This window comes from Chrysemys picta, chromosome 4 (genome assembly GCF_011386835.1).
Source record: "Chrysemys picta bellii isolate R12L10 chromosome 4, ASM1138683v2, whole genome shotgun sequence".
Taxonomy (NCBI): Eukaryota; Metazoa; Chordata; order Testudines; family Emydidae; genus Chrysemys; species Chrysemys picta.
The window spans coordinates 138,126,696-138,198,784 of record NC_088794.1 but is presented as its reverse complement, the minus strand read 5'-3'; the positions used below and the strand labels follow the sequence as shown (position 1 = coordinate 138,198,784).

The 72,089-nt window shown below is 47.0% G+C and overlaps 1 long non-coding RNA gene across 2 annotated transcripts; it reads right to left on the bottom strand.

Annotated features, from left to right (window-relative positions):
* Positions 1-18,193: 18,193 nt before the first annotated feature.
* Positions 18,194-70,851, bottom strand: LOC101936419 (uncharacterized). Of its 2 annotated transcripts, none has more exons than XR_508771.4 (3): positions 36,796-36,911; positions 23,671-23,756; positions 18,194-22,229 (listed from the first exon to the last, which is right to left on the bottom strand). It is a non-coding gene; the product is annotated as an uncharacterized LOC101936419 (long non-coding RNA). The 2 variants fall into 2 exon arrangements; XR_010600790.1 differs by lacking the exon at positions 36,796-36,911 and adding an exon at positions 70,626-70,851 and having other exon boundaries at positions 18,195-22,229.
* Positions 70,852-72,089: the final 1,238 nt, after the last annotated feature.

Genomic DNA, 72,089 nt, shown 5'->3' with positions numbered 1-72,089 from the left:
TGCAAGGTGATGAGCAACTCCTCGAGGTATTGAGCATCTTCAAGCTGCTTCGCACCTTACAGGATAGAGTTTTACTGTAAATTAAAATAAAATTACCCACCCTCTATCCACAGACCCCCCTCATGACCTCCTTTTCCCCAAGCAAGTTATCATGGAATTTAACTTGAATGTTTCCATTAGTAAATCATTTCCCTGTTGGATGGCTCCTGTCAATACGGATTTTTCACAAAAATCCCATCCACTGATGTCTCCTCATTCTGGCCAGTTGTCCTTGATCTTCAAGACTTAGCCCGCAGAAGAAAATGATCATTTAAGGTGTTATTTTTCTTGTGTACTGTAGATGAAATAACTAGCTGCTTTTGTCTTAGTTTTAGGAGGTAGAGAAGAGGGTTACACCAATGTATAACAGTTCTATTGAGGAATAGTTTGTTTGCAATAAATATTGCTCTATCTTCAATGGCTTTAGGCTGTGGTTCTTTAAAAATGTGCTTATCCAGACGTGCATGACAGACTGATTTATGTGTCAGTGCAGTCGAATTGTTGCGAATTGTTGGCTTAGCTTTACAGGAGTTGTGTGTGACAAAGCAAAGAACCTTTCTAGTGTTATGGGTGAGAAATTCATGAGCACCCAAGTTGATAGCTGTCCTTGGGTAGCTGTAACTCAAGGAATGGCTCATAGGCTATTTGCGCGCTTGAGAAAAGAGGAGAATGTGTGTCATTTCCTGCCCAGTCACATTAGACATTTTCATCTGGTTGTTTACTGAGATGGCACCGGGTCTTGTGAGAGTACAGTGCAGTGCAGGCTGACATGCACCAAGGGTTTCAAAAATGACTGGTGATTTGGGGTGTCTCAATTTCTGGGTGCTTCGCTTCACACACCTTAGAGGGGCCTGAGGGTGGGTTCACCTCAGACCACTTTAAGGTATCTCCAGCTGGACACCAATAAATGGAGGCACCCAAAATCACTTGGCACTTTTGGAAATCTTGGCCCCAAATTTTATAGAGGCAGAGGAATAGTGAGTTGAATACTTTGCATCCTTTAAACAAGAAAGCTTTACACTTCACAGAACCTGGGGCTATGCTGCATGGTGGAAGAGGGCTCCAAGTCCTCATACAATGTAAAAACTAGGTTTGTTGATTAAAATGTACAGAGCCTGCTATCCCAGCAGTCTGAGAGAGGAGGGTGTGTGTTTGTGTGTGTGGTACAGACAGTGGTGCAATTAAAATCCATTTCTTACCGGTACGGGGTGGGGGGGACCAGCTAAAGGGGGGCACATGACCTCCCCACGTGACCCTCCATGTGACTCCTCACCACCCAGCCCAGGGCCCCCATGCTCTCCCCATGATCCATCCCATGCTACCTGAGGGTGGGACTCTGTCCTCCTCCTGCTGCGCCGGAGACTTGGGGGCAGGGCTCTCCTGGGAACCACAGCGGGGAAAGGAGCAGAAGGAAGGACGGAGATGCAGTTCCGGTCCTGGGAGGGCAGGAGCCAGGGCAGGGCTATAAATAGCTTGTTGGTACGGTGTACCGGAGCGTACCGGCGTACTTGCACTGCTGGGTGCAGATACACGTACAGTACAACTCCTCAGACTCATTGGAATAGAATCCGCTCTGCAATTTAAAGCCATCCAAAAGTGAAGTAAATCTAGGCTGGACCAAGTTAAATGACTCCCATCACTATCGAAATGCCAGGGCTCTCCAATGGGCCGACTGTTAAGAACATAAGAACAGCCCTACTGGGTCAGACCAAAGGTCCATCTAGCCCAGTATCCTGTCTTACGACAGTGGCCAATGCCAGGTGCCCCAGAGGGAATGAACAGAACAGGTAATCATCAAGTGATCCATCCTCTGTCGCCCATTCCCAGCTTCTGGCAAACAAAGGCTAGGGACACCATCCCTGCACATCCTGGCTAATAGCGATTGATGTAGCTATCCTCCATGAATTTATCTAGTTCTTTTTTGAATCCTGTTATAGTTTTGGCCTTCACAACATCCTGTGGCAACGAGTTCCACAGGTTGATTGTGCATTGTGTGAAGAATTATTTCCTTTTGTTTGTTTTAAGCCTGCTGCCTATTAATTTCATTGGTGACCCCTGGTGAACCTCCCTTCATTTTGACCATTTGCCTTTAATCTTAAAGGGCCAGCAAGCAATTGAAAAGCAGAATTTTCTGCATATAAAATAAGTAACCATCCCACAGTGGCCTGTTCTTCATCATTATGGGCCTTACACATTATTCATGGAGCACTGTAACCATACACCTGAGCCACACAAGGCTCACTCCTTACCCTGAGGAGTTGACCACCTTGCTCAGACACATGCCTAGGAAACCCCAGCCAATAATCCTGGTGGTCGGTCATAGGGAGAGAAAAAAATAGCCTGGAACCCAAGACTGGAAGGAGTCCCAAAAGGTGTGTTTAAAGGCAATCAGGCAAGTGGTTGGCAGACAAAAATGGGAGGTGGATCTTCTCTGCTACTATTTCCTACTATTTAAACTTTCCAGAGGACTATTTTCATGCTTTCTGTCTACTGAATTGCAGGAGCTCTTGGGCCCAGTTATTAATTTGTTATTAAACTGATTAAGCTCCAAATACATGGAATCCGACAGCATAAAACACACCCGAACAGAGACAGAGCATTATTTGCTATGTCATGTTGATTTTCTCTGACTGTTGTTGTGCACCTTCCTGTTCATAGGCCCAGATCCAAAGCTTTTTCCATTAACTTCCATGTGGCAGACCCACAGGGCCCAGAAACTGGCAGACATAGAAAAACCACTGATATATTTAGAGAGGCTCTCAAAAAGCAAGGTCCATATTCAGGGGGTGATTTTGAGCACCCCTAAAGGTAAAGAGTTTTGGATCCAGGGTTTTTGTGCAGATCCATATTGGGGGAAAAATTGGTTGGGGAAATTGCCTTTTTGCGGGGGAGGGGGGTGAATTTTAATGAAACGGTTTTGTTTTGTGAATTTTTCCAGTTTTTCTATGAAACCCAAATGTGAAAAATGTTTGCATTTGGGCAGGGGAGGAGTGGGGTTGTTTTGTTTTTGACTTTTCTCGCCTATTTTTCAGTTGTGAAATGGACAGAAGGGTGGCAGGCCAAGGAAAAAGGGGAAAGGCAGGAAGACAGACAGAGAGGGGAGAAAACCAAGCCCCTCAAAATGGAGCATGTTTGATACAAATTTTCAGGAAACATTTGGAATGAACAAATCATTGCTCCTTTTCTAAACCGAGTTTCAAAATGTAATGTAAAATACCTACCATATTTGACCTGCTCTTGTATTGTGCCAAAGGTTAAAAGCCCCACATGATTGGTGCAAATACACCCATTACTTAGGCCAAACTCTTCATTTGGGCATGTGCACATGCTAGTTTATGGGCATGAATGTGAGGTTTAGCTTGCAGGGAGGGCGTGTGCATTTTCGTTACTCACTTACTGCACGGGACTCTAAAAAGCTTAGCCCCTTGGGGAAAGCAGTGAAGAGTGGGACAGTTCCACACAAGTCTTTGCAGATCCTTAGGCCTGATCTTGCATTCTGAGCACCCCCAAAACTTCCATTGAAACCACTGGGAAATGTAGATTGTATGTGGAATACAGGAACGCACTCCAGGAAAATATCCCTCACTGCCATCTTGGTTTGATTCTGCTAAAACAGGCTGAAAATTTCCTTTTGCCAAAATCAACCAGGGAAGTGTTTCTATGGCTAAGTCCTTACCTCTGAGCCATTAGTTATTCTCCATAATGTTTTATAAAGCCATTAACATGGGTGGTGTGTGCAGCCCCCTTTCAGGGAGGCTAGCCCCCCACCCCTATTCTGCCCTTGCTTTCTGGCCCAAACACCAGCTGGTGCCTGGAACAGCCCTGAGCCCTGGACACCTGGCCGGGGCCGAGCCCTGAGCCTGGGCCGCCCAGAGAGCACTGAGCCCTGCTGCAGCGGTAGCAGAGGTTTGGAGAGGCTTAGCCTCCCCCAGCCTCCATTACCTGCCGCCTATGCTATTCCAGAAATTCTAGGAGTTATCAATCCCCAGTCAAAGTTTGTCCTTCAGAAATACACTGATCTAGGCCTTGAGCTTGCAGTGAACAATGCATGGGCAGAATCTTGTGCCCAGGTGGCACCCCATTAAAAGCAGGGGGGCTCTGGAGAGTCACAAGGATTCCGCCCCCCCCCCCCAGCACTCACTACAGAATCAAAGCCCAAATTTTCAATGTCCAAATCTTGCATGAATGACACAGGGGAGCGGTAAACAGGATAAAGAGATGGATTGTTATTTCTCTAAATATGCCACTGACTAACTAAAATTGGGAGTGGAAATAGTACAATTGATTTCATGAGTGAAATGCTTAGATGTAAACTGATAACATACACTAGTCCAACACAGAGAGTGAAATACCTGAGCTAGCTCTGGGTATTGCGCTTAAATCTTTCTCAGAGATACTCATCCCATGACTGACAGAGAGCAGTTTTAAAGCTGTATTTCCTACCCAAAGTTCTATGCAAGAACTGGTATTGACTGCCCTTACTGGCAGCTGTGAAAATCAGTAGTGGCTTGCTCTGCATGTTTTGCCAGACATGTTCCAGCTGGATTTCAAAGAAGTAGGATTTGTGGAAACCACCCACATTTTGGCAACACAAGCAGAACCAGGACTGAGATAAACGCGAATGAATTCCTCAGCAATACTTAATTGAAGAGGTGGGGTATGAAATAAAATAAAGTGCTGTTGGTTGGAGCTGGCTTAGACTGGTGGCCTGTATATAGGATACCTTCCTACCTCCAACTATTTTAATATGTGCTACTAATTGGTTATCAAAGACCTTCACCTGATATACACACAGCCTTCATTTTGGGGGGTGACATTTTGTGCTCTCAAATGACTGTGCCTATATTTTTATTCCTGCAATTAATTACAGGTGCAAATATTCAAAATTAGACAACCTGCATGAAGATTTCCCCATAGGGGAGAGGAAGAGGGGTGGAACATCACAGAGAGAAAGAATGGGGGAGCCTCCAGACTTACAAGCATGTGTTGCTACAGCTTGAACTAAAGAGCCAGGCTCTCAAGGCAGGAGCTGTTACAGACCCACCTTCTCTGTGGATCAGGCACTGAGGGCAGGGCCGGCTCTAGGTTTTTTGCCAACCCAAGCAAAAAAAATGTTGGCTGCCCCCACCTCAGCCCTGGGTTCTCCCCCCCCCCTGCACCCCCTGCCGCCCCAGTCCTGGGCCTCCCCCCACCCGCACCCCGTGCTGCCCCAGCCCTGGGCTCTCCCTCCCTCCCCCCCTGCACCCTCCTTCCGCCCCAGCTCTGGGTCACTGGTAACTTGCTCCCAGGGCGGGTCATTCAGCAGGAATTTTGGATGTGCACAGAACACAGACAGGATTGGTTCCCATATGGTTACAGAACTGCAGTAAAGTGGAACAATTTTCAGCTTGTGTGATTGGAGGATATCTGGATGCATATTATAAGACTGTCCTCCATAAATGAGGAAAAGTTGAGGTGCCTTTATTATTCTTTTGTTCCACTCTTTGTTTCTATGGGGAATTTGCCAATGCAATATCACTGTCTTCCTTTTAAACTAATAAAACTAAACTAACTAACTAACTAAAGGCAATGGCTGTTGAAAATAGCAATTCCAGTCCTAATAACCACTGGGAAGCATTTCTTGCTCAATTTTATCCTACTTTTTCTACAGCAAGTTACAGTGGATCAGTATATTTGATTTGGGAGAAATGAAGTAACAGCTGCTCAACTTGAGCTTGAGCACTCCTGAATTTTGAGGGTGTTCAAATCTGGAAGGCAGGTGCTGGATTCCCTTTCTGAATATTAGCTAAATCTGGAAAGGAAAAGTCAATTTCTGCTTCCATGGCTCAGAAGTGGAAATCCTCCTACGTGCTGTATCTAAAGCTGCCCAGGTCCAGTAGAGCCTCCCCTCCCTTACTTTTCATTTTAAATTCTAGTGGGATCCACGTACCCCCCTTGCTAGGCTTCAGATCGAGAGGGGCACTGTCCATTTAGTCCACCCAATTCTTTCTTTGGGGGCTACAAGGTGAGGTCACACCAGTATCCCTAATCCAGTCTGGGGATGTCTTCTGAAGGGGATATCTGGACCAAAGCCTTCTACTCCTTGGGCATACCTGTTCCCCATTCACAGTGCCACCCCGCTCTAGCAGTGAGCTCTCCATTCACAGCAAGCTGCAGCATGAGGTTTCAGGTACCATACTCCCTCCCCCTCCCTTTCCTGTTGATAGTGGCCAAGAGAATGCTGGGAAATGTAGTTCTTTCCCTGCTCCAGGGCTGGCTCTATAGGCAGGGAGCTAACCAAGGCCCCCTGTTGGTTCTCAGCTCCCAGGCTGGATCTCTGCCGGCTGCTGCCCCTGCAAATGGGCTGCCCCAAGCACCTGCTTGCTTTGCTGGTGCCTAGAGCCGCCCCTGACTGAGGGAGACCCACTGGCCAGTGGGTTATACCAGCCACATTGCTTAGCACATCACTGAAAGGCATTAAGGTCCAAATCTTTATTTAGGTGCCTAGCTCCCATGGAAATCCATGGGAATTAGGCACTGAAATATCTTAGAGGATTTGGGCCTAAGATACTATAGCAATGTATACAGCATAGTATAAGAACCTGAACAGAACAGGGAGAAAGACAGTTAGCAGCTTCGACCTTTGAATCAGGCAGTTAGTTCAGTGGCTAACTACAAATGTATGTGCCCCTGAAGTTGCTGAGGTAAATCTCTGTGAGGAGAGAGCAGCCGAAACTGTACGAGATCATTCTGCAGGCTAAATTCCCTCATCCAGCCTCTCTGTCTCTTTGCAGGGAGACACCTCTCACTGGTTGACTTATGATCTGATTTAGGGGTTTGGAGCAGTGCAGCTACATCACTGGTGACTGTAATGAGGATACATCCCTAGTGGAGACGAGGCCAGATTGCTGGGTATTACTCCCTTAACCTGCAGCAGCCTTATTCCTATTCTCTTCTTTCTTCTGCCTTCAATGTGGTTGCCTCCTTTTGCTCTCTTCCCTGTTCTTAGGATCACAGAAACGCAGGGCTGCAAGGGGACCTCACAAGGTCATCAAGTCCAGCCCCTTTCCAGTCCTCCTTTCTTCTCTCCTGCAGGAAGGTACATAAGCGGGTGACTAGCTCCATTGATGTCAAGCTCTTAAGAGCCTTCCCGCCTCAGAGGGGGCAGTCACAGGGCTTCCTGCTCCTCATGCTTTTCCTTTGAAGCAATGCTGCTGTTGAACTAATGAGTGGAGTAGTGCGGGCAGCAGCAGAGGCTTCCCTTTTTGAAGGCCCACGCTACCATGCAGCTGAGGGATGGGAAAGACAGGGAGAGGAAGAAGATGCAGAGCGAGGGAAGGGTGGGGGTTGCGGGGCTTAATGGGGTACAGAAACTTGCTGTGTGTGCACACATTACTAGAGCCAACTACTGACCCCGGAGATAAGGGGGCAAAAAATTGGATGCGTCAGACAGTAAAAACTACAGCGAAGTTTTGCAACCCTGTAGCATTTGTGGTTAGTTACTTGTTTGCTTGTCAAGTGCTAGCTAAGTGCTCAGGATTGTTATTGTTGATGGAGCAAACACCGCAAACGGGCTGTTTCTCTGGTGAACTGGAGTTATTAAGCTGACTGTTAACATGTTTATTGAGAAAACAACCAATTTTTCAACCATTTTGGACCACCGAGTAATATCTTACTCCAGGAGTAGCCCCCTTGAAGTCAATGGAACTATGGATGGAATAACTAAGTTGACCGTCACAATCTTGCCTTTAGCACACAGAACACTAAAGCAGGAGTGTTCTTCAGCCAATGTCCGCAAACCTTGGGTGTGCTAGCCATACGGCTGTGCAGCGTGCCCCAGCTCACTGGCAGTGCATGTGCGTGCTGGCTGACACACATATGCGCTGCCATGTGTTATTGTGTACAGTGACATGGCCATGGGATAATACTGTCTCACTGAAAGGGTGAGGGGGTGCCATTCCAAGCAGAGGGAGTCTTGCAGATGTAAGCAGAGTCAGGATGAGCTCTACCCTGACATCTGGTGGTGAATTATGGCGAGGGTGGAAAAGAACTCCAGGGGCTGATCTTGTTTGCATAGGCACACCCACTCGCCTGGCATGAAACCACAGCAACTCAAAGTGGTTACTTTGGCTGGTGTGGGATCCCCAGTTTCTCTGCTATTGGGGCAGGAAGAATAAAGTTTTGTTACCCTGATTCTGTGAATCAAGGCCAGTGGAACTGTTGTATGACAGAAGGACTGAGTGAGTCATTCACCATTACCTAAGTAGCATTTGCTTGTCAAGGGGCATGGGTTACAAAACCCAGTGAATTGAAAGAGGATGGGGACAGTATTTGTACCTGATGGTGTGGGCCCCTCTCTGAGGGGGTTGAAACACCAATTGCACTATGTCCTCTCTCCACTGTTGAATGTCAGAGCTAACTTTGATTCCCTTAGGAGTCTAGTTACAGACTGCTGAGCTGAGTTCACTTTGGGCCAATAGTGCACCAGCACTGGGGCTCCCCTACTACTAGCTGAAATCACTAAGAGCTGAAATCACAAAAGAGCTAAAGCTATTTAAGAGCTGAGATCACTGGGGCTGTGTTAACTAGTGGGGGAGCCTGAAGCTATTGCTAAGCTAACTTAGCTTAGCGGGGGTGAGCGGAGCGGAGCGGCTCACAGGTCGGTGAGCGGAGCGGCTGGAGGAGCAGCTAGCAGAGCAGAGCCTTGTGGGAGCGGCCCAAGGGACGGCTGGAGCGGAGCGGAGCGGCTCGGCTCACAGGTCGGTGAGCGGAGCGGCGCAGCTCACAGGTCGGTGAGCGGAGCGGAGCAGCTGCTAGAGCAGTTCGTGGGACTGCGGGTGGAGTGGAGGAGCAGTTTGTGGTGAAGGCTGCGGTGGAACCCCACGGAGAAGCAGCCGGTTGGTCTCGGATCACGTAAGGTGCCCCTTAACACCCTGCTCACCCCCCCCCCCCTTTTGAACTCTGGGGCTGCACTGATCATGGACAGAGACTTTGGGGGGTTGTCGGACTTTTGGGACTTTTGTGATTCTTGGGTTGCTGGACCCAAGAGACTTTGGGATTGGTGGACTTTTGGGACTTTGGTGATTCTTGGGTCGCTGGTTTCAAGAACCAACGGGAGAGGACACGGCCCAATTTGCTGGGGTGGGTCTTCGCTCATGGTTTGGTCTAAAAACTCTAGTTGTGGTGTTTTTCCCATTTAATGCTGATGTTGTTTACCTCATGTTATTAAACATTTTCTGTTACACTCAGACTCCGTGCTTGCGAGAAGGGAAGTATTGCCTCTTAGAGGTGCCCAGGGGGTGGTATGTAATTGTCCCAGGTCACTGGGTGGGGGCTCGAGCCGGTTTTGCATTGCGTTATTGAAACGGAACCCCTAGATACAGAACCCGGCCCTTGTTGCTGCCAACTTAGATGGGCAGAAGGGTTACACAAGTATCAGTAATAATAATAAATAATGCCTCCAACTTCTATAGCACTTAATAGCTGAGGATCTCAAAGCAATTTGGAAACACTGGGCCAAATTGTGCTTGCCTAACTCACTGACTTCAGTGGTAAAGTGAGTAAGATGACTTAACTCACTATCTAATTAAGCTTCATTCCATTCTGGTAAGAAGGGAAAACGTGGGAATTCTCTATAGTTCTTTAGCAGGCAGGCGTTCAAATCCTTGCGTGGTTGGGCACATTGTCCATGTTCTGTGTTTGGTTTCTTTCCCCACGCTAATTTCCAGGTGGCTAAGGTTCAGCTTTCCTGAGCCAAGTTACACCTCACTCATTCTACTCTGCTGGGTTTGACCCTCAGGAGTATCAAGGCAGGAGAGAGAAATGATTATTCAAGACCCTTTAGGTCAGATCTGGTGGGAAGTTCTGTTGTGACCATTAGAAGGGAGAACTACAATACCGTAGAAATGAGATGCATGCATACAGGTGCCATCCAGCCAAAGATTTCAAAGGGCTTCTATAGATAGATAGATAGATAGATAGATGTGTGTGTGTGTGTGTGTGTGTGTGTGTGTGTGTGTGCGCCTGCCATCACCAGAGTTTGAGTGCCACCAGGGGATGTGAATGCCGTTCACTAAGTCTCACAGTGGCCTGGAAGGCCAATGAGACCAGGTCCCCTTAGCTCATAATGAGAGGAGATATCCCCGTGAAGGTGAAAGAATAACCACCCCCCATAAACCGATCAAGAACTAAAACGCTTACTTATTAGTGCCTCAGATTTGCACCTGCCAACATTCCTCCATCTAATGCAGATTTCAGAGCAAATGAATATCAATTGTCATGCTTGGCAGTCTGCCCATGAAGAATGAACACCCCAGAAATCTAAGCAGCAGATCAAATCCTGTCCTCTTTTACCCCTACATAATGCCAGAGATGTAAGCGGGGTGGTATGGGAACTCAAGGAAATTGTGACTTACTGCCTGAAATCTTGTCCTACCATCATTAGCTTTCATAAAATGTGTATCTTATGACTTTAATAACTGTGTGCACCGGCAATGAAGTCATTATAATAATAATGGAGATATCCCATCTCCTAGAACTGGAAGGGACCCTGAAAGGTCATTGAGACCAGCCCCCTGCCTTCACTAGCAGGACCAAGTACTGATTTTGCCCCAGATCCCCAAGTGGCCCCCTCAAGGATTGAACTCACAACCCTGGGTTTAGCAGGCCAATGCTCAAACCACTGAGCTATCCCTCGGCTACATTTGGCCCAATATGTTTTAAAACAGTAATTTTTAAATACACCAGGACCTGGAACAGAAGCGGTCGAGCTTCAGTTCCTCTGAATAGTATTTCTAAATTTCTATTCATTGCAATTGTATGATTGTTACTAAAGGAGGAGCACGGTTGGCTGTATAATTTTCTGCTGGAATCCTTCTGATTCAGTGAGTGGGTGTGCGCTAGGCAGAGCGTGTTGAAAATCACAGGGCTTACTGTTCTCATCTGCACATCCTTCATCTGATGAGAGGCTGCACAAATTCTTCTGAGTAGAAGGGAGGAGGAGGGAAAAGTTCTCAAGAAAGGAAGAAGCTTCTTTAAAGTATTTCGGGAAGCTCTTCATAGAGAAGATATTAATGTAGATATATACATCTCTGGGTGGAGTAAGAAGGAAATAAATCTTATTTTATGTATAAAGTTATGCATAGTGAAAATATCCACATCCACTTTAAAATGGACCTGCATAAGTATTTCTATTTTCCAGTGTTATGGTAGCATGTGGTTAGTCTTACAGTTAATTGCAGTTAGGAGTCAGCTAATACCTTCCAAAACAATGAGGTTATAAAAATATATATATATATAAAGTTCAGATTAGTTCTAATGTTTCAGATCTACGTAAAATGTATTTTTCGGTGGATGAAGCAATGATCAATTGGAGAAGTAAGCAATCAGCATCAGGATGGTGAAACTTGTGTGGTATATCAGTTCACTAATAGAGTGGTCTCCAAACTTTTTTGATCGCACACCCTTATCAGTAAAAATTTTTTGAGCACGCATCCCCCGCCAAAGCAAAAAAAAAAAAAAGCCACTCAGACTCCCGTCCGAACTGCTGAAGCAAAAAATAAATAAATAAAAGCGCTCCTCCTGCCGTGCACCCTCAAGGATCCTCTTGCGCACCCCCCGGGTTGCGGGCACCCCACTTTGGAGACCACTGCACTAATGCATCATATGACCTTAGAGAAAAGGTTAATAAATGTGGGGGGTTTTCTATAAAGAAAGGATAGATATGTATGTCCCATCTGGATTATTGTTGCTATTTTAGATTAAAGGAAACAGCAAACCAAGAAAGAGCAAGTATAAAGTCTTCCTGGGAGAGGATAGTGTGTTTGACTCATTCTGTACAGGCTGCAGTGATTCAGAAAATAAAATGGCTTTTGTCTCTGCATATAGGAAGAGTTCTTAGAACTCTTAGAAATTTAAATGTGTAAAACAAAAGTATCTGAGTCTCATATGGTAACTACATTTACCACAAGGGAGAACACGTATAAAATAGCCATTCAGAAAACAAAACCACTAAGCTGTCACAACAAGATAATTGGGTCCAAGGTAGGGCTTTCTTGTAGGTGTGTGTTTTTAGTTTTTGCCTAGTCCTCAGATTCAAATACATAATATTGCAATAGTTTAAATTGGGTGTTTGTGTTTTGCCTACCTGCTCATTAGTGTTTACAGCACATAAGTGAACAGGCTTTGAAGTTAGCAAGTTGTAAGGGGGACTGGAAGAGGTTCATACCTCCTGGTACTATAGTTTCAATCAGTGTGGCAGCCAACACCACAAAACAGTAGGACATCTGTTTTCTTTGTGAAGGAAGCTACCATTAAATCTAAAGGTGATGGGAGCTTAACTGAGACAGCAATGTGAACGGATAGCCTGGTGAATAGAGATTTTTGCAACCCATGTATTTCAATTGGTCAGAGTTGTGCTTGCCAAAATGGTTCGTCCATGTGATCATGGGATAAAGAATTACACCTGTAATGAAATCTGTGCCAAGCTAACTCTGGTTAAACATAACTGCTAGGGAGTCGGAAAATCATAGAATCATAGAAGTGCAGGACTCAATAGGTCACCTAGTCTAGTCCGCTGCCCATAGTAGTTATTATGGTCTCTTTGTGGATTTCCATTCGCCCTGATTGGACCAGGATGAAAAGTAAGCTCACAAGATTGATGATTTTTTGTCTTGGCTAAGAGATGGGGGTAAAGTTGGAAGAGAGCTTTTGTTTTCACCAACCTCGGTTGCCCCAATCTCCTCCCCTTGGATGGCCAACCTGCTTCCCTGCCGGAGAGTAGGAGTTTTTGACAGATGCTAGGGGAGCAGGGGCTCTAAATCACCAATCCCTGCAAATGGGGAGAGCAGCTCAGAAGTGACATTCAGGTCTGCAGGTCAGATTAGATGATGATAATGGCCCTTCTGGCCTTAAAATGGATGAAAAACCAGAACTGCAGCCAACCCCAAGTCACCTGGGGCTACAGCCAGAAAGAGGACTTAGGTGTTACACCTCTGAGCCTAACTTCAGGAGCTCTGCTGCCCAGTGGATCCACAGCCTGAGTTAGAGGCCCAGCCAGCTCCCTGTACAATGCCTGGGGTGAGTTAGTTTGCCTAAGACTGGAATCAAAAAGCCAGCATGAGGAGCGGGGAGCCGCCTAAGCTGGCCAATAGGAAGTGCTGAGATGAGGCAGTTAGGTGCCTAAATCTCTTTGTCGACCTAGCCTCTGCTCTCTTTTGGCGGGATTAGGCTGATTGGCAAGTTTATAGAATATGTCTTATTTTTTGTTGACTTGGTTTCTCTTTTACGATTTGTGCATCCACAAAGACAAAGTTTAGGGGTCAATCCTCCACTTCACTGGTCAGTTCCCAGAAAATCTGAGTGCCCGCGACTCTCGTTAGGCGAGGCTTGGTGTCTGGCAGAGCCCTTACTGGATCGAAAAACTGATGGCCTTTTCCACCATCTTTCCCTTTCTCCCCTCAAGGCAAACTCCATTTTGTTCAAGGCTGAGGAATTGCATTAGAACTGACCAGGTCACTTAGCTTAAACCCTTGGTTGCTGATCAGAAACACAGCCCAACAAGATTGGCTGGTGCCACTGTAGCTAGGCCGCAGACATTTCTCCCACCCAGAAAAATACAGTGAAATTAATCACTTTCTCAGCTGTAGCAGGAGGATGAGCTATTGTTCCATAAAACTGCACTTGCAAACAGTCACGAGTTACAAGAGTCCTCCTGGGGAAAGAACAGTCTATGCCGCAAGAAGACAACTTCTGGCAATTTTTAAAATTTGATCAATGTTAACTTTTTGTATTCATCTTGTAGCGAGGAAACGAGTGAATTGTTCAGTGTGACTGGTAATGGCCTGGTCCAGCATGTCAAGCCTCTAGCAGTGATAGCTGTTAATGCAGTTGCTTAAGGCTGAGTGATATAACTTGCTCAGATTTTGTTTTGTTTTGGGGATGTTTGAGATGACCAGATCAGGGCACCATAACAGCACCAGCAGCTCAATGTGACCATTTATTATGTGCACAGCACCCTACAGCTAGAAACAGGGCTGGAAGAGGGAAACTTATGGGGGGAAACAAGCACCCTCCATAGTCTGTAAGGACAAAGATTGAAGGGGATGCCGTTACTCCCCTAGTACAAAGCAAAAGGTAAGTGAGAAAGAGCTGTATTATGGATTACCAAGTGTCAGAACAATAGCCACGTAATTTCCAGTGCATCTGAGCATGAACATACCTATCTGCCTGTGGGTGTACAGGATATTTGCCTATTTTTCCTACAATCGACATAATTCCTCCTGCCTGTTCTGTGTGCTCTGTCCCATTGGCAGTTCTGATGTTCTTATATCCATAAAGCCTTTTGACCTATTAGGTGGCATAATAATAATAAAACAAATAAATAAATAGACACCTCAATGACCTATAAGTGGGGTGTTTATTTATTCAGCACCATAGCTATGTGCACACACCCAGCACAAATGGCAGAAACAGTTTCAGTTCTATGTATACCATCAGTATGACCACAACTTGAGATCAGTAGCTTTGAAAAGACCTTACATTACACGTCACCATGTGCTCAGAATCCCCCAAGACCAATGCCAATGACCTCTGGCACCAATATCTGTTGTGGTCTCACCTAAATCCTGTGGTCTTGCATCAGCACTTACATACCAAAGTGCTGGTGTAGTAAGATGAGGCCCTGAGACATAAACCCTTGGTATCACAGGCCCGGTATGAGGCCTGGACTGAAGTAATGGTCAAAACGTTGCTAACATAAAGCAAAGTTAGGCTGTGAGCCAGAGGCAGGCCCTGCTCACAGAAGTTGGCAAGAAGAAGGCTGCTAAAAGCATGTATACACATATAAGCACTAATAAAATGAACGTGTGCCAGGATGGCACCAGAACATCCCGGTACAAACACATCCCACAGAGATAACAAGGAACAGGCAGACCCATCATAAGACAGGGTCAAAAGGACACTATGATGGATAGACTTGTTTGTTTGAGCCACCCTGTGCCAGGGGAGAGGCAGCACCCTAATGTGTAGAGGGGCTGTACCTCAATGCATCAGGAGTGATGTGTAACCTGTTTGTACCTGTGTATAAGAATGCAGCCCTGAGTGGACGTCTTTGTCTGGCCTAGGGGGCAGTGGAGAGTCCTGCCACTGACTGAGCTGGTCCATTGCCAGGGGGCACATATTCGTAGTATGTCCTGTAGAGTCTGTGGGAAACTATTACTGTGCTTCCTTTGACAATAAACCTGGCCGGGTGCCTTCCTACCTTATCAGAGTCTGTGGTCATTGGGGATTCTCTCAGGGTTTGCTGTGTCAGCGATCTGCAGAGCCGGGGCAGCACACAGAGGGAACACACGCGCACAGCCGACTGGTATCAACATTGAACAGAGCAGCGCACCACACTGGTGGCGTCCGACGACAGCTGGTATATGGGTAGCTAGGTTTAGGGTTACCATATCTATTAAATAAAAAAGAGGACCCTCCACGGGCCCTGGCCCCGCCCATTTCCCCACCCCCAGCCCCGCCCCAACTCTGCCCCTTCCCCGCCCTAACTCCGCCCCCTCCTCCCTCCCACTCCCAGCCACGGGGAAAGGGCTGCCCGAGCGCTACCGGCTTCACGGTTTGCCGGGCAGCCCCCAGACCCTGCGCCCCTGGCCGGCGCTTGCCCACCGCAGCTGGAGCCCGGGAGGGGAAGCGCCCAGCCGGGGGCGCAGGGTCTGGAGGCTGCCAGGCAAACCGTGAAGCCGGTAGCGCTTGGGCTTCGGGCAGCCCCCTTGCCTCCGGACTCTGTGCCCCCAGCCGGGCACTTCCCCTCCCGGGCTCCGGCGGCACAGGGTCCGGAGGCATGGGGGCTGCCCGAAGCCGGTAGCGCTCGGGCAGCCCAGCTCTGTTTAAGAGCTGGGCTGCCCGAGCGCTACCGGCTTCGGGCAGCCCCCAGGCCCGGCTCTTAAACAGAGCCGAAGAGTCAGAGGAGGAGCACAGCCGCCGCGGCTCTGCTCCTCCCCTGACTCTTCGGCTCTGTTTAAGAGCCGAGCTGCCCCAGCGCTACCGTCTTCGGGCAGCCCTGTGCCTCCGGACCCTGCGCCGTCGGAGCCCAGGAGGGGAAGTGCCCGGCCGGCGGCTGGGGTCCGGAGGCAAGGGGGCTGCCTGAAGCCCATAGCGCTCGGGCAGCTCGGCTCTTAAACAGAGCCGAAGAGTCATGGGAGGAGCAGAGCCGCCATTTTCCCGGACATGTTCGGCTTTTTGGCAATTCCCCCCGGACGGGGGTTTGAGTGCCGAAAAGCCGGACATGTCCGGGAAAAGGAGGACGTATGGTAACCCTAGCTAGGTTACATACCTGGTGCAAGAGGTACAAATTAAATCTCTCTCCCTTTTAATGCTGGGTGTTGGGTGAAGCAGGTTGAATAAGGGATTTATATGGCTCTGGCCATGCCTCCAATTTAGATGGCCACACCCACTTTTTCTAAAAAACAGGCAAGGTTTGATCTGCTCTGTGACATGCACTGGCAGCATGTTAATTTCTGGGTGGAGTATAAGGAGTTTTGTTTAACCTATAAAGTGCTATGGGCCTGATCTGCAGATGGGCCAGCAACTAAAATTCCAACTGATGTCAACGAGAACTGTGGGTGCTGAAAAATCCAGTCCTCTGTGTTTTGGGATGTGGCTACCCCAGATACGCTTAGTGTTCAGAGGAAGTGCTCCCGCAGCGGACCTCCCACAGGCAAGCCGCCGAAGGCTGACTGTCGCCCTCTCAGGGACCGGCAGGGTGCCCCCCACGGCTTGCGCTTGGAGTGCTGGTGCCTGGAGCCGCCACTGCCCAGGAAGAGACAGGCGACAGCCAGATGAGTGCTTTCATTTGCCCTATTTGCAAGGAAGCTAAATGTAGTTCCAGAGCTTTTGTGATTGAGGCGGAAACACAGAGGCCTGGCTCTGAGATAATCCTTGGGGATGACTTTGTGCCTAAACGTACCACTGTCCCTGCTGTCGCCGGAGGGACTGGGGAAGGGGGATGCTGGAGCTGGGGATTTATGATTACACTGCTCTACAGCCAAAATGCTTCTGAAATAAATGTAGTCAAACTTCACTAATTCTGGGTCACTGAGAACGAAAATGATGCTTAAAATTGTTTTGGCTCTAGTTTTCAAGATATGCTATTGGGTCAGTATATACGACCCTTGACTTGGGAATGGCGGAGGATAAGTGAGTTATAAAGGGAAGGGATCTCAATTTAAACCAGAAATGACTAAAATACATCTTTGACTGGATCTATGAATAAATCTATGACTGGGTTTGGACAGTACTTGCTTTTTAGGCAAAACAATGAATGATGCAATCTGAAGCTGGTATTGCGTCACACATGATATGAATTGCATCATGTTATTCCTAGAAGTCATGGATGATGCAATCATAACAAAGCTTTATACTCTGCTGAACAAATTGCCCTATATCAGCTCTAAAAATCATACAGTGTCATGCTCTCTTATTTGTCAGTGTTTGATTTTGCAAAGGGACACATTTCTGTTTAGCCAAAATGAGCAGAGATGCCTCGTACTTGTGTGAACAGTGCAGATAACTTCTGCTATGTTTGTGGTGAAGTGACTTTTGCATCACAAAAGTGCAGTATAACCACTATGGTTAAGAAAGCCTATCACCTTTATTTTGGCTGCAAAATTGGAAATCAGGACAAGAGGTGGGCCCCACACATATGCTGCAACACTTGTGCAACAACTCTTCGCAGTGGTTGAAAGGAAAAGGAAATCTATGCCTTTTGCAGTGCCAATGATTTAGAGAGAGCCAACAGATCATACCAGCAATTGTTACTTCTGCATGGTGCCTCCAGTTGGGAAAGGTGTGTCAAAGAAGAAAAAGTGGACTGGCAAGGAAAAGACGGCATGGAAAGCCTTCCAGTTAGTGGCAATAAATTTTTTCGGAAACAACAAGGCAGACAACTACAGGTTGTTGGTGGAAAACCTCCTCAAGGCATACAAAAGCCTTGGTTGCAACATGTCACTAAAGGTACATTTTTTGCACTCTCATCTAGATTTTTTTCCACCGAACTGCGGAGCAGTGAGCGACGAGCACGGCGAGCGATTTCACCAGGACATTGCAATTATGGAGAAATGCTATCAGGGCAAATGGAGCCCATCAATGCTTGCAGACTATTGCTGGACAGTGACAAGAGATGCTCCATTTAATGAATACAAGAGACAAGCGAAGAAGCGCCGAGTAGACACTGAATAGGATTAAACTATGTACATAATAGTTTTTTGCCTTTTGTTTCATAATACATTTTATTTATATAACCCTTTTGCTGATTTTTAAAGTGTTACATAAACAGGACAGGTGAAATATTATCATGTAAAGCAACCATAAACACATGAAAAGACCTAGGTTTACAATTTATGATTAAAACTCTACTATCTACACAATATACATAGACATAAAATGTAAAAACTTAAATATCTTAGAAACAGTAGCCAATCAGTTGTTTTAATTGTCATATTTGAATTCAGCACATCAAAATACATAATAAATAGCACATTTTATCTCTGAAGCAGATGACTGCTCAAAAATTGTAGACCAGTGTTACAGCTCTGGCAGGCAACCTGTATGTGGGGTTGTCGCGATGGGCTGTTATGTAGGGTTGTGTGGCACGGGATCTTCCTTGCCTCAGGATGTGTTTGGAAATGAAGGGCCAGATCCTGCGGTGTGAGCGAGAAGCACCCAGTGTGACTCAAGAGGGAAGGGGGCAAAGGTGGCCTTAAACCCCCTTTGTGCGCCCCAGTTCCTGGGGCTCTCTACACAGTGCCGGTCCCCTCTCCAAGCAAGGCTGGGAGGTGCTCTAAGTTGCACCAGAGAGCTATGACCAGGGGTACGTCTGCATCGCAATGGGGAGGTGTCATTCCCAGGACACCTCCCTTTTTGCTCAAGCCAGCACTCAACACAAACCGAGGGGCTGTGTAACCCACACACCTCCTGGGTGTGGGGCTCTGTCCTCTCTAGTGGCACCGAGCCCACTTAGAGATTAATGAGTCTGCTACAGCCTCAGCTAAGAGCCATGTGGCTTTTGGCTCATGCAATAAAGGGTCATGCATTTAGCTCCTGAGATCCCAGGTTCGATCCCGCCTGCCGAAGACTGGGGTCTGTCGGTGCTGCAGCGACTTGGGCTGGCCGCCCGACTGCCTATCCATGGGGATGGGCAGGACTGTGCTCAGGCAGCCAGTGTCCTGTGTATGTCTGCTTGAGCTGGGAGCCACACCTCACTGCTGCTGTGTAGACACAGCCAGGTACAGCAGCTGGGTGCCACCAGAGCGCAAGGTTGACCCAGCCACACCCCTTTTCTCTAGTCACAACCACTCAGCCTGCTGCAGAGAGGGAGCTGGTGTAGACTCTATGCCAGCTGAGGATCGCACTGTGCAGAGGAGATCATCCAGGACCGGTATGGAAGCTTTGTGCCACGGGAGCAGGGCAGAACTTGCTTGACGTCAGGGCCACCCAGAGGATTCAGGGGGCCTGGGGTCTTCGGCAGCGACGGCTCCTTCCGCTCCGGGTCTTTGGGGCACTTCGGCGGCGGGGTCCCATAGCAAGTGAAGGACCTGTCGCCGAACTGCCGCCGAAGACCCGGAGCGGAAGGAGCCCTCGCCGCCCAACTGCCGCTGAAGACCCGGAGCGAAAGAAGCTCCGGGTCTTCGCTCCGGGTGTGTTCGGCGGCACTGAAGGACCTGCCACTGAAGACCCATCGAAAAATCTCGTGGGGGCCCCTGAAAATTCTCGTGGGGGTCCCTGCGGGGCCCGGGGCAAATTGCCCCACTTGCCCGCCCCCCTCTGGGCGGCCCTACCTGACGTAGCAGGAGATCTGGTCTAAGACATTATCAAGCTTAATTAATTGTATTACCATAGCACCTAGGAGCCCCACTCATGGGTCAGGACTCCCGCTGTGCTAGGCGCTGTACAGACACACAAAAAGACAGCTGCCACCCCCAGAAAACTTGCAATCTGTGTAAATCATCAGATTCAAAACAACAGCTGCCTTATCTTTTCTTTGTTCACTATTGATCTCTTGCATCAATTACTCTTGAGGCCCAGTTTAACGGAATTCAAAAGAGCCCCCAAGTCAAAGGGTCCTGATCTAATTGACACGTATAAACCAGGAACCGCGCCTTTGGGTTACATCAGCGTAAGACTGGGAGAAGTATGATTGGGATCAGGCGCCATATCTGTTTATAAACTGAAGTGAGAGACAAGTGGGTGTTTGCTGTGTTGTTGTGTGTCCCAGGATATTACAGAAGTGTCCTTCAGCTGGATGTTTACATTGAGATGAGAATAATGCTCAGACAGTGCCAGAAGTCGTTTAGTGCTAAATAGAATTAACTAATTATCCTACACAAAAAGAGAACTTCCTTACCAGAACAAGTAAGTACATGCCTTGTTTGCACAGATCCCATGACGGGTTTGCTGAGCGATGACACTAATTTTTCAGTTTGGCAATACAGTTGCTAATGAGTGGGAGTCATGGGACTGGCCCTTTTGTGTTTATGAGACGGGGTCATACTGAAGGGATCTGATCAACGTGCAGCAGAGAAGGTATCCGTGCGCCCGTCATCAGGAGAGAGAGAATTATGTGTGTAACACTCTTTAATACCCAGGGGAGCTTCCATCCTGCAAGGGCGGAGCACAGGGTGTAGGCACCACCACTCAAGTCCCCGTTAACCCTTTATTTTCAGGTTTAAAGGCGATTTGAGTGGGGAATCGGCCTTTTTGATCTATGTCTACACAGCCCACAGGCCTGAGTCTCCCACTTGGGCCGACAGACGTGGGCTGGTGGAGCTTGCAGTAACTCTCAAAAAATAGCTGTGTAGCTCGCCCCCCTCCCTCCCCCAGGCTTCAGAGCCTAGCGCCAGCCCGAGCTGTAATTTCAAAGCACTGTCTCACAGCTGTCTTTAGAGCACTAGCACAAGCCCTGCTTGCCCAAGGCTATCGCCCCAGGCGGGCTGCCACAGGCCGTGTAGACATACTCTTGCTGACCCTTGGCACAGGCAAACATCAGTGCACAGATGGGTCGCTGGAATAGCATGCCACCTAAGTAGCGCCAAGTGACTGGCGTGGGATTGATCAACGGCTGAGTGATTAGGAGTGTCAAAGTCAAGGCTGACATTAAACATCTGCGAATACACAAGAGTTTGTGCAGTCCTCGCCATTCTGATATAATGTGAGGGGCAAGTACGGTATTTTGCTCTAGACCTTCTGTCGGGCTGATTTTCTTTTTGTTCGAGTGATTGGCTCGCTGCGCATTCAGCTTATTTCGGATTTAATGACGTAGAGGTGAAATTTCCACTGCTCAGAGGGCTAGCACAACACTCAATACCTAGCTGTTAGAGAGCACTTTTCAGCTGTAGATCTCAAAGCACTTTACAAAGACAACTTACCAAGGGGCGTGGTGGATTCTCCATCACTGACAAGTTTTAAATCAAGCTTGGACGTCTTTCTAAAAGCTCTGCTCTAGGAATGATTTTGGGGACATTCGCTGGCCTGTGTTATACAGGAGGTCAGACTAGAGGATCACAACAATCCCTTCTGGCCTTGGAATCTCTGAAATTTTCCACCAGCTACGGCTGAGTTCAGAGACAGCAACACGCTTTGTTCTTCAGCCCTCTGGTGCTACGAGTGTGAGTTCGTCTCAGACAATGGAGGAAGGGCCCTTCACAGAGCAGTGAGTTAGCTACAGGGTAATAGGTTTCAGAGTGGCATGACTAGTGAGAGGAGTGTGGGTAGGGAGGGGTTGGGTGTGTGAGGAAGCACTCTCCCCCTCCCCCCCTCCATACTGCAGCTTAGTGGATGAGATGGGGCTGCCAAAGAGAGCGAAAAGAAAGGGGGAAGGGCTTGTTTTGTGTGAAAATGCCAGGCCTTGGGAACTATAGTGGCTGCATCTCAGCAATCCAGTCTAGCAACTAGCCCAGCACTGCAGAGTTAGCTACCCCCTCTCTGCAGTCTTCCTGTGCTCTCAGCAGGGAGGGAGGCTTCATTTATAGCTGCTGAGATGGCACTGCACAAACAGCAGCAGAAGTGCAGGCAGGAGCATTGCTCATAGCATCCCTCCCAGGCCCAAGGTCCCTTCCACAGCCATCGTCTCATGGACCTCTTCCGTGTTACTGTCTAACGTTGAATGGCTCCCCAGACTGGGCTCCGTAAGAGCAGGCAAAGAAGAAAACTCCTGAAGCCTGGAAAGTCAGCAATAAAAGAGAGATCCGTTTTATCACAAATACTATAGCAAAGCAAACGTCAGAAGTTTGCCACAGTAGCTGAAATAGGGTACCTCCCCCTCTCCCAGGCTGAAGTTATTACAACAGCCAAGGGCGGATTAAACTTTTGTAGGGCCCTGGGCCAGAGCAAGTGGGGGCCCCTCCCTACCCCTTCTGCCTGCAGTGCCCCCGCTCCCTGCCCCCCCATTCCTGCTGGGGAGTGGGGTGGGAGCTCGGGGGTTTCCCCCGCTCGCTGCCAGGAGTGACAGGTGGGCAGAGCAGGACAAGCTCCGACCCTGCTCCCCAGTAGGCGCACTGGACAGGCGGGTGGAGCGGGCCGGGGCACGGGGGCACCGATTTTTCCAGGGACCCCCAATTGGCCGGGGCCCCATGGCACAGACCCCGTTGGCTCAGTGGTTAATCTGCCACTGACAATAGCAAACTGCAGATGCAAATGTAAGCTACTGGTCAGTGTGTGTTGTGTCCCTCCCCCACACAGGCACAATCCACAGACAATGTGAGTCTGCTACAGCTCTCAGCTGGCTCTTTAGCTCCGGAGGTCTCGGGTTCGGTCTCTGGTGTGAGCCAGGATGGCGGCCTTACACAAGCGTCTCATTTCACTTGTTCCTGCTTTCTCTGGCTGCGCTTTGTTTGAATGTGGCGTGGGTCTGCTCTAAACTCTTATTGACTTCAACAGGAGCAAGTTGTGCTTCATTCTCAGCACTGGCTAGTCTAGTCTCATTGTCTGGGTGAGCTACAACAGTCCCCTCTCCTCTATCCATTGCCACATGCGAATAGTCTGTAACAAAACTCACAGGAAAGACAACTGGAGGGAATTAAGTCCACCGATGACTGAAGGGGATATTCCCACCATGACGTGAACTATGGCCACCTGAGATCTGACCCCGCAATGATGTCCCCATGTGGTACTCCAGAAGCAGAAGGGAACCACTATGGCCCAGGCCCCCAAAGATCAATAAACTCAATGGGCCCATGTTCTAGTCTATTTTGTTCTTTTATTCAGGTTCACATATAGCCCTCATCATCGTAGTATCTGAGCACCTTAGTTCCCTTCCAATAGGCCATAGGGATAATTCCTTCCCAGTCAGGCCAGGGGAACGTGCCCCCCCCCCCCACTTTTTACAAGCCATAAGGGTGAGCAACAGGGGGACGGGGTGAAGAAGAGTGAGTGGAGGGTAGGGTCTTGGGGTGGTGGAGAGGCAGCCTCGGGGGAAGAGGTGGTGCAGGGACGGGGGCTCAGGGAGAAGGGGTGGGGCAGGGTGGGGTGTGGCCTCAGGGGGCAGGGTGGCGGGGCAGGGCAGAGCCTCGCCGGGGGCAGGGCGGTGGAGCCATGGTTTGGGTGCCTGTGGCCCTCCTACTTTTAGTGTGTGTCTGCCGTTCCTGTTCCCAGTCCAAGTACCTGTCAGTTAGAGCAATTACGCCTTATTTCCAGTGTGAATTTGTCCAGCTTCATCTTCCAGCTACTGGAACACATTATACCTTTGTCTGTTAGAGAGAAGAGACCATTATTAAATATTTGTTCCCCTTGTAGATACTTCCAGACTGTAATTAAATCCCCCCTTAGCCTTCGATTGTTAAGCTAAATAGACTGAGCTCAAGTCTCAGTTTTTCTAATCCTTTAATCGTTCTTATGGCTCTTCTCTGAACCCTCTCCAATTCATCAACATCCTTCTTGAATTGCAAGCACCAGAACTGGGGACAGTATTCCAGCAGTGATTGTCCCCCCAGTGCTAAACGCAGAGGTAAAATAACCTCTCTTCTCCTACTTGAGATTCCCCTGTTTGCGCATGGCAGGGTCACATTAGCTCTTTTGGCCACACACTGAGAGCTCATGTTCAGCTGAGGCAAAAGGGTGTTTATTTTTAAATCTCCTCTGAGAGTTTCACTTATTTAATCTATATACAACCAATGCCGACTCAGGGACATGCTCACCTGGGATCTGAAACCCTACCTTGTGGGGAGGGAGAATTCCCACAAGGCCAGGCTGTGAACCTCTGTCTGCCAGTGGGGAGCAGTGCCTCCCATGAGTGAGCCCATTGACTGCAAAGGGCAAGTCGCTGCTCACCAGTGAGAAGAAGGGTCTAGCAATCGGGCCCTAAATGATTAGTAACGATGACAATTCATTTAAGGAGGTGTTTGTTTAGGGTTCTGTTCAGATTTTGGACCCACATGCACAGCAACAGACGTGTACATAGAAGGGGCCTGCAGCAGCCTCTGCTCAAAATGGTAACGGCCCTGGCCTGCTGCAGCCCTTCTGGAGCTCTGTTGCCACAGATATGTTCTGGGGTCACAAATGCTGCACTCAAACTTCCTAAGAAGGGGGCATGATCTCTCCGCGGGGAGAGGGGGAGGTTTGGGTTCTGTGCACTAGCTATTAGCATACTCCTATGGCACTGCTCTCCAAACTGTGGGCGTGGCGCAATGTTCTGGGGGTGCACAGCAGGGCCCAGGCCAGCCCCCCATGGGGGAGCAGAGAGAGAGAGCGTCACCCAGCTCCGCTCTGCCTCCAGCCCCACTCCAGCCCCACCCGCAGCTCCACTCCACCCCCAGCCCAGTTTAGGGTTGCCAACTTTCTACTCACACAAAACCAAACACCCTTGCCCCACAACTTGCCCCGCCCCTCCTCTGAGGCCCCACCCCCACTCACTCACACTCCCCACCCTCATTCACTCACTCACTCATTTCCATCGGGCTGGGGCAGGGGATTGGGGTTGGGGTGCGGGGAGGTGAGGGCTCCAGCTAGGGGTGTGGGCTCTGGTGTGGGGCAGGGGATGAGGGATTTGAGGTGCAGGAGTGGGCTCTGGGCTGGGGATAAGGGGTTTGGAGTGTGGGAGGGGAATCCAGGCTGGGGCAGTGGGTTGGGGTGCAGGGGGGTGAGGGCTCTGGTTGGGGGTGCCGGCTCTGGGGTGGGGCTGGGGATGAGTGATTTGAGGTGCAGGAGGGGGCTCTGGGCTGGGGATGAGGGGTTCAGAGTGTGGGAGGGAGCTCCAGGCTGGGGCAGTGGGTTGGGGTGTAGGGGGTGAGGGCTTTGGTTGGGGGTGCTGGCTCTGGGGTGGGGCTGGGGATGAGGGGTTCGGAGTGTGGGAGGGAGCTCCAGGCTGGGGCAGAGGGTTGGGGTTGGGGCACGGGGGGGGGGTGAGGGCTCTGGCTGGGGGTTCCAGCTCTGGGGTGGGGCTGGGGATGAGGGGGTTGGGTTGCAGGAGGGGGATCAGGGCTGGATCAGGGGTGCAGGCTCTGGGCGGCACTTACCTCAGGCGGCTCCCGGAAGCAGCAGCATGTCCCCCCTCCAGCTCTTAAGCTGAGGCGCGTGGCCAGGCATCGCTGCGCGCTGTCCTGTCTGTAGGTGCCACCCCCGCAGCTCCCAGTGGCCGCAGTTCCCGGTCAATGGGAGCTGTGGAGCTGGTGCTTGGGGTGAGGGCAGTGCGCGGAGCCCCCTGGCTACCCCTACACAGAGGAGCCGGAGGGGGGATATGTCACTGCATCCAGGAGCCGCGCAGATCCATGGCAGGCAGGGAGCCTGCCTTAGCACTACTGCGCGGCCAACCAGACTTTTAATGGCCTGGTCAGCAGTGCTGACCGGAGCCGCCAGGGTCCCTTTTCGACTGGGCGTTCCAGTTGAAAACTGGACACCTGGCAACCCTAGCCCAGCTCTGGGCCCAGTCACAGCTTTGCTCCGCCCCCTGCTCCGGCTCCAGTCCCAGCTCCACTCCAGCTCCTGCTTCTCCCCAGTACAGCTCTGCCCTCATTCCCTCTCTGCCCCCCAGCCAGATCTGCCTCTGGCCCCAGTTCCTCCCACATCCCCAGATCAGCCCCAGCACCGCCTTCAGCCCAAACTCTGCTGAGCCAACTGTGCAGTAATGGGGGTGGGGTGAGGGGGGGCACGGACAGATTCCATTACTGGGCGGGGGGGAGGGAGCCTGACAGGAAAAATTGGGGCCCCAGTGTCCTATAGGAAATTATCCTATCGGGAGCAAGTTTGGGGCACAAGTTTGTGGAGTCAGCAACTGCAGGATTGACCTTCCTTTAGGGAATTGTGTTCCACATACTTGCTAGCACAAACTGTGTGTGTGTGTGGGTGTGGGGCTTCTCGGAATTGCATTAGATAAGGAGCTTTCTGCCAGCAGCAGCATCAACAGCATGATAAATCATTGGGATTCTGCATAACTTCTGGCTCACCCGGGATGTCAATGTCAAGTGGATTTGTGATCCTTCTTGGGGCGGGGGTGGGAATGCAGGGACTGCAGGTGTGCCTTGAAACTGCAGAAAGGAGTGGTCCTTGCACCTCCCTTTCCCTCTGCACCCACAGAGCAGCCGAGTACAATTTGGCTGAAGCATGAAAAAAACCCACCCATCTACAACCACATCCATGCAGACAGATTCTGCTGCTACAACAGACTGAGCAGTTTCAATATAAGCTGTGCTGCCTTCCAATGGGCAGAGATACACCTGCTTTCCAATTGTTTGATTCTGCTCGCCCTGTAAAATGAATAAACTTTCAATCTTGCCCGTGGTCTTTTTGCCTAACCTCTATGAAGTCTCTGTGAAAGTAATATCCAGTGTGTGTGTGTTTATTCTGGACCAGGCCTGCACATACATTTCGAAGCAGTTTGACATTGTCCTAGTCATTGCTATTACCATTCTGCTTCAGATTTAATGGTAACATATTGTGCTATACAGTATGAATCAGCACAACTGACTTCTTCCAGTAAACCATGTGCTGTCTGCTTGTGTTTTGAGGACTGCATTATGCTAAAGTCAGATGATCAGAAGCTTGGGGAGGGGAGGTTTGCATTAAAGTGTTTTGCTGGGTGATGATTAAAAAGGCTGGGGTGAGCTGATAGATTATGAAGAGACGGGCCTGATTCTGCGCCAATTGAAGTCAGTGGCAAAACTTAAAAATGGAGTCCACAGGTAGCAGGATCAGGCCTACCGAGTTCAATTCCCACCACTAGGTAGGTTTTTATCATCTTTGGACTTGCGTAATCATTCTGGATTTCTGACTGGCTCTTTGAGGGGGCTTAACCTCCATCACCTGCAAGGCAAAGGAAAGACTGCCAATTAGTCACGTTACTCACGACCCAGGTGTGGAGCTAATTGGCTCTTGGCTAGAGGAGGCAGAGCTAGGCCTTATAAGTAGACTGAGGGAGCTCACTTGTGGGAGATGGTAGAGGATATAGGTCTTTCTGGTGGGGAGAAGCCCTGGGAGTGGGTTTAACAGACAGGGAACAATGGAGGCAGAAAGCCACAGGGTCAGGTTAGGCTCCTGCAGGGGAAGTCTGAAGATTTGTTTTGGACTTTCATAGGACTTGTTTGTGTTACCCTAGAAGGGAGTTAGTGTCATGTGACTTGGCTGGAGGGCCAAGCCCCAGAACACCGAGAGGGTGAGTTGGGAGGAGATGAAAGCTGGGGAAAGGCCATTGCAGGGCTGAGGGAGGGCCCAGTAGGGTGTGCCAGAGATGAGGATCCCATGTGATGCTATGACCAGAAATGAGGGGTGCCCATGAGGTGAAGATGTGCTTTTACTCCATTTTATTTCACTTTTTGATGAGAGGAAGGAAATGACATGTTGGTGGTCAAAGGTCCACATTTTGCAACAGGATGTACTGTACCACAGCGCAGCTGGCAAACAGTGAGCACAAAAAGTGTGTGAGATTTGTATGGGCCTGTCTCAGAAAGATAGTACGTGAGCTCCATCTATGCTCTTACAGATTGACCCATTGCTGATGATAGATGGGTTATGCTAAACTAGTGCACAACACATCTTAAAATTATGTTCAATACCATTGTGTATAGTAAATATTAGACACAAGCCTTGTCCACACTAGGGAATGTACCTTGTGTTGACAAAAGGTGTCTGCTGAAAACAGCTCAGTGGTAAGACAAGACCCAAACTGAGTTTGGCACCCTTTTAAAAAAAGCTATATGGCCTCCATCTCTGTCAGATCTGAGCACCACATGATCTTTTAATGTATTTATTCTCATGATACCCCTGTGAGGTAGGGAAGGGCTATTAGCCCCAATTTATAGATGGGGAACTGAAACACAGATTTTTTGAGGCCTCGATTTTTAAAGGTACTTAATAAAGCAGACCAGAAACTGGATGTACCTCCCTCAGAAAATTGATGTTTTTGAAAGATGTCTCAAATCAGGGCAAAAAAATCAAAAATGCAAAATTTTTCTTTGGAAGGGATTTCCCCAAAAATTCTGGGAGAACGAAAATGGAATTTTTCATCTTCCTGGATGTTCATCAGGAGGATTTTTGTCAATTTCATGGTCTCCCAGCTCTTGTCAATTTCACTTTCTTCTGTCAGGTGGAAAGTGAAATTGACATGAGACTTCCAGGCAGGCTGCTGGAGGTTAAGTGCCCCAGCTCTCTGCCTCTCCCTGCTGCCTAGTAGCTGGAGAGGCAGCCAGGCAGTGAGGGGGAGAGTTGGGGATGCTCAGCTTCTGGCAACCCTCCTGAAAGATTCTTGTCAATTTCATTTTATGCCTGCAGGGATAAAGTGAAATTGACAAGAGCTTTCTAGGTGGGGAGCTGTCATCTTGTCAAAATAGAACAAAATTTCCCACCGAAAATTCTGATTTTAGCAAATGGGCATTTTCTATCAGGAAATCATGCCAATGCGAAATTCCTGACCAGCTGTAGTAGTTAGGTGTTGCTCTCCTTCAGTTTTGCAAGACCCAAGGGACTTGGATGGTTGTCCATTTTCAAACGTGACTTAGTAAAACTCTCCTTTTCTAAGGAGAAACGCTGCCTAGTAGCTAACATTGTTACTATTTAAACTGGAAATAAAGAACTTTCCAGACAAATCCAAAGTCTGACAAATCTAGATGTCCTGCTGCTTACCGACCTCTTTCCAATGTGTTAGTAAAGATAATTGGCTGCTGGCTATCAAGCTTCTACTTCAGATTGACTTGGCACACTTTCTGTTGCTTTAACTAACCTGTGTTGCTAAGGCCAGCCTGCTTCACTGCGACCCTCCTGGCACGCTGAACTCATCTTGCCAGCTGAACGTCTTGCTTTCTGAGTGCAATTTCATTTTCTATATACACAGGTCAAAAGGATTTGTTGTTCCTTTGAGTTCTCCTCCTAAGCATGCCATGCTGCAGACTGACAAGGTGATTGAGGTAAACCAAGATGTACCCACCCACCATGTCTCTCTAATATCCTGGAACTGACAACAGCTATAACAGCACTGCATACAACATGCTGTAGACTGACAGGCTGATAAGGAGTTACCCACTTTGACTGTGGCTGGGTCCCCCCTTCCTTCATCAATCTCTAGTAACTGAACATTTGATGTTTTCAAATATAGTAACAATTGAAAAGACATCCTGGCTCCATAGGCTTCTCTGGCTTTGGGGCCCTCATAATCTTGTATGGGATCCTGGTCCATGACTCCCCCCCCTCCCTCCCTCCCCAGATGCTACTGCAATGACAATAATACTAAGAGGCAGAGCACAGCAGGTTGAAATGTTGTTGAACAATCCCAAAACTTTCACAATTTTTTTATTCACAATCTTCTGATTTTTTTGTGTCAAAATAAAAATTTTCATTTTGACCCAATTGTTGTTGTTTTTCCTCCTCAATCTTTCTTTTCCCCCATCCATTTCCCCCCTTACCCTCTCCAGTGGAGAAAAAGGAAGGGACAAACCCAAAACAAACACTGAAAATGGAAATTTTTCATCTGGACAAAAATTCTAAAATTTCAATGAAAAAAAATTGAACGAAACAAAATTGTTTAGTATCCTTCAAAAAATGTGCACAGAAAATTCTTGCTATTTTTTGACAAACTGCAGTTGTAGGAACTCTTGTGAGCTGCGTGGCTCCAGAATAGTGGTAACAGACTGGCCTGCAGTAAGCAACTGCAGAACTGTGCTTGCCATTTTTACCCCTACAAACAAACAAACAAACAAAAACCACAACCCCCCAGCCTGTGTTGAAAAGGTACAAAGCAGACCTCAGCATTTAACTTTTCAAAGACGACTCTCTGTTGGAGATGCCATGTGCCAACCATCTAGATTTAATATGAGTTCTTGACCTAGCTGTGAAATATTGAGTGGTTACAGCGGAGAATGTCTCTGATGAACGATCGGTTTATGACAGTAAACATAATGACAATAATAATTGTTCCCGGAAATAGACACTTCGGGGATTTGTTCAGTACATTGATTCATTTTTATAGGAGAACAGTAGGGAAAAAAGTAGTGGAAACTAATATATACATTCAGCTGGAATTAATCTGAGTGAGAGATAGCGGTTTCCTGTTAGCAAAGAACAGCATGGAGACATCTCAGAAGTTACTAGCTAGAAAAGGAATACCCAATATTATAACAAAGTACAATATCATATTACAAGTTAACTGCAGGTGGATAGGATTTACCCTATATGGCACGCAGCTCTAGTCTTTCCTTTACACAGGAGAGTGTTAACCTGGCACATACTCACTGAGATGCACATTTTGCACTCAGAACACGAGTACTTGTGGCACCTTAGAGACTAACAAATTTATTAGAGCATAAGCTTTCGTGGGCTACAACCCACTTCTTCAGATGCATATAGAGTGGAACATATATTGAGGAGATATATATACACACATACAGAGAGCATGAACAGGTGGGAGTTGTCTTACCAACTCTGAGAGGCCAATTAAGTAAGAGAAAAAAACTTTTGAAGTGATAATCAAGATAGCCCAGTACAGACAGTTTGATAAGAAGTGTGAGAATACTTACAAGGGGAGAGAGATTCAATGTTTGTAATGGCTCAGCCATTCCCAGTCCTTATTTAATCCTGAGTTGATTGTATCTAGTTTGCATATCAATTCCAGCTCAGCAGTCTCTCGTTGGAGTCTGTTTTTGAAGTTTTTCTGTTGTAAGATAGCCACCCGCAGGTCTGTCATTGAATGACCAGACCGGTTAAAGTGTTCTCCCACTGGTTTTTGAGTATTATGATTCCTGATGTCAGATTTGTGTCCATTAATTCTTTTGCGTAGAGACTGTCCGGTTTGGCCAATGTACATGGCAGAGGGGCATTGCTGGCACATGATGGCATATATCACATTGGTAGATGTGCAGGTGAAACAACCCTGACATCATAATCAAAAAGGCTGACAAAGGAGGTGCTGTCGTCATCATGAATAAATTGGAATATGACCAAGAGGCTTCCAGTTGAGGAGTGAAAACACAGTGAAAACAATATCAGTGGATCTGGCCCATGGAAAATTTAGGGACGTGAGGGTGGGGTGGGATGCAAAAACGAGTGAAACGAAACTTCACTCATCAGTGGAAAAACCGCACTCAGCAAGGAAAACCCTGCTGGAGCATCACGCTGCTGAAGGTCAGAGGCAAGAGCTGAGCTGTGAAAACGGGTCCCATCCCCCCTGAAAGCTTCACCTTGGAGTAAGTTGGAGACACTGATTTTTTTGCAAAGCAAATATCACTCCAGAATCGAGTAGGATTTTCAGCTTCCTGCATTTTAAATTGGGACCCACAGGGGGCCATGATCCAGGTCCAAAGCCCAGTGAAGCCCATGGGAATCTTTCCATTTACTTCTCCGGGATTTGGATCAGGAAAGGACCAAGGATGTGGTTGGTCCTAAATCCTGGATAATGCATGGAAGGCAAAGGGGCGCCGAAGTGTTGCGTTCAGTTATGATACCTTAGATCAGTGCGTCTCAGTCTCAGATCTTTATTGCTGACTAAGTCCACCCCCATCTTAAGGGCACTAAACCATAAACTGTTGTATCAGAGGCCTGGTATGAGTCCTAAGGCCTGAACTAAAGTAACTGTCAAGACTTTAATATAAAGCAAAGTTAAGCTCTGAGCAAGAGGCAGGCTCTGCTCAGAGTCTGGCAAGGAGAGGGCTGATGTTGCAAAAACGTACATACCTAAAAGGTACTGGACACTAGAGATATAAACATATGCTAGGATGGTACCAGAACACTCTGATACTAGCACATTCCACTCAGATAACAAGGAACATGCTGACCCATCCTAAAGACAGGGCAAAAGGGTAATCTGATGGATGGGGTTGTTTTAATCGAACCAACATGTACAAGGTAATAGGCGGCACCTTAATATGTAGAGGGGTTGTATCTCAATACGTCAGGAGTGAGGTGTAACTTGTTTGTACCTGTGTATAAGAATGCACCCTGAGGGGTTGTCTTTGTCTGGCCTAGGGGGCAGTGGTAAATCCGGCCACTGACTGAGCCGGTCCATTGTCAGGGAGCACATATGTACTAGCAGAAGTGTAGACATCTGATCTGGGGAGCTAGAGATTGTGTTTCATTTGGCAATAAACCTGGCCGGGTGCCTTCGTACCTTATTGGAGTCTGTGGTCCTTGGGGTTTCTCTCAGGGTCTGCTGTGCCAGCGATCTGCGCAGAGCCGGGGCAGCACACAGAGGGAACACATGTACGCAGCCGACTGTTATCAACGTTGGATAGAGCAGAACACCACACTGGTGATGTTTGAGGACACTCCTATTAAAATCAATGGAAGGACTCTGGAGAAGGTAGCCACTGGCATGTCCCCAAAACATGGGATATTCTGGTACTTCCAGGAATGGCATGGGCCCACCTGTGTGGCTCCGCCCAAGCCAGGGTGACCTTGCATGCATAGTGCAAGATACCATTCTGAAGCACATGCCGCCTCCAGCATGACCTCACATGCACTATGCAGGGGTGGGGTGGTATGCTCTTCAAAATGGGGTCCTCCATCCCATGCAGCGTGATATTGCACAAAACCACATCCAGTTTTATATCTGTACCGGACAGGGGTCAAACCTTGCAAAAACAGGACTGTCTGGCTTAAAACCAGGTGAAATGCATACCTAACTCTGGGCTGAATCCTCAGCACATTAAATCAGTGTAGCTCCATTGACATTAATGGCTGATTTACACCAGCTGAGAATCTAGCCCTTTAGCTTCAAAGGGAGTCGCAGGGGGCCCTCAATCTCTCTGTGGTTCCCGCTCTTTTGTCTAAAGCTCAAACTTCTCCTTACTTCCAAAGCGATCCACAGTTTGAACCCTGCCTGTGTCTTTGCATCATCCTCCCCACACTCACCCAGCCCCCATGCTCTGTGAGCTCCTGACTGCTTCCTTTGTCTGCCTCACCCACACCACTTCCTTTGTGCCAGCCACTCGGAACAACACCATTAAAATACTCCATGCCCCAGCGCTCACAATTCATCTACCACCAACCCAGTTCTTCTGTGAAAGGTTCTAGCAGCAGAACACTCAGACTGTCGTTCAGCTTTGGGTGCAAAATAATACAATACACAATAGAAGGAAACACCCCACTCATGCCTCCATATGAATTCCCTTCAGCTGGGAGCCTGTTGTCTCTTGGGCATGGTCCACTGATTGCATAGCTCCATATACACTTATAGTGCTACATAACCAAGTCTGTATTCTGCACATACATAACTTACTTAAAAGTCTTGGGCCAAATTAAAAAAATTGGCCACTATAACTGCACCTGCCCCCGCACCTCCCTAAAACATATGCCTGTTGATGAACATTTGTACATGCAAACAGATAATTGCACACATGGGCCTATTTGCACATGCAGATTAAGGTTTTTATATGTGCAAAAGTCATGTGCATATTTTGCCCTCACAATATGGGCAGGTAAAGTTTTGAAAATGTCACATTTTTCTGTTCAGATCCATCCCCTCTGCAACATGTGTGAGTCTCATTCCAATGTATCGTTACTGGGTGCTTTTTTCATTGCATTTCAGTCCCTGAGACTATACACTCGCTGGGGCTTGGACCTTGTCTCAGTTGTCGGCAGTGCACCAATCACCCCACCAGTGCTGTGGAAAGAACTAGAGCTGGTGGAAGAGTCTGGATTTATTTATTTTTTTTTTTTGTGGGGAAAAAAACTTCCGCAAAACTTTAAATGTTTTGTAAATTTTTAACCAGCTCTATAAATAATAATAATAGCCAAACAGGTCAGCTTTTTACTATAGGCTGTGTCCTCTGTTGTTGGATTGTCTCCCTGGAAATGCTTTTTTAAAAATAATTTTATAATCGGTCCTATTTTAATTGCACAGTTGCCCTTTTCATAATGATCTGTTATTATTTTAACAATCTAATGTATCGTATGGTCCCACTGAAGGGATGATGTCACATTTAGTGGGGTAGTACTAGTAAATTAAGGAAGTAAATACTCATCACCTGCACACTCCAAGGAGCAGTGCTGTGCTAGTCACAGTCCACATCTGGAAACGGAACTATGAAGGTTCTGCCAGAAAGATGTTTTTTCTCAGTTGCATTGATACCAATGAGGAGGTTGTGCCGTATCTGGAAGGAGTGTGAAGGCTAACGTGAGTGAGCACAGTACTGACATGATCTGCAAGTGTGTGCTTTGCTCTGTACAAGTAAAGGGGCCGGATTCTCTACTGATGGAAATTGTTGCTCAGTTGACGTCAATGGACCAATTTGCACCAGCTGAGGATCTGGCCCAAAGTAGCTAGTAAGCCTGGCATGTGTCCTGTGACTGACTGCCAAAAGTAGAGGTGGATTGACAAACTTCACCAAGATAACAATTAGAATGTGTTTCTCATTCATCTCTAAATTAGATGACACTTAGCACTTTGCAGAGGAGAACTCGGGAGGCAGGGAGGAGATCTGGATTGGGCTTACTGTGTGGAAAACAAACAAGACAAAACCAGAGTTCCCAAATATACAGCTTTGTTTACTCATTACAGAAAGATGCCAAACCATCCAAAAAGGTCACCAATACTCCAATCTAATAACTTCAAGGCACTGTGGTCTAATGGAAAGAGCACTGGACAGGAACTCAGGAGACCTGATTTCTATTCCTGGCTCTGCCCCTGCCTGCTGGGTGACCCTTGGCAAGTCACTGCCCCACTCGGTGCCTCAGTTTCCCCATCATTGAAATGGGGATAATACTGTTGACTTCCTTTGAGAAGTACTTTGAGATCTATGGATGAAAAGCTATATACAAGAGCTAAGTATTATTATTACTTTAAAATGCTAGTTAAACTGTTCAGTTTTGCATGAATTGAGACAATGTCAACAACAATTCAAAAGATTCTAAAAAATAACAATTTCTTTCAGGCTATTTCAAGTCAGTGGCAAAAGTGCCGTTAACGTTAGTGGAACATGATCAGGCCCTTAACATAAACCAGACCTCTGATAGCCATTTTTTTTAAAAAGGCATCTTAGAATTCCAGAAATGTTACTGTTACAATGAATACGGCCCTACTTGAATCGTGGCATAAGTGTCAAAAATTCGGCTGAGTTGCAGACAAGCCATGGAAAATTGCAGAAAAGTAATAATGGACCTTATTATTTGCGGTCATAAAGTCAATTATTACTTTTCCACAATTTTCCGCTATCGGCCTCCCAGGGTAGCCAGGGCTCCCACTGTCAGCCCATGCAGAGTGGAGTTCCCGTTATCAAAATAGCGGTGAGTGCCTAATATTGCCGAATCTGCAATTTCCACAATATCGCAAGTTAAGTACGGCCTTCACAATTACATTAAAGCTACTGTTAAACCTTAAGGAACAAAGCTTTCTGCCATTGTCCCAATACATATAGAAAAAAGACAATCCAATCTCAGTCCTCTGCCCCAGAAATCAAGATTCAGGTCTGTTTCTCTTGGTTGAGATCAGCTTTATGGCAGAAGATTCCAATTCATAACCCGGACAGATGTGCTGACTTTTTGGAAGTTGGCTAATCATTAGATTCTTCCTTAATTTAAGTGGTTGTTGGCTGCAATTCAGTAATAATTTATTCTTGTCCTTTGGTGTGCAGTATAAGGGGAACTCAACCTTCTCATTAGTTTGAAAGCTCTTGCCTAAAAAACTGACTTCCAGTACATGCTCAATTTAATATAAACTTTAAAATGTGAATCAGAGATGATTTATACATTGCTCAAATTCCAAAGTAGAGCTCTGCGAGATCTACAAAAATAGAACATGTCAATATAATGTAGCCAATGGAGGTTTGTGTCTCAAAGACAGAATGAAACGTGTTTCCAATTTACTAGTATATCAGTCATCTTAATTCAAGAGGCTTTGTGTAATCTAATGAAGGTTTCTCTTTAATGAGGGATTAGAGGCATTGTAGATTTATCCAAATTTTGCAGCTTGAGAATATGAGCATCTGGGTCTAGTTTTACTTCTCAAAGTATGCGGGTGGAAAGCTACTGGAGCAGAGATTGCCTGTAATATCCAGCCTCAGAATGTGCAAATGCCCAACAGGCATAGAGCTGGCTCCTAGCTTCCCTCCACAAAGCAGGACAGGGACAGAGACTGCAATGAACTTTGGGAATTACCGGTTGGTGGATGATCCCTTGCAAAGCATAGGCAGCAGGCACAGTTTAAAGTCTCACCCCCAGGCTGTTCTAATCTGCTGCTAGGGCTGTGTCCAGGCAGAGAATCACAGCTCTGTAACTGGCTTCCTGTCAGACCTACTGCATCCAGCAGAATATCTGACCCATTATTTCCTACCCAAGTGCAGATGTGCCATTGACACTGGTGGGATCTTGGGGTACCTGCTGCAGGGAGAAAGGAAGACAGGAACTGGGATCCACCCATCAGAAATCAGAGATGAATTTTGCCCTCCTTGTTGTCCAATCATCAACAGATCTGTATGAAAAAATAAGTTAGTGAGTTATGGCCCAATGCAATCCCATTACAGTCAATGGAGAGACAGGTGTTCACTCCAGCCCTTAGAAGGTAGTTGTAGCATGTTTAGATGCATGCCTTCAGGTTGTCTGCCTTCCAAAGGCTCCCACAGAGCATACAATAAATACTATCAAATCACACAGGTTATTCTGAATTCTTGATGATGGGAACATGGTTTTTATAATCCACCCATATCAATGCCAATCATTCATACTTCAGCAGAGACACTTGATGTGATTGTCTTTGTAGCTGAGCCAGCTATCAGTATGGGCTTCGTGTACAGTCCTAGAAGCTGATAAATAACCATCATGTTTTATCAGAACTATGCATGGTTGTCACATGCTGGGATGCAATTCAGACCAGTAAGGGGCTGCGTCACCATTTGCCCTGTAACCTTGCCATCACAGCCAGCCTACAAGCGTGCAGGTCATGCCCTGAGTGTTTTTATACTAGACAGCCCTGGTTCAGCAGCTCTGACCCCAGCAGCCTGTCTACAGCCCCACTCTGGCTTCCACCAGCGTGTGTTACGACCAGCCAGGTGACCCCAACACGCCCAGTCCTGGATTTCCCCAAAACAAGTGCCCTGGAGTGTCCAGCTCCCACCTGGACCTCAGAGAAATAATAAGGTTTGTTGCTCCTTGTAACAGGGTGCTGGCCTAAGAGGCACTGAACCAGCCCCTGGTAGCTCAGAACCTGCTAGCATAGCTCCCATAAAGGGGAACTGACTGGAGCTGGCAGGGTGTGGCTCATTAAAGGAGCCTGAGAGCAATCACCTGTGAGCCTGCTGAGAGGAAGGCCTATAAAGCTAGCAGGAAGGAAGTAGGAGGGGGGAACAGGAAAGTGAAGAGTGAGGCCTGTTGCTCCCAGCTAGCTGTAAGAGCAAGCTGTTCCCTAAGGGGCTACCTGACTGATATTGAACTGTATATAGCTGTATATACGTGGTGGTGGGAAAATACAGGGAAATAAAATGGCACTGGTGTGTGAAAGAGTGGTCTCCAGTGAATTTGTACCGCGAGCAATAAAGCGCTCATCTACACTCCTTTAGAGAGACAAAACACATCACAGGTTATTAACTTACCAGGGGAGAAATACCCCCTTCCCTTTGTGATGTTATTGATATGAACTATGATGGCATCAATCATTGTGGCAACTAAAGTCCTGTAGTGGCACCAAATCTTGTACAAAGGAGGTCAAGTAAGATGTATATGGAAAGGTTATGATTTGCTGGTTATGATTATGCTATCTGTGTGCACGTATCATTTTTGTATTTAAAGTTATAAGTATTGGCTCTATATTGTCTGTGTTTCAAACTTATGCTATGCTTCTGGGTGACATCCCAGACAATTTGGCATCAGCACTGCCTAGCCTGCTTCATGGCCCATTAAGGACCATCAGCTATACAATTGACCCATTGAGAGAAGGCAGATACACCTTGTGACTCAGCAAGGGACATGCCTAGGGACAGAACTCTAAGGTTTTTCCATGCCATGTGCTGGGTAGCTTGTGTTTGGAACAAAGGAAGCACAAGCCGCATGGCAAGGGACTATAAAAGGCAGCTGCACCATTTCCATTCTGTCTTCAATCCTGCTTCTTACCTCTGGAGGAACTTTGCTACAAACTGAAGCTCTGAACAACGGATTGAATGCCCCATCCCAGCTGTGGATGTACTCCAGAGACTTTATTTGAGCCTGCATTTTATTCCATCACTGCTACAAGCCTGAACCAAGAACTTTGCCATTGCTGTATGTAATTGATTACTTTGACCAATTTTAGCTGTCATCTATATTTCTTTCTTTTATGAATAAACCTTTAGATTTTAGATTCTAAAGGATTGGCAACAGCGTGATTTGTGGGTAAGATCTGATTTGTATATTGACCTGGGTCTGGGGCTTGGTCCTTTGGGATCGGGAGAACCTTTTTTTTTTTCTTTTACTGGGGTATTGGTTTTCATAACCATTTATCCCCATAAGGAGCGGTGCTGGTGGTGATACAAGGGAACTGGAGTATCTGAGGGAATTGCTTGTATGATTTCTGGTTAGCCAGTGGGGTAAAACTGAAGTCCTCTCTATTTGGCTGGTTTGGCATGCCTTAATAGTAAAGGGACTCCAGTTTTGGGCTGTAACTGCCCTGCTCTAAGCAATTTGTACTGAATTGATACTCTCAGTAGTGTCTCACCAGTGGCTGCATCATTACACCCTTCAAACACAGCACTGAGTTGGTTTATAGTAAAACTAAAACAAATTTATGAACAGAATGACATAGGTTAAGTGGTGCCAAGTAAAAGGAATAAAAGTAGAGATGGTTACAAGTGAAAACACCCATCTAAAATTTAACCTAGCAAGCTGCAGGCTTTATTCAAGGCGCTTTCTCTCACCAGTCGTCCTTCTTCCCAGCCATGGCTGACTTTCTCTCAGTCAGGACCTTCCACAAAAGCTGGAATCTCTTAGATTTCTAGGTGAAAGATCTTTGCCTAAGCAGGTTTCTCACCCATATGCAATTTCTAGAGTCTTCAAAGCTCTCCCCACCTTGGTTGAAGGACGTATCTTTCTCAGCTTACAAGAACTCAGGCCCCTGGTATCTATCTAGTGATGGATGCCAAAGATGGCTTCTGCCCTGGCTCATAGCTTGCAAAGTTCAATGAACTTGTTTCAAGAGGCAGGATGATCTCAGATTGTTCTTCCCTTCCAATGGGCTCCCCATACCCCTGTATGTCAATGGGGCTTCCAGTGTTTTGATTCCACCACGCTTAATTTACATAGGAGACAAGTAAGTAGCTGTGACATTCTCTCCTGTCAGGGCAGGACCTGTTTTCCCTTTGTTTGGACATAGACTGAAAAGGCTAATATCAATGAGTATCCATAATTCCTTATATAGAGTTAGTACATACATTTTATGATGATATTAATCACTAGTGTATCATAGGCTTTCAGAAAAGATCTCACTCTATACACTCTTATAATACTGTAATTTGTATATAATCAGTTGACTTAATTGCTTATCACTTGAGGTTCAGCCCTGCTGTCTTTATAGCCCAGATAAAGTTTATCTTCCCTACTGAAAGCTGTATGCTTCCCCACTTACTAGCTCGATAGCTTTGTTTACTTAATATGTAAGTGGGCCTTCGTTGTCTCTCCCAGGCTGGTCTGAGAAGCAAATATACATTCCTTTGTCTAGGGCAGACCTGTTTACCAACTCCCCCTGCTGTGCCTGGCTTAAACACATTTTTGTCCTCATTCCAGCATATATCCATAACTCTTAGTACATATTGCGTACACATATCACACAAGAATGTTAACGATTAGTGAGTTATTAGTTTTCCAATGATGTTACACGACACCATTTAGATACTGATTGTAACCACAGTGAGTTGGGGTACAGTGAATTGGTCCGGCCAGCTGAAACTCATTACCTGGTCCAAGGAGCTCCTTGCTCTCTGGCACTGGTATGCTCTTGGGTCACATGACATCTCCCCCTTACAAAGTTGCTGGAGAGTGAGCCACTGGCTGACCCAGAGGCAGCAGATTAGAGTCCTTGCTCCTGGACAGGACATCTGCCACGATATTCTCTTTCCCCTTTATACAGAAGAAACCTGTTTGGTCACTTTCAGTTGTTTACAATCTCCAGGACATATTATCCGAGCATCCATAATTTCAGCTACTGAGTTGTTACAAACATTTCACAGTGACGCTAATGACCAGCATTTAAATGAACATCGCGACACCAGTCTGGGAGGTGTAGTGAGTATGTCAGGCCTGACAAGTTGCTGACACAAAGTAGTGAAGTGCAAATGGGCCTCTGTCACCATGGTGCACTCCTCTAGCTCAAAATCAAAGGGACAGCCAGTAAAGTGACTGCTTTAACTTACATTATTGACTGTAAAGAGATAATGTGCTCCATGCACTTATTGCTTCAGTCATGGTATTTTTGCCAGTATAGGTAATTTATAGCTCCTGCAAGGCAGTATTGTTTAGTACTGGGGTCGGCAACGTTCGGCACGCGGCTCGCCAGGGTAAGCACCCTGGCGGGCCGGGCCAGTTTTATTTACCTGCTGACGCGGCAGGTTCGGCCGATCGCGGCCCCCACTGCCCGCGGTTCGCTGTCCCGGGCCAATGGGGGCAGCGAGAAGCCGTGGCCAGCACATTGCTCGCATGCGCTGCTTCTCGCTGCCCACATTGGCCCGGGACGGCGAACCGCGGCAGGTGCTTACCGTGGCAAGCCGCGTGCCGAACATTGCCGACCCCTGGTTTAGTATTTGTATGACAGTCATGCTGAGGCTTAAACTGAGAATGAGGTCCCATTTTCCTAGGGGCTGTCGTAGAGGCAGTCCTTGCCTTTGCAATCTCAATAGAGGAGAAAAACATGGTGAAAGAAAGAAGTAACTATCCCCATTTTATAGATGGAGAATTGAGACAGGGAGATTAACTGATTTGCCCAGGGTCACACAGGGAGTGTGTGGCAGAGTCGGGAGCTGATGCCACATCTCCCAAGTCGCTGTTCAATGTCTTAACCACAATCAAATCTTCCAAGCATCAATAAATACTCTTTATGATATGTTTGTAACAGCTACAGAGATACCGAGATTACATCAGTAGACAAATTGACCAAACATGGTCCTGTTTCCCTGTGTGTCAGTTTGGCTCTGTGAGGTCTTGCCTTTTGAGCCTTGTAAAGCTGTTGCTTCTTCTAACTGCTGTGGGCACCTTGGCAGCTACTTAAGGCTGAGGAAGGGCATTGATGGTGTAGTTTATATAATGATAAGCAATTATTATATTTTGGGCATTCGTTTCAGTTGTCTGGAAGGAACAGGTGCTGTTGAGGGGTTTCAGGCCAAGGGAGGTCGTGGTGGAGTAGGATGGTAACGAGAGTTGTCAGTGAGTTTGGAGCCACTTTGGAACAGGACAACTCTCAGAGATCACACCTGATCTGGAAGGTCTTGAGGGGGAGAGAGAGAATGAAGCCTTTGAAGAGAAAGCAGAGAGGATGTTCTCCTTGGAACAGAGGGCTAGCAGGAGCCATCCATTTGCAGATGATACAAAACTACTCAAGACAGTTTAGTTCAAAGCAGACTGCAAAGAGTTACAAAGGGCTCTCACAAACTGGGTGACTGGGCAAGAAAATGGCACATAAAATTCAGTGTTGATAAATGCAAGGTAATGCACATTGGAAAACATAATCCCAGCTATAAATACAAAATGATGGGGTCTACATTAGCTGTTACCACTCAAGAAAGAGATTTTGGAATCATTGTGGATAGTTCTCTGAAAACATTTGCTCCATCTGCAGTAGCAGTCAAAAAAGCTAATAGAATGTTAGAAGCCATTAGGAAAGGTATAGATAATAAGACAGTAAATATCATAATGTCACTATCTAAATCCATGGTACACCTACAGCTCCAATACTGTGTGCAGTTCTGGTTGCCCCATCTCAGAAAAATATATTAGAAACGGAAAAGGTACAGAGAAGGGCAACAAAAATGATTAAGAGTATGGAACAACTTCCATATGAGGAGAGATGAATAAGACTGGGACTTCTATGCTTGGAAAAGAGATTACTAAGGAGGGATATAATAGAGGTCAGTAAAATCATGACTGGTGTGGAGAAAGTAAATAAGGAAGTGTTATTTTCTTCTTCTCATAGTACAAGAACTAGAGGTCACCAAATTAAATTAATAGGCAGCAGGTTTAAAACAAACAAAAAGAAGCATTTCTTCACACAATGCACAGTCAACCTGTGGAACTCTTTGCGAGAGGATGTTGTGAAGGCCAAGACTATAACAGGGCTCAAAAAAGAACTTGATAAATTCATTCATCAATGGCTATTAGCCAGGATGGGCAGGAATGGTGTCCCTCACCTCTGTTTGCCAGAGGCTGGGAATGGGTGAGAGGAGATGGTTCATTTTCCTTTTCTGTTCATTCTCTTTGGGGCACCTGGTATTGGCCCCTATCAGAAGCCAGGATACTGGGCTAGATGGACCTTTGATCTGACCCAGTATGGCTGTTCTTATCCAGACATATCAGATCAGGGAGGAACGGCCTCCAAGATTGTAGGGTGGTAACGAGCTGACTGAGGTGCTTCAGGCTTGGGGTGATGGTCTCCTTGGGATCATGGAGATAGTCAGGTCTGTCAAGGAGCTTCAGGCTAGTGTAGGGCAGCCTGAGAAGTGAGGCAGTGGTAGTCATGGAAGAGCTTTGGGTATAGGGGAACAGCCTCAAAGGTAGTGGGAGCTATCAGGTAGTCTGGCCAGGAGAAGGGAGAGTGTAGGAGTGGCCTGAGAGACCATTCAGTGTATTATATAGAATTTTAGAGAGAAACTGGGAAACATCCGCCAGAGGAAACTGACTTCAGAACAGATTTCAGAGTAGCAGCCGTGTTAGTCTGTATCCGCAAAAAGAACAGGAGTACTTGTGGCACCTTAGAGACTAACAAATTTATTAGAGGATAAGCTTTCATGGACTACAGCCCACTTCTTCAGATGACTTCAGAACAGCTGATTTCACCTCACCTAGAGAAGGAGAGGGAGAGAGAGATGTCTCGCATCCAGTGGCCTGACCTATCTACATCCTCTCATTTGTAATTTGGAGTTTGGTTACATATGCTGCTTTTTCTTGTTGCTTGAATTAGGTCACTCTCTGGTAAAAACATGAGGCAAGTCAGACTAGAAATGGAAAGTACTGAAAGCTACTTGACACTCCCCTACAACTAACCACCTCCCCAGAAGCTGGCATCAGTTGTTCCTTTGAACAACTCTCACTCCTCCTTCGATAGTTGTCCTAGGGTAATGGAGAGAAATAATTGTGCTGCTATTGATTAAATGTGAAGTAGAAGTGCTTTGACTATGACTTCAAAGAGAGATTGACTTTGAAAGAACTGCAAGAGGATTTAACAATTGAGACAAAGGGGGAAGCTACTGTACGGATTATGGATTACATGCACATTACAGAGAGGAGACACTGAAGACAATCCATTAGTGGAGAATTTAACACTCCAGCCCCATCTAACCCTATTGAAGAATGACAGACTTGTCTTAAGCATTGGCTCACCACTATATTGGATCACATACACCTAATATTGCCATCCATCCTACAATTTTAGCTTTTTATAGTTTTACAGATGACGTATAAACATTAAGGAAGCATTACATCAAGGATGGAATTTTGAACTCTGGCTATTTATAACACCTACTTAGCAGGTGAAGGACTGTTAATGGTCAAACTCTGCAATTGAACTCTCTATTTCTTTTTTAACAGGATCATCCGAGGCTGGTTGACTCAGTTGTTGGCCTTTTGTGTGCTGTAGTGACAGCTGTGATACAGCCAGAGGATTTGGGTCAGGCCTTAGTTATGGCTGTCTTACCATAGCTCTGCTTGGTAGTTCTCAGCCTGTGTCCCTGGACCACTGATGCTCTGCAGAACATTTACTGGTGGGCCACAAAGTGAGGAATGTTGGAACTAATCTGTCAGGGCCATGGGACTGATCCATAAGAGAAGCTCTCTCTCATGCAGAGAACCATTACCAAATGACAGGTTTCAGAGTAGCAGCCGTGTTAGTCTGTATCCGCAAAAAGAACAGGAGTACTTGTGGCACCGTAGAGACTAACACATTTATTAGAGCATAAGCTTTCGTGGACTACAGCCCACTTCTTCGGATGCATTTAGAATGGAACACATTATTACCAAATGGTAGCTGATTGTATCTGATTAACTTTTACTCATCCCTGAATGAGATGAGTTTGCATCCTATAGCGTGGAAGGATGGCCTTGTGGGTAGGGTGTTGTAGTGGAGCTTGAGAGACCTGACTTCAACTCCTGCATCTGATAGAGATGTCCTGTGTGACCTTGGACAAGTCACCGAACCTCCCATTACTTCAGTTCCCCGTCTGTAAAATACAGATAGTAATGCTTCTTTCCTGTGTTATTGGTATAGATGGCAAGGACAGTCTTCTCCTACATAGATAATGTACAATATCTCACACGATAGTGCCTCAATCTCAGCAAAGCTGCTAGGCACTACTATACCATAAATAATAACCATTCTGTTCACTATCGTCTAAAACGCTACATGCAAATTCCTTATAATATATATGTGCGCAGCCCTTTTAAGACCACAAATATGATTAAAATGAATGCATATGTAAGCAGAGTCTGAATGAATGCTTCCCTGACAGCTAGCTGGGAGGGGGAATGATTTGGGTGTGTTTATGTAAATACAGTTTGCTCCTGCTCTGCTTACATATTCAGCAAATACAGCGATGTCAAAGTGATCAACTTTGGCTGGTGTTGGGTACAAATCACTTCATTCTGAATGCAGGGATAGTGAAATATGGTTACCAATGTTGTAATTATTCTCGGACTGCAGAAAAGCAGGACTGTGCTTAAGCTGTCCCAAATGAGGGAGCCACCCTCAGTTGAAAGAACCTTATTAAGCCAGGGGCTCGACTGTCAGAGCCCTGTGAAAGTAAAAGGGGTGGGGACAGGTATCCCCAGCCAGGAGGCTGTGTGCCTTCATCAAGGGTTTACCTTAGACTGGTGTTACCTGTTTCTCCCCACTGTTCAAAGACTAGAGCTAAATAGACTTCATTAGGAACATCTTTGTTATGTTAGATTTTCAATCAGAATTGAAATCAGCTGTGGTAGGACTGTGTTTCTGCCCTGCCTGCTAAGTGCTAAAAATCACTGAGAGCTGAAACCACTTGAGATGGGTTAATGTCTCTGCCTAGCTTGCAAATAGCCGAAATTACTAAGAGACTGATGTATAGAGGTCACAGCAGAGAGGCAAGTGGCAGCAGAAGGCATCTGACAGTCAGCTGGTGAACGAGTGGCTGGTGGAGAGGTGTGATGAACCACCAGCAGGTCGCAGCAAGAGCGGTGAGCAGGAGACCAGCAGGGCAGCAGTAGAGAGCTGTGACGAGCGGCCAGCAGGGCAGCTAGTGGAGAGGCATGGCTAGAGCGGTGAGCAGGTGGCCAGCAGGAGTGGCCAGCAGGGTGGCTGTCAGAGAGGGGTGGTGAGCGAGTGCCTGAGCAGCGGGGCAAGTAAGGTACCTCTGTACCCCACTCAGGGGGGAGGTGAACTCTGCAGATGCACCTCTGAACTCTGGGTCTGCACTGACCAAGGACAGCAACTGTGAGTGGGGTGCAGAGAAGGGTCGGGCATGTGAAAGGGATGTTTGGGTTGCCGGACTTAAGAACTTGAGGGGAAAATGACACTGCCCAACGTCCTTGGGGGTGGGTTTTTTACTCATGGTTTATATTTATGAACCCTGTTTGTGGTGTTTTCCCAAATTAATGCCGAGTTACTTCCCTCCTTTCATTGAAAGTTTCTTTTCTATGCTCGGACTCTGTGCTTGCGAGTGGGGAAGTATTGCCGCTCAGAGGCACCCAGGAGTGGTGTGTACCTTTCCCAGGTTACTGGGTGGGGTCTCGAGCCAGTTCTGTGTTGTATCAATGGAAAGGAACCCCTAGATATTGAACCCGGTCCTGGTTGCTGGTGGCTCCACCTGGCAAAAGAGTTACACATATTACACTGATTAATACTGAAAACCCAGGGGCTCCCAACATAATCCTTGTGAACTGAAAATACATTACCCAGCCATTCTTTAATGCAAAAGAATGAAAATAAGCATTTACATTATCATTGCATTCCTGCCCAGGGGATTCTTAGCCTTCCATTTCTACAGCAGTCACCAACCTGCATTTCTTCCTGGCACCTATTTTTTAATACAATCTATTTATAAAGGGTTTGTTAAATATATCAGACCTTTATTTCCCAGTAGAATGCTGTTTGAAAACTAGCATAACCACTCTTAATTTCTCAGTTTCCATAGTAAATGTCTGTGGCAAAGGTCTGTGCTGTTATTCAGTTACAGCCAGGCTGGCCTTTGACCTGGTAATACAATCCCACCGCCAAAATGCATTTATTGGACTATGCTGAATGTGAAAATCATCCATTTTAAAATCACAGTAGAAAAAACATAATTTGAGTTAGACATCAAAATATTCATGTCTGGGCTTTTTAAAACGGGTTTCAGTTTTTATAGAAATGGCTGCACAAGTTAGTTGTTTTAGGGGGATTTTTTTTCTTCTTACTTCAACATGTATATTACTGGATACATTGTTAGACTGCAAAGCCTTGCTTCTTAGCTATAAATTAAATATGGCTAACAGCATTGAGATACTATGATTGGTGCTATCTATCTGAATATCATAGGTATCTATAAGTAATCCCCTAAAATAACTGAAGCTGCATAGATGGACTAACGTACCAACATAATTAATTTGGAAAATATACAGTTAAGATTGTAGATTAACTTTAATTTGTGGAATAAGTAGAGAATGATCAAGCTGAAAATACTGTCATTCTTCACTACTGTATCGTTACTACTGTTCCTCTTTTTAAAAGGTGTGACAGTGCATCTCCACCTGAGAGGTTTCCCTCCTCCCTTCCTGCCCCCATGAAGAAACCTGCTGCCCACCCTCCAGTTTACCCTATGATTGTCAACATATTCCACTATACGGCTCCTCAAAAAGCACTGTGTAGACCACTGGTGATCCATGGATCACAGTCTGGGAAACACTGTTACACAATAATAATATGCAAAAAGAACAGGAGTACTTGTGGCACCTTAGAGACTAACAAATTTATTAGAGCATAAGCTTTCGTGGACTACAGCCCACTTCTTCGGATGCATATTTCGTGGGCTGTAGTCCACGAAAGCTTATGCTCTAATAAATTTGTTAGTCTCTAAGGTGCCACCGAAGAAGTGGGCTGTAGTCCACGAAAGCTTATGCTCTAATAAATTTGTTAGTCTCTAAGGTGCCACAAGTCCTCCTGTTCTTCTTTTTACAAGTACTCCTGTTCTTTTTGCGGATACAGACTAACAGGGCTGCTACTCTGAAACAATAATAATATGAATCACTTACTTACAGGATATACAGTTTATAGCTTCAAGGGACTGGTCGTACATTAGCTAAGTGTCCCTTTGATGTAAATAAACCTTGCTATCACTATCTTAGACGGGGGAAAAGAGACATACAGAAGTGGAATGATTTGCCTGAGGTCAATGTGCTGCAATAAATCATATTAGTGCCCTGAGTTATGGCACCCATTCCAAAATATCCACCCGACTTACAAATTAACATAAAATCAGATTCCCGTATTTGAAAGTACTGGGGTTGGTTTTCTTTGCAGTTATATGTTGTACCTTTGACATGGCTGCTTCGAGGCCTTTATTTAAAAAAACAGCCATGCCACAATGGTGACCAAATGTAGCTTCCCACCCATTTTATTTTAGAAAGTACAAAATATCCAGTATCTGTACTGTAAATCATTAGGTTTCCATAGAAGGTAAAGTCTCACAGGAAAGAAAATGGAGTGTTGCAAACAGCTTCATCCTGCTCTGGAGTAAGGCTAGGGAATGAAGTTTTTAGTGCAGAGGCACTTTGTATTACAGAGTGCCAACTCTTAACTATCTACGTATCACAGATAGAAACATACCATGCAATGGCTGCATGCAGTTTAAAGCTCTCAGTGGTTTCCAGAGCCCTTACTCATTAGCTTTGCACATTTTGTTGGCAACATAGAGTAGAACCTCAGAGTTACGAATTGACCACTCAACCACACGCTTCATTTGGAACTGGAAGTACGCAATCGGGCAACAGCAGAGACAAAACAAAAAAGCAAGTATAATACCGTACTGTGTTAAATGTAAACTACTAAAAAAAAGTAAAAAAAAAAAAAAAGATTTGACACGGTAAGGAAACTGTTTCTGTGCTTGTTTCATTTAAATTAAGATGGTTAAATGCACTATTTTTCTTCTGCATAGTAAAGTTTCAAAGCTGTATTAAGTCAGCTCAGTTGTAAACGTTTGAAAGAACAACCATAACGTTTTGTTCAGGGTTACAAATGTTCAGAACTCTGAGGTTCTATTGTAGTAGTGTAACCCACACACCTTCTGGGTGTGGTGTTCTGGCCCATCTAGTGGCACCAGGACCACTTAGAGAGAGAAATTAATGAATTTGCTCTACAGCCTTAGCTAACAGCCCGTTGGCTTTTAGCTCATGCGGTGGCAGCTCAGGCATCGCAGGCGGAGGCTCCAGAGGTCCCCGGTTCGATTCTGCCTGCTGATGACCAGGGTCTGTCGGTGTTACAGCACCATTATGGTGCAGCCGTCAACCTTTGTATCTTACTGGAGGGATGCAGATGCTGTTGAACTGACTTAGAAAAATGAATCAAAGCAAAGAACAGGGGTTGTATCACTTCAGCCAGCATTGCACGTCTGTATGGGAGAAAGGGCATGAGCTAGGGTGACCAGTCGTCCCGATTTTATCGTGACTGTCCCGATATTTCCTTGTTTGTCCCGCGTCCCGACCGACATGCGGTTGGGGCACTGGACAAACAAGGAAATGCCCCGGAGCCTAGAGCCCGGAAGTGCTCGCACCCCCCCCCCCCGCCCCGACTCCGCCCTCTCCTCCCCCGATTGGCTCCCTCCCCGAATCCCCGCCTCTTCCCCGGGCTCACCATTCCCCCTTCCTCCGCAAGCGCTGGAGGGAGACCTGGGAGTCGCAGGGGAAGCGCGGGGTCGGGGTGAGTAAGAGTCCGGCCTGGCCCCGAGCAGGCAGGACTCAGTCGGGTGGTAGGGAGAGGAGGGGGCGACCCGCGGGGCCAGGCGGCGGCTGTTGTTGTCCCCCTGGGCAGCGGGACTCGGGAGCAGCCGCTGCTGCAGCTCCCACTGCCGCGGGGGAGGAAGCAGCCATGGCGCTTGGCGGCTGCGGCGCCTCCGAACCCCCCGAGCCGGGGCCTGCTGCAGGGACCCAGCAGCGCGTACGCTGGGCCCAGCCCCTGGCCAGTCGCGTCTGGGCTGCTGCCCAGCTGGTGCTATCCCGCGGCGGAGGCATCGGCAGCCCAGCCCCGTTCGTTCCCCTGCGGGACGGGGGGGCTGGGGCCTGCTGCCCCCACTCCGGGGCCGCCGCGGGATAGCACCAGCTGGGCAGCCCAGACGCTGGCCAGGGGCTGGGCGCAGCGTACGCGCTGCTGGGTCCCCGCAGCAGGCCCCGGCTCGGGGGGTTCGGGGGCGCCAGAGCTGCAGCCGCGGAGCGCCATGGCCGCTTCCTGCCCCCGCGGCAGTGGGAGCTGCAGCAGCGGCTGCTCCCGAGTCCCGCTGGCCGGGGGTGAGAACAGCCGCCGCCTGGCCCCGCGGGCCGCCCCCCTCCTCACCCTACCACCCAACTGAGTCCTGCCTGCAAGGGACCAGGCCGGACTGTTACTCACCCCGGCCCCGCGCTTCCCCTGAGTCTCCCGGGCCTCCCTCCAGCGCTTGCGGAGGAAGGTTTTTTTTTTTTGGCCCCCCCCCCGCCCCGCCCCCCCCCCCCCCGCGTCACCCTCCCCTCCCCCCCACGTCCCGATATTTGTCTTGGGTGGTCTGGTCACCCTAGCATGAGCAGCATGCTCAAAATTTGTAACTGTCCTGCATTGCTGTATGAGATTGGTGCCAGGGCTGTGACATTAAAAAGGAAATCATCCCAAAGGAGGCAGAGAAATGTTTCTACTAAAAACGAGACGAAAGATGGTTGTGTAGTTAAACTCACACACAAACAGGAATCCTAGGTTCTATTCCTGGCTCTGTACCAGTGTGACTTTGGGCACATCAATTTAAGAGGGCTTGGTCCTGATTTTCAGAAGTGTTGAACATCTGTATCTCCAAATGAAGTTAAAAGGATCTATAGGTGTGTGATGGATCATTCCCTCCACACACCCCCAGGTACAATCTGGAACTGGGGTACCACTGAACCCTCTGTTTTATCAGCCTGGGCTCCCTCTGACACTGTGCTGCTGTGACAAGATGTAGACCGCTACCAGTCCTGCATTCCCACCAGCATTCCCACAGGCAGGGACACACCCAGCTGCAGTCACATGAAGGCTTCTCCTTGGCCACTCATGAACTAACAATAGAGAGGCTCCTCCACAGCCTAGGAGCCCAGAGCTGTACCATCCTGCCCTGGTCAAAAGCCTGACCAGTACAAATTTATTTCCCAGTCCACCCCTCCCTCGATGTGGAGAGGACCATGCACAAGCCTTTGTTAACTGAGCTGAGGTTTCCCACACACTTCAAGCAAACCACACTGTTTTAGGTAAAAAATATAAACTGGATTTATTAACTACGGAAAGGTAGATTTTAAGTGATTATAAGTAATAGCGTACAGGTCAAAGGAGATTACTGTAAGAAATAAAACACAAATGCAATCTAAGTTCTCTAAGATTTGAATTGAGCAGTGTCTCACCATTAGATAGTACAAACAATTCACCCAGCTCCCATACACAAGCAGGCGTCCTTCTTTTCTGCCTGGGACCAGCACTTCCCCCAGTTCAGTCTTTGTCCCTTAGGTGTTTTTACATGTTCTCTTGTGTGGGGCGTGAGGCCTTGTGGTGATGTCACTTCCCCCTTTTATAGTTTATTCCATATGGTGGGAACCCCTTTGTTCCAAGTAGAGTGACCAGACGTCCCGATAAAATCGGGACCATCCCGATTTTTAGGTGTTTGTCCCGATATTTGGCTCTGCCGGCAGTTTTTTTTTTTTTTTTTTTGCTGCGCCGGCAGCACTCCTCGGCTTTTTTTTTTTTTGCTCCACCGGCGGACCCTCCCACCTCCCCTGTGTCCCGATATTTTCTTCCTCTCATCTGGTCACCCTAGTCAAGTTCCCAGCCCAGTTTGTAGAAAAATACAGGTACCAACATGGAGTTCAGCATCATGTGATCTAGTCACAAGCCCTTGCATGTGCCGATGAGTTATGGCAGTCATTAGCCATAGGCTGACTGAAGCATCCCCAGGTGTGGATAAGCCTTTTCCATGGCCCATTGTCTATGTTGATGGGCCATGCAACTTGAACAGGAGTGATGTGCTGGCTAGACCGCATGTAAAGCTTTGTTACCCAGGTGCAAGCACATTTGAAATACAGATACAGAGTCCATATTCATAACTCCTTATACAAAAATGATACCCTCATAAAAGTAGGATAATCATATTAATTAAACCATAACTTTTCCATTGATACTTCACATGACCCATTTTGTACAAGATGCATCATAATTATGTCCTAATCATATCATAATCATACCCCTGTGTCACAGGGTGCTCAGACCCTTGGTGCCTCAAGCTGGGCACCCAAAATTAGTGGCCACATTTGAGAATGTTGAAACTCAATCTGTCAGTTTTCCTCTACTTCAATCGGGAGACGATCTACCTGCCCCACTATAGCATTGTGAGGTTTAATCCATGACCATGTGTTATATAATATATAACATTCATTAATTCTACAATACGTAATTATGTAACTTCTGTCCAGAATGAGCTTGAGGTGAAAGAGGAGAAGAACCCCGACAAACTTTGAAATATAATGGAAACTATTATGTTTGAAAGTGCCAAAGCACACATTATGAAAATTCAGTATCGGACCGCACCATGTTTAACTGAGGAGGTGTTTGTGCTGGCGGAAAAATGACACAGAGTGAAAGAGATCGGGATGGAAGAATGTAGGAGAGAATATAAGGAACTGAGCAGATACATTTGAAGGCAGACTAGATGAGAGAAGAACTATATAAGGGCAAAATGTATGTCACCTGGGAATTATAAAGAGAGTAATAATACAAAAGCTATGTTCACAGTGGTTGGACTTCTGACCAAAAGGTTTACCCTGAAAACAAACATAATAAAAGATCATGATGGCAGAGTCTTCACTGAGGGTTATGCTATTAAACACAGGTGGAGAGATTACTGTGCCAGTCTGTATGCCTCACCAAAGCCACTCATAATACAGGAAAACAGAAAAGAGTATGGAACTAGAGGCATCAACCCCGTCAGAGGAAGTGGTACATGTTTTTCTGAAAATGAAGCCTGGGAAAGCAGCAGCGGAGAGATAACGTGCCTGGAGAATTGTTAAAAGTGACTGGCAAATGTGGTACTGATCTTATGTACTAAATTTGTAAGGCTGTATGCATGACTGGAAATTGGCTGGAGGATCGGATAAAGGGAATTTTTCTGTCCTTATCAAATAAGGAAGACATAACAGGGTATTAACTATTGTACCATCTGTTTGATGTCGTACATGAGCAACGTTCTGCTCTATGTTATCCGAGATCACATGAAACAAAGGATAGAAGCAGATCTACCACCACAATAAGCTGGTTTCAGGAGGGCAGAGGCACTCATGACCAAATTGCAAATATCTGTCACATCATAGTAAAATGCAGAGATTACAGTCACCCATTGATCATGTGCTTCATTGATTACTCAAAAGCATTTGATACCATCCAACACCTCTGTCTTTGGAGGATACTGGGAGACATGGAGATTCCAAAGCACCTTATTGAACTCATTGCAAGTTTCTACCATCAACAACAGACCACGGTGCAAACAGCAGGATGCAACAGTGAGTGTTTTTTCACTGGGCAAGGTGTGAGGCAAGGGTTGGGTATATTTTGTCCCCAAGGCTCCTTAAGGTATACACAGAATTTATTATGGAACAGGACTTGGAAGGCTTAGACAAAGTAGAAGGAGCTGGGCTCTCCAATGGTGGATACCTCTTGAACGACCTCAGATATGCTGATGATACACCCACCCAAACCAATGCAACAAATGTTGGGGTCTCTAAAAACAATTAGTGAGGAATATGGACTATTCCTGAATGAGATGAAAATAAAATGCATGTACGTAGACATGGCTAACAAAAACTGGATGCAGGAGGATATCATAATTAACGGAGAGACTATAGATGAACTTAATTATCTGGGATCATATATCTGTAACCAAGGAGACTGGTCCAAAGAAATTGGAAAAAGACTTGAGATGGCTCGCTCATCTATGGCCTCCCTTAGGAAAATGTAGAAAAACAGTGGCATCTCAAAATGTACAAGGGTGCAATAAGTGAAAAGCCTAATTTTTTCCATAGTGATTTATGGTTGTGAATTATGTAACGTTAATGCTGCTGTCAAGAAGAAAATTGAAGCTTTTGAAATGTGTGCTAGTGAAGACTCTTGCATATGTCCTGGATGGGGGAAAAAAGATGAATGACAATATTAGAAATATTATGGGAGAGAAGTAGACTCTGATGTTGGAAATCAACAGATGCAAACTCAAGTACTTTGGTCATATTAGACATAGAGAAAGAAATACCCTGAAAAAGTTATTATGGAAGGAAAGGTGGAGGGTCATCATAATAGGGGATGACTTGCGAGGAGATGGATGGAGGGTGTGCAGCAGATCAGGGGAAGGTCAGCTGCTGAGTGCTTGAAGTTAGTGATGGATCATGGAGGCTTTTGAAAATTCTGCTATGGTGTCCCCAATATTCAGGTATGAATAAATGATTTTACTTACTTTATATGTAATGTATCAGAGGGGTAGCCGTGTTTAGTCTGGATCTGTAAAAGGTGACAAAGAGTCCTGTGGCACCTTATAGACTAACAGACGTATTGGAGCATAAGCTTTCGTGGGTGAATACCAGAAGTGAGTATTCACCCACGATTCGGGTATTCACCCACGAAAGCTTATGCTCCAATACGTCTGTTAGTCTATAAGGTGCCACAGGACTCTTTGTCACTTTATATGTAACGTGCTTTAAGATCCGTGGCTGGAAGGCACTATGGAAGTGCAAAGTGTGCATTTTATGAGAATGGTTAAACTGAAATGAGGATGTGAGTTGATATGCAAAACAGAACTCAGGGATGGTGCTAGAAAGTTTGTGGTTTATATTAGTCCTTCTCATAGAATCATGGGAGTGGAAGGGACCTCGAGAGGTCATCTAGTCCAGTCTCCTGCACCTTACAAAGGGAGCAAACCAGGTGATAGAATCCAAGGGGAAGGAAAAATATAACTCCCCACCAGTGAATGTGTGATGTCTAAACAAACACACTTAGTAGCTCATGAATAGGAACTATGGCAGTGGAATATATGTAACCATTCAGACTAGGTCAATTAGCAATGATCAGAAACCATGACCATGGGATCTGATTCTCCTCTGTCTTATGCTGGGGGTAAATCAGGAGTAACTCAGGGTCAATGGAGTTACACTGGTGAGAAACGTGTACAAGTGAAGGGAGAATCAGGAGCAGTGAATTCTGTGAGCACACAAAAACTAACTGGGTTGGGTTCGTAGAAGCGTTCGAAAACAAAGAGTGTCATTACTGTACAACACTCCATTCTTGGCCCTGCCTAACTGTTGTATTTGCACATGTATTGTAACACTGACAGGACGTAACACTCTGTTTGCTTAAGGTGAAGGCTCTAAATTCTCCCAGCTGCTTGTGCTGAATCACTCCATACTGCATTGTAACCCTGGGAAAATGCAGCCTGCCTTTGGATCTCCATTTCAGGTCCTTAGGGGTGCAGAGCTTTTCCTACTGCTGAGGGCACAGCACATTAACTCACAAGGCAGGGTGGTCTCATGGCTGGGGCACTGCAGAGCGAGTCAGAAGACGTGGGTTCTGATCTACTATGTGCTCTGGGGCAATCAGGTCACCTCTGTCCTTCTGTTTTTACCTTCCACCTCTTCTCTGCCTTGTTCATTTAGGCTTGGTCTACACTACCCCCCTAATTCGAACTAAGGTACGCAACTTCAGCTACGTGAATAACGTAGCTGAAGTCGAAGTACCTTAGTTCGAACTTACCTTGGTCCACACTCGGCAGGCAGGCTCCCCCGTCGACTCCGCGGTACTCCTCTCGCCGAGCTGGAGTACCGCAGTCGACGGCAAGCACTTCCGGGTTCGACTTATCGCGTCCAGACTAGACGCGATAAGTCGAACCCAGAACTTCGATTTCCAGCCGTCGAACTAGCTGGTAAGTGTAGCCAAGGCCTTAGACTGCATGCTTTTTGGGGCAGGGACTGTCTCTTTATCTGTAATTGCATAGGCACTAGCACAATGGGGCCCCAATCTCAGATGGAGCCTCTAAGAACTACTGGACCACAGATCAATAATAAACGTGTCCAACCTGACTCTTGCTTTCTTATGGCTCAGCCCTGCTCCCTTTGAAATCCACGGCAAAACTCCAGATCCGGCCCATTGTCTCCTATAGTTTGAAATATAAAAAGCTAGTTTTACATGTATGTATTCAGGTGTTATTCCTGTATTCTGACCTTCCTGTGGGAAAAACGAAATAGATTTTGCAGTTTGAAAGGGCATAGCTGTAAATTCCTCCCCTCCACCCCTTTGATTTCTTGGAACCATTAGCCTGATTTACAACCTAACCTCAATTATCCCTGACATTTTCAAGTTAAGACATTGACACCATGGTCACCTTTTCCAGTGGTGGGCAGTAGCTGCGTATACGATGCAAAATCTCTTTGGCCAATACTGGGTTATGAGCATGCCTTTGCAGAGACAGGCTTTGAAGCTTTAGTTCCTCTGAGATGTGAAAATGATTAGATCGAATGCCAGTTTGTGAAAAAGGTCTCGGAATCCTGCAGCAATGAAAGAGGGCTTCCTCTGAGCCGGTGTCTGATCCAGCAATGTAATAACCTGGGTTTCCACAGTTCAGCAGCTCAAGCAAATCAACAGAAAAGCCTTCCCAGACCAGCTTCTACCACACACAAGCCCAAACACATGTTGTGCTGAATCTGTTTGCTAGTTAAAGTTCTCATCTGCTCCACACCTCCTGAGGTAGATTCAAGCAGGGTTTATGCTATGGTGAAATCCCTGCTTCGTTGCTGGCAGCAGAAAGTCCACTGGGTGGGGAGGGAGGTGCAGTTAGCAATGCAAACTGTTGGTTTAGGCTTAGGCACCAGCCTAAACAGTTGGCAGGTGGGGTAGGGGTGTGGCTGGAACAGGCAAGGAGTGTGTTGATTCAGCCATTCCAGTCACTGGCTCCTGCCAGCTGTGTTGTTCTGGAGCTAATTAAAGCTGCCCCAGCTTGGTGGCAAATGCAAGGGAGAGTGGCCACATTATCGGTGTGGAAACCCACTGGAACCACAACTGGCCTTTCTGGCCTGGAGTAGGCAGGTGTCATTTACCCCTCCCTGAATCAGCTTTGCTGAATCTGGCCCTATGAGTTTATTGGTAAGCAAAAAAATTCCAGGCTCTCTGGCTGCTCACAGGTCTTTGGTCATGAAAAGATTCACTGCACAAAGAAAGCATCTGGTGCTGTCCTATGCTGGGTTCTGGGGCAGGCCAGAAACTGCGAGATCACAGTGAGTTGTGGCCCAGAATGGGTCATGCACAAGAGGCAGAGGAGAGCACTGTACGCCAAAAGGCTTTTGGGCTTTAACTCATGAAAATAGAGAACAGCATGGAAAAACCAGCCTGAGTGGGAAAACACCCAGCCAGTGTGTGCTGCAAGACTGAATTCAAGGCCAAAAAAGGCAAGAATGGGGTGGAGTCTAGTTAAATAAACAATAATTACACAGGGCTGGATTGTGGGACCGTTTCCATGAGGAGGAGGAGTTGCACACTGGGCCCCACGTTAAGTGACTTTTTCTATTGTATTTTTCTGTGCTTGGAGCTTAGTTCTGAAGACAGGCAGCTCTGCAGGAGATTTTGAAAGGTGGGAATTCCCTTCCTGTTGATTCATGCATGTAGTTGCAATGGTTTAAGGGTCTTACTTTTCCAGCTGAAGAGTTGTAAGTGTTATGCTGATGACTTAGTAATGGGGAGAAAGAGATTGAAATAAAACCCAAATGCAGGATAAAACCAAACAGAGCCATGTCTCGCATACAGAGGATTTACAAAAGACAACAGTGAGAAGGCTCTGGCCTTGGCTACACTGGCAATTCACAGCGCTGCACTTGCTGCGCTCAGGGGTGTGAAAAAACACCCCCCTGAGCGCAGCGAGTGCAGCGCTGTAAAGCGCCAGTGTAATCAGCGCCTGCAGCGCTGCACGCTCGCTCGCAGAGCTGCAAGCTACTCCCCTCGGCAGCGCTGTGAATCCGCGAGTGTAGCCAAGGCCTCTGACACCTGCAGCCTCTGGTCAGTATTTGAAATAATGGCCCAGGTCCTGCTCTGCAGCCGCCTTGCGCCAATGCAAAGCGACCCTAGAGCCAGCACAACCGGCCCCAGGAGCGTTAGTCCAGCATGAAATAAACACAGATCATTCAAGTATGAAAATGGGCAAATGTCAGACGTGAACTGCAAATAAAAAGCAACAGTCCGTGTACTACAGGAGGGTGGGTTGAACGGTGCCAATAACTCAGCTAAGCGGGGTTTCCATTGCCCAGGCTACTACAAAAAATTACCCATTATTTAATTTTTTTGCATCCTACAAATTTTTGGGTCATTGGTTTCTGACCTAAATCCATATTCAGACCCATCCCCCTAAATAAATGCTGGCTTTCATCGCTGTTGGGTGTCTGAATCAATGAGATTTTTGTGCCTAAATTTAGGCTACCATATTGAAAACACTGATCTTATTTGTGTGTGTGTGTTGGAAGTCCCTCTTGACTTGGTGCATGGGGATATCCAGGGCATATTGCTGATGTAAATGGAGAATCTTTAATTTGTAGGTCACCTTTACAATGATCTAATGCTTCAGAACTATGCTGTAGTTGCATTAAGGTACTCCAGATGCATTGCTTTTGGATTTCAAACTGTTGATGGCTGTATACAGGTGGTTGGAAAGAACTCAATTACTCCAGGATAGAGGAAGATAGAGAGGATGATAAGAAAACAGGTTCACACTTGTACAGGCTTCTGTGAGGAGGGGTAGTAGTCAGTTAGTCTCGCTACATAAGTGTTGCTTTTGATACCGCCCCAATTAGGAATTTTAATTCAGTGCCAACTTTCTTTGATCAAGCTGCTGTCTGTGTGAGACTCTTCTGTGCACAGGGGAATCATATTACCCCATTTCAGTTTCTCCAGGCATTTTCACACCACTTTTCCCTCTGCAGATGAAATTAAATACAATAATAAATGGCATTGCTATAGCATATGTACTACCTCCAGACATAAACTGTATTCAGAATTATTCCCCTAGTATGGGAAAAATAAACCAGTTGAAGAAATAATAATATCGAACATTTAAGTAGCTTCTTTGATCCCACAAGATCTCAAGGTGCTTTATAATGCTTGATCCTGAAGAAATTAAGCATGTGAGCAGTCCTGAATCCTGTGCATCAGGATCACAGGTCTGGGCCTCACATTTACAGGAATCACCTTCCACATCTGGGTGAAAACTGGCAACTCTTTAACATCACACGGGCATTCCACAGGCCACTTACATATTGGAAGTGGGGAATATAAGTAGGCAGAATGTAGTTGTGGTAATTGCCATTTAACCAAGCCAGCAGAGCTAACACCACTTCATTTGTGAAAAGTTGTCTAGGATCTTTAGGGCTTGATCCTGCACGCTCTCTGGCCCTGATCCAGCAAAGCACTTCAGCACATGCTTAATTTGAAATAAATGGGATTCTGCTTTTCTCTTCGGGTTCTTAGACCACGTCCACCACCGTGGTATCGGAGCACCTGTTCAAGTGTTTAAAATTAAGCTTGTCCTGAAATGCTTTGCTGGACGGGTTCTCGAGCACTCAGCGCCTTGAAAGATAAATCCCCCTATGACCACAGGTAGCAAAGGCCTTGTTTCTGAATCTCATCCAAAAGATGGATGCTAGCTAATAGATGCTTTGTAATCTAGTAATATGAGCACTTAGTGCTTTGAATATCCCCCAATGGTCGTTCTAATTATAATTCTTCTCTGTAAATTACAGGAAATGCCTGCTGGATTGACGTACCCAGAATCCTTAGCATGAAACTGAATATGTTTCTTTTAAGAGAGTGAAATCTAAAACATGTTGGGTTGTTAGCAGAAAACATTAAGGTCCCTATCGGTCATTACAAAATAAAATGAATACAGAAATCCTGCATGTATACAATACACCACAACTTGAGATGAGCTGCTGCACCTGTCCAATTATTTCAGTAAATTATATTGTTTCCTTGCAAGGGTGAGTGGCAACTGTCTGTATTACCTGCACAGTACAAAAACAGGAAAATAGATAATGCATAAAAATTCTACCTTTAACAGGGCCATAAGCCATGGAATGTTTCTCTGTTCTTACACAGTTTTCATGGAAAATTTTACTCTTAATTCCTAACCACCAGCCAATTTTCTTCTCCTGTCTCTCTCTGTAATTTGTAAACCGTACAGTACTGTTCCTTAATCGCTGTAACACAGTTTCCTGAATAGCCTGGCTCAGAGTTGGGTATTCAAATGCAAAAGAAAATGGAACAGTTTTACTTATCAGACATGAACAGTTCCTTTCATGGATTTTAATGGAGGCGTCTTTACTAAAACCTGCTTTCATAAGTATATTTCTGACTCTCAGATTTGCTCTCCTCTGGCAGCATAGCAAGCTCTTATAATCGAGGCTTCTGTAAATCAGATGACTCTCAGGTCATTTGATGCTTACAGCCTGAGTCTGTATAGTCACAAGAATGGAGGTTACAGAGTGTCCATTTAACCATGCAAAATGAATTACCGATGAAACTTCTAAAACATCCAGGTATGGACGGGAGAGGAGTGTTCATAGGCTCTGAAAAAGGAAATTTGTCTTGTTCTTTTTAAATCCGTTGCTCATGGAGTTGCTGAGTGTGATACAGGGTGTATCAGTATGAAGAGTTATACCATCCACAACTAATATCAGTAATGGTTCATTCTGGCTACTTGTTACTGGATGCTACGTATTAATTATTATTGTATTCTTTGTATTAGTCACATACTGAAGCCCCAACCACGTGTGGGACCCCACTTTGCTAGTGGCCATAGGTTCAGAAGTTTTAAAACCAAAAGGAACCATTATTCTCTAGTCTGCCCTCTTGCATAACACAGGCCAGAGCATTTCACCCAGTAATTCCTGTCAGGCTAAAGCAGATCTCTTAAAAAGTGATCCAGTCTTGATTTAAAGTCTCCGAGTGATGGAGAATCTACCACAGCCCTTGCTAAGCTCTTCCAATAATTAGTTACTCTATTTTAAAAAAAATCACCGTATTTCCAGTTTGAATCTGTCTAGTTTCAGCTTTCAGCCATTGGATCTTGCTATGTCTTTGTCTGCTAGATTAAAGAGCCCTCTAGTATCAGACAGTCCCCATGCCATAGAGTTTACAGTCTAAATGGACAAGGCAGACAAAGGGTGGAAACCTGGACATATTTTCCCAGTTTGACAGATGGAAAACTGAGAAACGAGTATTTCATTTTGACCTGTCTTATAACATGTCAGAACAGTTAAGCTAAAACAATGAGTTTTGACCTTATTGAAATGAAATCTTTCAAGAAGGTTGTCTTGATGTTTCCAAAATGAAATATTTCTGACTATTTATTTTGCAGTAAATTTCTAAGTGTTGACTTTTCAGTACAATTCAGGGGGAAAAGAAATTTTGAAATGTAAGAAATGCCAGCAGAATAGAAATTCCATTTCCTGGCTAGCTATTGCTACTCTCATTTCAATCTTCATTTCATAACTGCCAGGGTAGAAAAATTGAAGTGGCCGTGATTGAAACCTAGCATGGACCCTAGTTTTTTTTCTATGCATACAGTGGAAATATCAAATTCTGTTACTCTGTGACAGATACAGAAAAAAGACCAACATTAGAACATCTCACAGACATGATGGTAAGTCTTTGAGCATCATCAGTGGTCTCTCTTTTTCTATTAAAAGTATAATACAGAAACATTAATTAAAGGTAACGTTAGCTAAGGGCAGATTTGTCATATCAAATACTGTCTGACTACTCATTTCTTCATTCACAAACTGACTGGTCCATAAATATTTCATTGGTGGCTCCTACAATAAGTTGTCAGTTCCAACAAGTGGCAGAATTTAGCCCCAGGAGTTCTGTGTGTTGGCATCGGAGTGCCTCTACCGTCACAGTGGCAGCATGTGCAATAGAGCTTGTTATGGGAAGTTATTTAAGGCTGGTTCTGTATTTGCTAGCCAAGTGCAGGCTCACACAGTTGCTGTGCACGTCAAAAGAAGGACAGTCCATCTGGCCATACTGAAATTAGGCCTCACATAATCCCAGGCAGATGCATATTTAGATTTTTATTTCTTGGTGGGTGCAATGGTATGTCTGGTGTATAGACAGTCCATTTATTTGGGGGGGGGGGGAGGGGGAACAAATGCCCAGGCCAAATCAGCTACAGGAGAATGGCACCTATAAGCTTATTTGCTACTTTGAATGTATCATTTGGAGGATAAGGTGACAAACTTCACAGTTTAAGGCTGATTTTAGGTCCTGATCCTTCAGCAGGATAAACAAACACAATTTCTCTGTATTTCTTGTCTGGTAGCAGCCTGTTTACTCACCACTTCTGATGTGCAGTTAGGCAACACAACCGTGAAAAGTTAATTCCACGTTGCACAGCCCCGGACAAGCTCTCCATGCACACTGAAGAACCCAGCCTGCTATTGTCTGTGGAATGGTGAAAGGTGAGTGCTGCAGGAGAGTGTGTGTGAGAGGCAGAGTGATGATGTCCCATAAGTTAGATACCAAGGCTGATTGTTAAGCAGCTATTTGGGAGTCTAGCAGTTACTTCATCCGCAGACCAGGAATACCTGCTCCTCTCAAGTGGTTATTTCTTGTGGAGGTCTGCAGCTTGGGGAATGCCATATCCTTTTATGTGTCATAATAATTTCCAGATCAGGGACCTAGTGCACACAGGAGTCCTCATCTCATTCTCAGCTGGTAGACACAGGCTGCTGAACCTGTTCCAGGAGACTCGGGGCAGCATGGGGGAAGGCCTGGTCCAAGGCGTAGATCTAGCTGTTCTGACTAATGCAGGTGGATCACCAATCTGATAGCTTTGCAGGGGCCACCGGCACTGCTTGCACTGGCTCTGAACCTCCTCTATACCTGCTGAAATAATTAAACCCATTGCTTGGCTCCTCAGCTCCAAACCAGGGTCCCTGGCGGGTGCATGGTTAGCGGACAGTCTGAGCTAGGCCTGTAGCAGTGGTTTTGGTTTTTCAGGGAGTCTTATCAATTTGCTAGATGGCATTTCTACAGCATTGCCAACTCCTGTGATTTTATCGCAAGTCTAGCAATTTTGGGGGTGCTTTTTAACCTGTCTCATGAAAACGTGACAAAAGGTGCCAACTCATGAATTTCCCCCTATTCAAAATGGCCACCATCTCTTATTACTGTCAATGGGGCTGAAGCCAGCAAGATGGCTGCCATTTCCCTACAGTTTATCTGGACGTAGGAATGGGGTGGCCCTTAATAAAGGTGGCTGACACTTCCGACTGTTTTCATTGCCATTGAGGCCACGCCTACAGGCAAAATGGCTGCCACTCTATGGTTTAGGGCCAGGACTCAGGGACTGTGAAGAACAGCAGGCACCAGAAGTGAGGAGAATGGGAGTGGAGAAGAGGCAGATTTAGAGGTTGCAGGGGAATGGGGTGCTGGAGGATGTTTGGCAGGAGAGAGGCTGAGGGGGGTGCAGAGGTAGTGATGGGGGTACAGGGCCGGCTCCAGGCACCAGCGTAGCAAGCAGGTGCCTGGGGTGGCCAATGAAGAGCGGGGCGGCACATCCGACCGTTCGGTGGCAATTCGGCAGAGGGGCCGTCACTCCCTCTCGGAGCGAAGGACCTGCTGCCGAATTGCCGCCGATCGCCATCGCAGCTTTTTTTTTTTTTTTTTTTGCTGCTTAGGGCGGCAAAAACGCTAGAGCCAGCCCTGTGGGGGTAGGAGGTGGAGGAGATCGGATGTCAGCTCCCCCAGCCTGGGGGTAGTAGTGGGTCATGGGAGTCCCCACTGAGCAGCTGGGGAAGGCAGTGCTTCCAGCATTCATGAACTGATGGCAAGTCACAGGATTTTGACACCTGCAGGAAGCGTTCTCTTTTCTCCAATCCTGTGATTTTCAGGATTGGGCAAGAATCTGTGTGCAAGAGCCTCGGGGCTAAGGACACAGATAGTCCAAGGCCCCGGACCCAACAGTAACACTTCTCTGCCTCCCTTTGCTTTGGGACGTCTCTATTTGGGATCCAAGCAGAGGGGAAGCTGCAGGGGGCAAGAGTAGGAACTGGTGTTGCTGCATCTGGGGAAGGGGAGAAGCCCTGGCAGGCAGCACGACAAGAGAGGGCGGGAGTCAAGACAGTAATAGGAAATGGATGGCCATTCCCCTGTTTAGGGGTGGGGAGAGAGTAAGTGGAATCTCTGTTTGAGTGCCAGGGAGAGTCATGCATTTCGTGTGCTCTAAAGCTTGACTTTTCAGTCTGAAGTGATCACACACACTGGCAGAGGAGTAAAGGGGATTTAAAGAGTCAAAAGCCGGACCAAAAAAAAACATGGTTTGATGATGTTTTTAAAAACTTGTGATTTGTGGGGCCAGTCTTATGACTTTTTAGGAGCTGACTGATGAGTTTTGATCTCTTGAGGCTGGCAATATTGTTTCTACCACTTGGAGAGAGAAGTTAGACTTACAGGACAGTAACTGCCAGGATCACTTTTCTTAAGTTGAACCGCTTGGTAATAGTGACCATAATATAATGGGGGGAAATATCAAAGCAGCCCACCACAGTAACATTTAACTTCAGAAAGGGGAACCACACAAGAATGAGGAAGCTATTTAAATGGATATGAAAAGGAACAGTCAGAAGAGTGAAATGCCTGCAAGCTGCATGGAAGCTCTTTTAAAACCACCATAACAGATTAAATGTATACTCCAAATACAAAAAATTAGTAAAAGGACCAAAAAAATGCCACCATGGTGAAATAATAGCGTAAAAGAGGCGGTCAGCAGCAAAAAGGCATCCTTTAAAAATTGGAAGTCAAATCCTACTACCAAAAATAGAAAGGAACATAAACTCTGGCAAGTCAAGTGTAATTAGGCAGGCTAAAAAAGAATTTGAAGAGCAACTAGCTAACAAGTCAAAATATAACAGCAAGGTTTTTTTAAGTACATCAGAAGCAGGAAGCCTGCCACACAATCAGTGGGGCCACTGGATGATTGATGTGCTAAAGGAGCACTCAGGGAAGACATGGCCATTGCAGAGAAGCTAAATGAATTCTTTACATCGGTCTTCATGGCTGAGGATGTGAGGGAGATTCCCACACCTGAGCCATTCCTTTTAGGTGACAAATCTGAGGAACTGTCCTAGACTGAGGTGTCAGTAGAGGAGGTTTTGGAACAAAAAAATTTAACAGTAATGTCACCAGGACCAGATGATATTCCCGCAAGACTCTTGGGTGCCGGAACTATACATGCAGGGGTTCTGCTGCACCCCATGGCTTGAATTGGTTTTCATTATATACATGGTTTACATTTGGTCCAATGGTTCTTACCTCCCCCCCCACTATAAAAATTGTTCCAACACCTCTGCCCAAGAGTTCTGAAGGAACTCAATTATGAAATTGCAGAGCTACTAACTGTGGTATGTGACCTCTCATTTAAATCAGGTTCTGTGCAGATGACTGTAGGATAGCTAATGCGATGCCACTTTTTTAATAAAAAGGCTCCAGAGGCAATCCTGGCAATTACAGGCTGGCGAGCCTAACTTCAGTACTAGGCACATTGGTTGAAACTATAGTAAAGAACAGAATTATCAGACATGTAGATGAACACGATTTGTTGAGTCAAAAGGGAAATTGTGCCTCACCAATCTGTTAGAATTCTTGGGGGGAGGGGGAACAAGCATGTGGACCCAGGGGATCCAGGAGATATAGTGTACTTAGGTTTTCAGAAAGCCTTTGACGAGGTCCTTCACAAACAGGGCCAGCTCCAGGCACCAGACGAGAAAGCACGTGTCTGGGGTGGCACATTGTAAGGGGCGGCATTCTGGCCAATCTTGGGGCGGCACATTCCAACCACCCTGCCGTGGTTCTTTTTTTTTGCTTTGGCAGCCTGGTCTACAGCTCTGGAGCCCCCGGCCGGTTCCCCGCGCTCCGCCAGTCCCAGCCCAGCCCTGCAAGGGCATGGACCCTGGCCCAGGGGGGCAGGAACTAGCGAGCCCCGCCGCTCACCGTGCCGCTGGGCTCCCCGGGATGGGCCACTCCCCGCCGCCTGCACCGGCCTCCGCCTCCCGCGCCGCTCTGAGCCCAGCCCAGCCGAGCCACCTTTAAAGGAGCAGCTGAGCCAGCACCTCCTGCAACCCCTGGGGGCTCCGCCTGCCCGGCCAGGAGAGGCACCCCAAGGCCGGAGGGGGGATCCCCTCTCGCCCAGCTGCGAGGTGCCGCCCTTCACCCCCCTGCGAGCCGCCTTGACTGCCCTCCACGCGCTCCCTGTGGCTGCTGTTTTTTTTTGCTTCGGCAGTCCAACCGCCCTTTTTTTTTTTTTTTTTTGCTTGGGGTGGCAAAAAAGCTAGAGCCGGCCCTGCTCACAAAAGGCTCCTAAGCAAAGTAAACTGTCATGGGATAAGAGGGAAGGTGCTCTCATGGATCAGTAACTGGTTAAAAGATAGGAAAGAAAGGGTAGAAATAAATGGTCAGTTTTCAGAATGGTAAATTGTGGTGTTCCCCAGGGATCTGTACTGGGAGCAGGGCTGTTCAACATATTCATAAATGATCAGGGAAAAGGGATGAACAGTGTGGTGGCAAGGTTTGCAGATACAATATTAGTCAAGATAGTTAAGTCCAAAGCAGACTGCGAAGAGTTACAAAGGGCTTTCACAAAACTGGGTGACTGGGCAAGAAAATGGCAAATAAAATTCAATGTTGATAAATGCAAGGTAATGCATTTTGGAAAACATAATCCCAGCTATAAATACAAAATGATGGGGTCTACATTATCTGTTGCCAAGAGATCTTGGAGTAATTATGGATAGTTCTCTGAAAACCTTCGCTCCATGTGCAGTAGCAGTAAAAAAAACGAACAGAATGTTAGGAACCCTTAGGAAAGGGATAGATTATAAAACAGTAAATATCATAATGTCACTATCTAAATCCATGGTATGCCCACAGCTCCAATACGGTGTGCAGTTCTGGTTGCCACATCTCAGAAAAATATATCAGAAATGGAAAAGGTATAGAGAAAGTCAACAAAAATGATTAAGTGTATGGAACAGCTTCCATATGAGGAGAGATTAAAAAAACTCGCACTGTTCAGCTTGGAAAAGAGGGGAGGTGAGACAGGTCTATAAAATCATGAATGGTGTGGAGAAAGTGACTAGGGAAGTGTTATTTACCCCTTCACAGAGCACAGGTCACCAAATGAAATTAATAGGCAGCAGGTTTAAAACAAACAAAAGGAAGTACTTCCACATAACACAGAGTCAACCTGTGGAACTTGTTGCCAGGGGATATGGTGAAGGCCAAAATTATAACGGGATTCAAAAAAGAATTAGGTAAGTTCCTGGAGGATAGGTCCATCAAAGACTTTTAGCCAAGATGGTGAGGGATGCAAATCCCATGCTCTGGGTGTCCCTAAGCCTCTGACAACCAGATGCTGAGATTGGATGACAGGTGATGGATGACTCTGATAATTGCCCTGTTCTGTTCATTGCCTTTGAAGCATCTGGCACTAGCCACTGTCAGAAGACAGGATACTGGGCTAGATGGACAATTGGTCTGATCCAGTATGGCCGTTCTTATGCTCATTCTTATGTCCTTATGTTCTTTCCTTCTGTGAAGATTAGTACTAGATTTGCTTGTCTCCAGTCTCCCAGGACCAACGCAGTGTTCCACAGCTCTTTTGAAAATAACTAATTCTTTTAATACACTTTATTAAAGAGTGAACCACATCTGAATAGAGAGATGGGCCTATGGACCATCTTCTTTCACATTCATAATTGCTCAGAGCACCTTTCCTCCAATTCACATAACAGCCCTGTGGAAACTACAGCAATGGAAAAGTAATATTGGGAAAGCAATGTATTTTTAGCTGCCTTTTATTGGCAATTAGTGGATGGAAACCAGGAGGTGAGCCAGGACCACATGACCAGCCAGCTATTCACAGACCTCCAGCAAGTGTTCTGGTCATGCACCACAGTTTGAGAACATCTACTTTAGGGCCCGATAATCTCTTAAAGACACAGACCTCCACTGGGCGTGGGCCAGAGATGCACAGTCCCATGGGAAGCTTCATAAAGGATTATGTCTTAGGCAGGCATAAAGTTCCCGGGAGCTCCCTAGTGCACTATAATTGTGTTAATCTCTTCCGGCCTGCTGAGCCATCCTATAGCCAGATATGTATTTTGAGTATCTGGCTGCTTTTATCTCCAGGAGAGCCTGTCGCCCAGGGCAGGGCTGGATTAACTTTTTGTGGGCCCGGCACCAAACATATTTGTGGGCCCCCATTGGGGAAATAGGGCATGTGATGGGGGACGGTCCACAGAGCGAGGGGCCGGTTAGGGGCAATGAGACGCAGCACAGCAGGAGTGGCCCCACTCAGCCCAGCACAAGGGCACTGTTTACAAACGCCAAACTGCTAGACGCACACTGGCCCGCCCAGCCCTGCGCTGTCAGCGTGCCCCTTCCACACTGCCCCCGGGTTCAGTGCCCTGCCCTTATGCCAGTGCCCCCTCACCCAGAGACTTCCCCCACAGATCCCTATGCCCAGCACCCCTGCCTAAAGACCCCTCCCGCTGACATCCCACCACAACTGCACAGCACCGTGCCACACCATACCCCCTGCCCAGCTCCCCCACCCACAGATCCCCTACTGTCCAGCACCCTCTTCACAGTCCCACCATCACAGCTGTACAGTGCACCATATTCCAGAGGGAATTCTGCATCAAATTCTGTGCATAATATTTTAAAATTCTGATTTTTTTTATAATAAATAAATGTGGAAGTTCCACCATGGCAGTGGGGAGCACAGGCCACTGGCTACATGGAGGTGGGAGATCACCCTGCAGCCTCCCCGTGGGACAGGGACTGGGCAGTGAGACTGAACTTGACCCTGACACAGCACAAGGGCCAGGTCTGCCACAGAAACACCCTGGGGCCCTGCCCCTTTTGTGCCAGACTCACCAGATGTGGGCAGGGAGGCTCAGCCCAGCAGCAGGATCCAAGTGCAGTGGAACTTAGTGTGGGGGTATCCGGATGGGGGTAAGAGGGTTCAGTGGGGGGAAGTCTGGGTGCAGGCAGCTCAGTGGGGGATCTGGATGCACAGGGAGGTGCCAGGTGCAGGGCAATGGGAGTCTGCAGGGGGGACCAAGTGAAAGTGGTTGGAGCTCAGCGGCGGGGGGGAGTCTGTGTGCAGGGGAGGTGGGGTTGTTGTACTTAAAGTACTGCACAGGATCTTTTCAGGGGGAATAAGGCAAACGCCACATTCATTGGTAATACATGCATCAATCAACACTGTATCATATGCATATGATCTATATTACACTCCTGCACTCACATACACACATACACACACACAAACACACTCCGTCTTGTTGTTGTTACCAACTAGTTGCTCCCCTTAACTTCACTGGCCAGGTGAGTTAGATAGGGGAGGGGTGGAGCTGGGCTTCTGCGGATCTGGATCAATGCTCTGATGTTGACAAGACCCAGGGTCCTCTGCAAGACACCTCACATTTATAGCAGCTTCCCTCTCATGCAAATCTATATCAGATTCAAAATCTGTGTCCATTGGTCCTTTGTGCTACATCCTTCTGGGTGTTGTCCCAATACTGTTCAAAGAGGGTGTTTCCAAAAGAAGGTGCTTGATTCTAACCCCCCCCCCCCCCCCCCCCCCCGCCCCAGGCCATCAATATGTCTGCTCTTCTTTAGTGAGCCGCTTGACAAGTTTGATTGTCCTTGGGTCTGGCTTCCATCCCCTGTCCAACTAGCTGTCTGGAGGTGCTGCCTTCCATGCCTTGCTCATTCACACCTCATTCATTCAACATGCCATTGATTAAGAGAGTGTGGGGAGGGGGAATCTTATTCTACTCCTAGCAAAAAGACATTTTTCTTCTACTTTAACTATCCTTAGGGGCTATAACACTATACCAAGGCTTAACACAAAGTTTTCTATAAGTTTTTCTACATAGGGATCTGATACAAAGTTCCTATATCAAAGGATTTGATACAAAGTTGTATGAAAATAGCTTAATACAGGGTTATAAGAAGAGGCATAATACAAAGTCATATGAAAGTTAGAAGTTATATATGGATAGGCTTAATACAAGGTTATATAGAGAGGCATAATACAAAGTCATATGAAAGTTATGTGAAGATGCTTAATACAGCGATTTATCTACAGGGTTCATTTGGGTGGGGGTCTAGGTATAGGTGGTTGGGGCTCAGTGGGGAGGGTGTCTGGGGGGGCTCTTCGGGGTGGTACAGATGCAGGGGAGGTGGGGCTTGTCAGGGTTAGGGTTTGATGGACTTGCTTAACAGGGGAGCCCCAGCTGCTGCCAAGGGGATCCGCATGCTGGGCCCCCGTTTCCCCTATCCAGGGATTGGTAACCTTTGGCATGTGGCCCACCAGGGTAAGCCCCCTGGCGGGCCGGGCCGGTTTGTTTACTTGCTGCGTCCGTATGTTCGGGCAATTGCGGCTCCCACTGGCCGTGGTTTGCCGCTCCAGGCCAATGGGGGCTGCGAGAAGCCGCAGCCAGCACATCCCTCATCCTGCAGCCCCCAATTTGCCTGGAGCCGCGATCGGCCGAACCTGCGGATGCAGCAGGTAAACAAACTGGCCCGGTCCACCAGGGGGCTTATCCTGCCGGGCCGTGGGCCGAAGGTTGCTGATCCCTGCCCTATCCCCTTCTCTTCCCCATCCCATGCCCCTTCCCCACCACTCCATCTCCTCCCCATCCCACCCCCTTCCTTCCCCCCCTGCTCTGCCTGCCCCACCATGGGCACTCACTGTTGTACAAGATGAAGGATGGCTCCCAGCACACAGAAGGGAGCTCAACCAGCACTAGGACCCAGAAGGTGGTGTCCAGCTGCAAAGTCCCGGGAGCTGAGCAGCACCTTCTTTGTTCAGCCTGGCTGTGCAGCTCTGCAGTCAGAGTAGGTCTGGTCGTTCCACCCCGCTCCCCAAGGCCCTACCCCCGCCTCTTCTCTGCCTCCTCTCCCCAGGTGAGCATGCTGCGGCTGTGCTCCTCCCCTACCCTCCTGCCAGCAAACAGCTGATCGGCAAACAGCTGATTGGTGGCAGGGAGGGGGAGGGCGGGAACGGAGCAAGTTGTGAGACGAGGAGGGGAGGGGGAGCTTGGCTGTCCTACTGCAGCAGGAGCCTCAGTGCCAGGAGCACCAGGCTTCTGCCCCCCACAGGAGAGAGCAGGGGGCAGAGAAGACTGGGCCTGGTCAGGGCCCCCCTGGAGTGTGGGCCCAGCTCCATGGTGCCAGTGGCTCCATGGTAAATCCGCTACTGGCCCAGAGTGCACTGCCATGTATAGTGTTCCCTTGGGAGACTGTGATGTGATTGGAATGAGCTTGATTTTGTTCACATTGCCTGGAAATCAGCACTGGTAGCTTGGAAATATTGGACTGACCAAAGGGTAAGAGGATGTCTCTCACCTCTTTCTTCATAGCTCCTCCCTGAGGCAAGGCACATAGAGCAGGTCTCAGCAGAGAGAACGACTGGAATCCACCTAAACATTCATGTTAGACGATGAATGATAGTTTTATCTGATTATACATCCATGGGTTCTGGCAAAATTAAGGGGTTCCCCCCCCTGTGTCTGATTTACATAATACACTGCACATGCTACACCACTGGCATTGAGTATAAAGTGATAGTGCTATTTTCTCTAAGTGATAATAGTACCATCAAAGGCCACATCCTCATGTCCTTCCTAAGGACTGGATCATTCTCTCTAGGGGTGAAACCTACCTTTTAGGTAAAAATAAACTCTGTGAGGTTGCTCTCATGGAGTTTCCTCCAGGATCTCCCATTCAAAAGGTGGGTTTTGCTTTCCTCATTTGTTTTCCTGGAAGAAGCAACATAGCTGGCTCCCGAAACTCGCTGATCCCCCCACCAAAGTCCAAACAGATGTCAGAGTGTCTATCCAAGCTCAGGGTCATCCATGTGCATACCCTATACCACTGCACTAGTTCCCATGTGTCCTGCAGCTCCTCCAAACCCCTGGCTGGCTTCCAGGCCTTTTTCCATGAGTGAATGTCCCTCCAAAGGATGTTTTCATTGCACAAAGGTCTGGTGTATCACCTCAGTGGTTAAGTTCTCACTGGGTGGTGCTGCTGGTGAGAAATATGCATCCTCCTGACCCTTCCATGGACCTGCAGAGAGAGCTCAGTTCTGTGTTTGGGGAAAGGAAGGGCAACAATCCCATAGAAGCACCCGTCTATGAAGGAGTGATGGCTTTCA